The sequence below is a fragment of the Solanum tuberosum genome, unplaced genomic scaffold (assembly GCF_000226075.1).
Source record: "Solanum tuberosum cultivar DM 1-3 516 R44 unplaced genomic scaffold, SolTub_3.0 scf00045, whole genome shotgun sequence".
NCBI lineage: Eukaryota > Viridiplantae > Streptophyta > Magnoliopsida > Solanales > Solanaceae > Solanum > Solanum tuberosum.
The window spans coordinates 480,705-552,793 of NW_006238972.1; the positions used below are offsets into that span (position 1 = coordinate 480,705).

At 36.5% G+C, this 72,089-nt stretch overlaps 2 protein-coding genes across 2 annotated transcripts; both read left to right on the forward strand.

Moving 5' to 3' along the window:
- Window positions 1–18,727: 18,727 nt before the first annotated feature.
- LOC102599124 (uncharacterized) lies at window positions 18,728–26,408 on the forward strand. Its single transcript, XM_006343455.2, has 3 exons — window positions 18,728–20,802; window positions 20,901–21,136; window positions 26,088–26,408. Exons 1-2 carry the CDS (start codon window positions 18,939–18,941, stop codon window positions 21,041–21,043), a joined length of 2,007 nt encoding a protein of 668 aa, XP_006343517.1. The 5' UTR covers window positions 18,728–18,938; the 3' UTR covers window positions 21,044–21,136; window positions 26,088–26,408.
- Window positions 26,409–36,391: 9,983 nt separating this feature from the next.
- Window positions 36,392–50,695, forward strand: LOC102599448 (probable protein S-acyltransferase 17). The gene is made up of 10 exons (XM_006343456.2): window positions 36,392–36,641; window positions 36,747–36,840; window positions 37,444–37,538; window positions 37,658–37,825; window positions 37,915–37,987; window positions 38,112–38,164; window positions 41,358–41,449; window positions 41,535–41,587; window positions 49,005–49,130; window positions 49,736–50,695. The coding sequence occupies exons 1-10, from the start codon at window positions 36,493–36,495 to the stop codon at window positions 50,009–50,011; spliced, it is 1,179 nt and encodes a 392-aa protein (XP_006343518.1). The 5' UTR covers window positions 36,392–36,492; the 3' UTR covers window positions 50,012–50,695.
- Window positions 50,696–72,089: the final 21,394 nt, after the last annotated feature.

The following is a 72,089-nucleotide window of genomic DNA, read 5'->3' on the forward strand; positions in this document are numbered from 1 at the left end:
ACTTTGAGCCATTTTCAACCTCTCTCTAATAAGCCAAACTTTCTCCATAGCCTCATGTACCAACTCAGGACCTATCAAAGAAACCTTACCTACTTCAAACCAACCTATGGGCTCCTACCATAAAGACCCTCAAATGGAGTCATACCAATACTTGAATGATATTTATTATTATAAGCAAACTTAACCAAAGGCAAATGATCATCCCAATTACCTTTGAAGCCAATCACACAAGCTCTCAACATGTCTTCCAAAGTTTGGATCGTAAGCTCCACTTGTCCATCGATTTGAGGATGAAAAGTCGTACTAAGCTTAACATGAGTACCAAGGCCCTTTTGGAGAGATTTCCAAAATTAAGAGGTAAATTAGGTACCATGATTAGACATAATAGATAGAAGCAGTCCATGCAACCTAACCATCTCCCTTATGTACAACTTAACATAGTCCTATGCCGAATAAAAAACCTTGACGAGAATGAAATGAGCCTATTTCATCATACGATCTACAATAACCCAAATTGAGTCATGTTGTCACCAGGTGCAGGGTAAACCAACAATGAAGTCCATATTCAAATCTTCCCACTTCCAAGTAGGAATACTAATATCTTGGGACAAAACCTTTCAGATTTAGATGCTCAAGTTTCACTTGTTGACAATTAGGACACTTAGTCGCAAATTTTGCAATTTCATTCCATTCCACCAATAGACCTCCCGCAAGTCACGATACATCTTGGTGTCTCCCAGTGAATGGAATATCAGGAACTATGGGCTTTTGATAAGATTTGCTCTTTCAAGCCATCAACATTAGGAACACATAGACGACCCTAATATCAAAGCACACCATCTCCCTCTTAGGAGAAAGCCTCAACGGACTTTTTAAGCACCACTTCTTTTAACTCAATCAAGATGTAATCAATACCTTATTTTCTTTCACATCAAACACAAAAGATGATTCTCAACCATTATGAACCATAACATCGCCTTTAGTGGAGTCAACCAACCGAACACCCAATCGGGCCAATCTATGAACATTACAGACCAACTCTTTTTTATCTCCCTCCACATGAGCAATACTACCTATTGATAGTTGACTAAGAGCATCTGCCACCACATTCGCCTTACCGGGGTGATAGAGAACACTCATGTCGTAATCCTTTAGAAACTCTGGGTACCTCATTTGTCAAAGATTTAGATCCTTTTGTTTGAACACGTATTGCAAACTTTTGTGGTCGGTAAAGACATCAACATGGACACCATATAAGTAATGCCACCATATCTTTAAGGCAAACCCAACCGCCACTAGTTCTAAGTCATGGGTAGGATAGTTCTTCTCATGAATCTTAAGTTTCCTTTAAGCATAAGGAATAACCTTCCCATTTTGAATAAGAACACACCCTAGTCCAATCCTTAAAGCATCACAATAAACAACAAACCTATCAGACCCTTCTGGTAGAGTAAATATTAAAGTGGAGGTAAGTGTTATGTCCCGCCACTTCACTATTTAAATTCGGCACTGGAATAAGGGAGAACAATCTAGAGTTGTGTGGAGGTTAGTAGAACAATCTAGAATTCCCTAGACATTTTGAAGAAGGCTATAGAATTCCCTAGAACTTTTAGAGAATTCTAGAATAGGACTAAAGTGTAAATATTGTAGGGACATGTAAAGTAATTATTTTTTACACTTAGGCCCCTAGAGAGTAGTATAAATATAAGGCCTCTGATGAGTCCGAGACTTTGACTCATTTAGGTTTTTGTTTTAATAGTTTTAGTGTCCTCAAATGCCTAATTTATGCTCTAAACTGATGTTAAAGTGTTGATTTGCAGCATTTAAAACTAAGGAGCAAGGCAAGGACACTACCGGCAAAAAAAAGAACAAACAAGCTGAAAAAGTGAAGAAGAGTGGTCTTGGTGATCGCTAATACCACTCGGTGAACCACTGAATGGCTCTTCTAGCTCGCCTAAAGTTTCAGCATGCCAGCCCTAGTGAAGAACCAACTTGGCGACAGAAATGGGAAGTCGGCGGATCACCGAACGACTCGGCGATGGCAACTTCAATTGCCTAAAGTCATAGAACCCTGAAGAAAAATGGCCAATGTAAAATGGAGATGGATTGGAGAAAAGGGCGAATCGCTGACACGTTTGGCGAGGCCTAACTTACCTCGCCCAATGACCTTTAAGCCTAAATTTTGGACAACTATAAATTGAAATTTTAGGAGTTTCTGGGATTTCCTTGCAGTTCCCATTTTAGAGTTAGAGTTTTCTCTTAGTTTTTGAGTTCTATTGTAGACTTTGAAGCTTTTGGGGCTCAAACTTGAAGATTTGCAAATGGGTTTCTGAATTTCTTCAATTTGGACCATTGTAAAGACTTGAGAACCTTTACCCAGATCATGACTAATGTATTTGGTAATCGTTTCTCTATTTTTATGATATGTAGCTAAAACCCCAATTCATGGGGTGTGATCATGTGATTATTGGTCTAATCTACTTATCGGTATCGTTGTTTAATGATTATTTTGCTATTTTTATGTGGGTTTAATCATTTGTTGTGTTTTAATCTATGGATTATAGTTGCAAATGCAATTCTAGCATAGTGTTCTTGGCTTGCTTGAGAGAGAGGTTTGGAACAAAAGCTTTTGATTAATGATTGTAGGTATTGGGTTGATATGGGTTCAGCTCGAGAGAATGAATCCTAAACTCAATTCTACCTATCTAGCATGAGAGAGTGGATATTTTAAGGTTGTGGGTTGTTTATCTTGTCATGCTTGTCGATGTTTGAAAGAAATCCCCTGAATCATAATAGTTGTTCAAGAAAAAGTTGTTGCACTTATAGCCTAGCCTACCCATGTTGTTTCAGCAAGTTATTGTTAAAACTCAATTACCCATATTGCATAATTAGATTATAATCGATCACATCCCAAGAATTCCTCTTAACTTTGTTGTTTCCCCTATCTTCGTACTTGTTTTAGCTATTAATTGACCAACCAATCCCCCCATCTGACATTTGTTGTCACCCCCTTTGACTTGTATGTATGTTTACGATAATTTTTATTCCTATAACAGATTAGACAATTTTTGCGCTTCATAATTGAATTCAAACACGTGCCACTCCCTTTGGGTTCGACCCCAACTATTCGTTGGATTTTATACTAGATAACGATCATCTTTGCACCTAGAATTAGAAGTGGTGGAAATTGCGTGTTAATCAAAATGGTGCCGCTGTCGGGGAGTGGTGTTGTTTATAATTCTATTATTGAAGTTGAATTGTGATTTTTTTTGTTATAGTTGAATCGATTTACTTTGGTTTGTGTTTGTGTTGGTTTCTGTTGAATAGAGGAAGAGATGAGCATGAACGGGAGTAATGGTAGCCAAGTGGGCCACCGAGATGATGTTGGAAATCTGAATGATATGAATGACCCAACTGTGAATGACCCAATTCAATTAGGTGATGTTGGTGCAATACGTCTACCTCCTGTTGAGGAGAATGATGTCTTCCATGTTACTAGCATGATGCTACAACTCCTCCAAATAAAGGGATTATATGGAGGGCTAGCCCATGAAGACCCATGAGCATATTCGAAACTTCATGGACATTTATGGTCTGTTCTCATTCAAGAACATATCACAAGAATCAGTCTGTCTCAGTTTGTTTCCATTCTCTTCAATGGGTGAAGCTACCAAATGGTTGGTTGAGTTATCGAGGGACTTCATCACCTCTTGGGATGAACTCACCACAGCATTCTCTGTGAGATTCTTTCCCCTGTCAAAGATGATGACGCTCAGAGATAGCATCCAAGGTTTCAAATGCTTGAAAGGTTAACCAATCCACGAGACGTGGTTGATGTTTAAGAAGTTGGTACTTAAATGTCCGACTCACGGACTGCCAAACCATATATTGCTACAATACTTCTATAAGAGTCTCGACTCGGTGAACAAAGGAGTTGTTGATCAACTTGTTCCGGGAGATATAATGCAACAACCCTATAAAGTAGCATCTCAACTCCTTGATGGCATGACCAAGATCAATAGGGCATGGTACACTCGTGAAGACCGAGTCTCTCCTCTCACTTTTAGGATGACAAAATAGAAAATCGAGAAGGATCAAGAGAGACACCAAAACATGGCCAAATTGATGACCCATCTGGATCTATTGGCGAAAAATGTGATGAGTAGTGGTGTGAAGAGTGTAAATGATCTGGGTGTTGGTGGAGTAAGCTACGAAGAAGCACAATGTGAAGCGTTGTACAATAAGGAAATGAACTTCCTTGTTAATCAAGAAGGAGGATTTCGCTCAAACTATCTAAGGATGGGTGGAATCCGGGTTGGAATAGAGATGATGGATGGAAAGATCGTGATAGGGAATGGAGTGATCGTAATGCTACTTGGAAGAACATGGATGGTGACAAGGAAAGATATGTCCCACCTCATGAACGCCAAAAGACCAAAGACCAAAGAGTTGACCCGGAGAACTTCCGTCCGGAAGACATGCTTGAATGCATTCTCAACAGAGTTGAAAAGTCGAATAAAGTTTTCAAAGAGATAAAGGAGGATGTCTCAACTCTCAATCAGACAGTGACTTCTCACTCAGTTTCTATTAAACAGCCGGAGACACAAATGGGTCAAACCTCAACTCATTTAAATCCAAGACCAAAAGAAGGGTTGCCTAGTGATACAATGGCAAACCCCAAAAATGAAGCTTGAAGGGGTATTTCCGTCGTGCCACGACATTAACTAAGGCGCTTCATGGGAGGCAACCCAATTTTATATGTTTTAAAGTTTGTTTTTGAATAACGCGTGTTGATTTTGCGTTGAAAAGTGAAAAGTGTTGGAAAATGGGTAATTAGGTGAGCCAAAAGTCCAATCGGTGAATCGCCAAAGAGGTCGGTAAGCCCCGACTTGGACCACCATTGGAACTACCCGGCTTTATGGGGAACTCTGTAAAACTCAGTGAGCTAAAAACTCAGTCGGTGACTCGTCGAATAGGTCGGCGATCCCGACTTTATCCATCATTGAACCCCTAAATTGCTGGGACTTCTGTCAACCTCGGCAAGCAAAAATACCACTCGGTGCATCACCGAGTGGTTTGGCGGGCGTGAATTATACCACCGAATGGAGCGCGAACTAATGGTTTTAAAGGGACAAATGGTTTTAAATTGAAATTCCTTCATTTTCTCACATTTTCAACTCCCGCACTCTCTCCCCGATACTATATTGTCATATTGTCGCATTTGTATTTTCATTTTATTTGGATCTTTGCTCGGGGATAGAATTTAGATTTACTTCGCCGCCTAGCTTTACAAATCTTATTTCAGCATAAAAGGTTGATTTTCCGAACCCCGAACTCTATATGTGGTTGAACTTGAATGCAAATCGGTATTTTGTTGTTGAAAAGTGTTGGGTTATCATTGTATAAGTGTTTGTTTGCCTAATTTTAATTGAAATAAGTATTAATCGGCCTTTAAGCGTGATTCACATGCCTTTGCTTGTTTAAATCGAGTCTAAATTTTTGGGTTGTGTTGAATATATGTTGGGTCTAGTGGGGTGAGGTCTGAGTAACCTTGGATTGTGCCAAATGTCACATTTTTCCCAATAATGGAGCAGTTGACGTCATTCTTAAGGGCAAAAGATATCAAATGGCCAATTTTGGCCAAATCGAGGGAAGTCTGAGTTCCTCGAGGGCATAGGTAGTATGGGTCTTACTTTAATTTCATAATGTAGGTATTTAATTTTTATTTCGGGGGCTGCAGGATTGATTTTGAATTACGGGGTGAAAACTGGCACGTTGGGCCATTTGGCAAGCTAAGTCGAGCACGCTGACCGGTTCGGCGGTTCGACAAACACCCCCTAGATCGCCTTTAATTTCCTTAAATGTTAAGTTTGTGTTTTGTAACTTTCAACGATTCACCTGAGCCCGCCGAGTTCACTCGGCGACTCGCTGAAAGTACTTCTTAATAGCCATTTTGCACTCCTAATTCCTTAAAATACACTGTAACTTTTGGCGAGCTACTTTTAGTTCACCGATTGGTGTCGGTGATCCGCCGAATGTCCCTGGACATCGCCGACCAGCTTTGAATTTTTGAAATTTTGTTCTGGAACCTTCGGCGAGCCCGATCTGGCTCGCCAAAGTGGTTCGGCTGGTCTTCTTGCACTTGTTTTCGACACTTTTTCTAACAATTTTCTATGTTGTTTGCAGGAATGGCTAGACCCAAAGTTACTGGTAGTGACATGCCGCCTCGGAAGCAGGCTTCCATCTTTGAGACTGAGGATGACCATCTAATACAGGCCCGGAGAGCAGACCTTCACTCCAAGAGGATGAATGATCCATCTAGGATCTCGGTGCCTCAAACTCCTCCTCCTCCTCCAGCTACAGCCCCAGAGCAGACAGCGGTCCCAGCGCCACCAGTACAGGGTCCTCCTCCCCATTCACTCAACAGATTAAAGGCTGAGGGATTGAGGACAATACTAGAGGAGAAGAGATTGTCCACAGATGGTGTGGTGGACAGGTATCCAAAGATATGGAACACTCTCAAGTTCCATAAGTTTGAGATTTTCACTAAACCTTGGGGTCCCTACATTCCCAATTGGGTCCGGGAGTTCTATTCGGCTTACGGAGACTTGGTGCCGAAAGGGAAGAGGAGGGCCAGTGCCTTCAAACCAGTTGATTATGTGATAGTCCGGGGTAAGAAGGTGAAGTGCGAAAGTGCTAACATAAATCCCATTTTGGGGTGCATTTACAATTTCATGCATCAATACATCAACTTGGTCTAGAAGAATACCTTGGAAGATCTGAAGGGTTGGTTGGCACCCCTGATATCTGATACTACCCCGAGGTGGATAGAGGTTGGTGCATCGATAGAGAAGAAGGACATGAATATTGCTGCCAGATACTGGTTCAGGTTCATCAGCAGTACTATCATGCTGTCCCAGAATGAGTCCATCCTCAGACACATGAAGGCAGCCTATCTAGGGTCCATCATTTCTCGCCAGTCACTGAATGTGGGGCTATTGATTAAGAAAGAGATGGCCATGAAGGCCAAGCAGTGACAAACTTCACTCTTATTCCCGGTGTTGTTCACCAAGCTGTGCAGTTGGGCCCGTGTTCCTCGAGATGAGAAGATGGATATGGAGGGGACACCCACCTCCTCTACTAACATTTGGCATATTGAGGTCGAGTACCAGCGGGATGAGGCTGACAGAAGGAGGGAAGCCCCGGTGGACACATCCTCGGAGGTTGATGTTGATATGATACTTGCAGAGGCAATCATGCCTACTCAGGTCAATGGGCCCTCGGGTACATAAGTACCTCCCTCTTCTGAGACTCCTAGCTCATCTATTACACCTTCTCCCTCTAGATCTGTTGTTGTTGTTTCTGCATCCCGACCTCCGATCACCTAGGCAATACTATTCAAGATGGGGCATTTAGCCTATTCTACTGATGTGCGTGCATCCCGGTTAGAGGTTGTTATTCCTAGGATGATTGAGAGGGACGTTGTTGCTGCTTTGAGACCCTTTAGAGCTGAGATTGATAGCCATAAGTTAGCCTTTGATGCCTTGACTCTGAGGGTGGAGGCGTGTGAGAAGACCAGGGGGCCACTGATGTTGTAACGGCCTTAAAGGCCTATATTACTGAGTTGAAGAAGGATGTGGACCAGCTGAAGTCCACGGATATGTCCATGATATTTGGCACAGTGGAGATACGAGATATCCCGAGCACCGATGTTCCAGTTTATTCTGATGTACCTCCGGCTATCACTGGAGATGAGGTTAGAGCTGATGTTGTTGCTGATGAGTCTGAGGCTGAGACAGATGAGGATCGGCTTGGCGTTCGTGAGGAGGTTGTCTATGATGATTTGGTTAACCTGGAGGGTGCCATGTTTCTAAACTGCTTGGCAGACATCACTTCGGGATACTTCTATGTTAGGCTCCATCGGAGCCAAGGATGCTGAGACACCGAGCATTGATGCCCCGACAAATAGAGTGACTGATATGCAGGCTTCACCCCAGGCCTAGCCTGGCAGGATGATTACTTTTACCTCCCTCTCTGTTGATTTATTGAATGTTGGATTTTAGTTGCATTTGAGGACAACAGCATTGTTTTTGTTAATGGGGTGAGGTATTTCCATACCTATCTCTTTTATGGGCCTTTTTGTGAATATTGATTTTGATTGTGTTTTTGTGAATATTGAGCTTATTGAGTTATATATATCTTGGTTGTGGAATTGTGGTTGTTGATAAATTGTGGCCCATTGTTTTGATATGAAAATGGTTTTAAACCATGTTTTAAAATTTTGCCACCTCTTTTGTATGTGATTGTGGTTGTTCTTGTGCAAATGTGAATGTCGGTTGTGGTCAATACCGATGACTCGAATAGTGCTCTTAATTGAACAAAATGAATGTGCGGCTATGATAAGGCAAACTAAGTTACATAGGCAATATGTGAACTTTTAGCATCTCGTTGTGACTAGCTGATGAGTCCACGATTTGGACTCATTTAGGGCTTTATTTGAATAGATTTAGTGTCCTCAAATGCATATTTTGTACCAATAACTGATGTAAATCCTTGAATTTCAGGTATTTGGATTGAGGAACAAAGCATGGACACTATTGAGCAAAAAGGAACAAGAAAACTGAAAAAACAAAGAAAAAAAGGCTTGAGGATCGCCTAACCCATTGGGCGAGTCACCGAACGGCCTTGGCCTCGCCTAATGTTCCAGAGTACCAAGCCCTGAAGGAGAAAATCAAGTCGGCAATAGAAAGGAACAGTCGGCAAGTCACCGAACGGTTCCGCGATGCAGTGCCATATTTCCCAAAGTTACAGAACTTGAAGGTGCTGAAGGCAAAAGCAAAACGGCGATGAAAATAACTAAAGGGCGGATCGCCGATTGGGTCAGCAATCCCAACTTACTGCGCCAACTGGACCTTCGTAGCACACTTTTTGACAACTATAAATACTTGTTTAAATTTTTAGCTTAGTATCTGATTTAACATTTAGTAGTTTTTGAAGTTTAGAATTTAGAACTGAATAGAGAGACAATATTTCCTTAGCTTTGAAGATTTCCATTTCTAAGAAATTGGAAGTGCGTGTTAAAGATTCTTCATCTTAGACCTTTGTAAAGACTATATCAATCCTACCCAGTTGATGGAAACACAACTCGGTAACGATTTTACCTTTTAATATGTCTAGCTAAAACCCCAATTTTTGGGGTGTGATTATGGGTTGATTTAATTGCTGGGTATTGCTAATTGATAGTTTATTTGTTGTTTAAAAGTGATTTCGTCAGTAATTGTGGTTGAATTTAATAGGTTGTAGTTGCAAACACAATCTTAACTTTATGTTTTTGGCTTGCTCGAGAGAGAGGTTTTAAAACCAAAATTACTGAAGCAATGGTCTATGGGTATTGGGTTGTCATGGGTTCAGCTCGAGAGAGTGAACCCTAAACCCTTTACCACACATTCAGCTCAAGAGAGTGAATGGACTAAATCGAAGGTTGTGCTTCATTGTTGGTTATTGGTGTTCGAGAGAAACCAATTTGATTCGAGATAAATTGTTCAAGCGAAAGTTTATCCCCACTAAAGTCTAGCATATTCACTGATTTGCAGTTGTTTACTATTAATTGCAATTATTCAGTTGTTTACCTTAGCCCATAATCCTATCACATCCCAAAATTCTCGTCTCTATTCGTATTTTTGTGTTATTTACTATTTTAGTTGATAATCGAATACAAAACTCCCTTTGATATTTGACACTTGTGTCACCCCAAACTTGAATTATGTTTTTCTTCGTAATTTTTTTTTAGCTATGATTGACTAGAGCATATTTATGCTTTTTTATTGATTCTTGAGTACGAACCACTCTCTTGGGACTCGACCCCAACTCACTAGTTGGGTTATATTACTATTGAACGATCGCTAATGCTTAGTATTGGATGAAGCATCTTTGATAGCGTGTTTATCACTAGCCGGTTGTCGAATGAGTCTCTTGTGTTGAACGTTGCACACTAGCTAGAAAGTGTGGAGTCTGGTTTGATAATGGTACCAATGCCTTCCGTGGTAAGGTTGTCTTGAACATTGTGCTTGATGACACCTAGAATTTGCCCCGTTGGTCCGATTGATTGAATGAAGCGAGCAATTGAAATGATCTTAGGCAAAAAATTTGAAGAGTGTGCCAATTTGATAATATACCTCATTGTGGTCAACCTTGTGAGATGTGTGAACCTTGCTTGGCACCTTTTGAGCCTATCTTTTTCATGAAAGAAACTTGAACAACTTTGACCTCTTTATCTCATTACCCATAACCTTCATGAAGTAGTGGTTTGTTTGAATAGCAGCCTAAGTTGGGGGTGAGGTGAAAAAGAAGGAAAGTCAAGAAATGTGAAGATTCCCCCTTTGATGGATTGTTTTGAAAAGAGATAAAACCCCTCCATATAAAAAAAAAGTGAAGAGAAAGAAGAAGAAAAGAAGAAAGAAAAGAAAAAGACTAAAAAAAAGAGAAAAAGTTGTGCAATAAAGTGTGTGAAAAGAATGAAGAATAATGGGGTATCCGGTGATTCATGTTAAGTTGAATAATGGGTAGAGTTTGAACATGTTTGAATGTGAAAGAGAAGGAGAAAGAGTTATTTGCAGGCCATACTTCATGAAGGTAGAAGCCACTAAGCGTAAATGACCATACCTTTACACGCAGCCCTGTTACAAGCCTTAAAAGACCTTTGTGATCTTGAGTGAGCTAAAACGAATGTTGATTGGAAAATAAGGGCAAACATATGGGTGGAGTCATGCATGTGTTCATCTTTGGGAGTGTGAGAGTTGTATGTGATTCCGATACTTTAAATCTTTGAAAAAATTTGTGTGAGTATGGAATTATCTTTGTTGTGAGGGCATTTGAGTACCTTTGTTGAGCTTGAACTTGCATTTGAAGCAATCATTGTGAACTTGAGTACACTTGATAATGGTGAGTCACAATATGAATCTTTGAGTGCACAATTGAGGATTGTATGTGTAGTTTGAACCTTGTGTGTGCATTTGTGTTGAGTCTTAAGCAGCACTGTTGGTAGACATCCTTATTGAACTGATTGATATTGAGTTTTACTTGAGGACAAGCAAAATTTTAAGTTGGGTTGTTGATGAGTCCGAGATTTTTACTCATTTAGGGCTTTGTTTTAATAGTTTTAGTGTCCTCAAATGCCTAATTTATGCTCTAAACTGATGTTAAAGTGTTGATTTGCAGTATTTAAGTCTAAGGATCAAGGCAAGAACACTAACAGGCAAAAAAAAGGAACAGACAAGCTGAAGAAGTGAAGAAAACCAATCATGGTGATCGCCAAGACCACTCGGCGAATCGCCGAGTGGCTCTTCTAGCTCGCCTAAAGTTTCAGCGTGCCAGCCCTGGTGAAGAACCAACTTGGCGACAAAAATGGGCAGTCGCGGATTGCCAAACGACTCTGCGATGGCAACTTCGATGGCCTAAAGTCACAGAACCCTGAAGACAAATGGCCAATGCAAAATGGCGATGGATTGGAGCAAAAGGCGGATAGCCGACATATTTGGCGAGGCCCGACTTACCTCGCCCAATGACCTTTCAAGCTAAATTTTGGACAACTATAAATCAAAATTTTAAATGAAATTTCAGGAGTTCCTGGAAGTTCCTTGCAGATCCCATTTTAGAGTTAGAGCTTTCCCTTAGTTTTTGAGTTCCATTGTAGACTTTGAAACTTTTAGGGCTCAAACTTGAAGATTTGCAAATGGGTTTTTGAATTTCTTTAATTTGGACCATTGTAAATACTTGAGAACCTTTACCCAGATCATGGCTAATGTATTTGGTAATCGTTTATCTATTTTTATGATGTGTAGCTAAAACCCCAATTCTTGGGGTGTGATCATGTGATTATTGGTCTAATTTTCTCATAGGTATTGTTGTTTAATGATTATTCTGCTATTTTAATGTGGGTTTAATCATTAGTTATGTTTTAATCTATGGATTGTAGTTGCAAATGCAATTCTAGCATAGTGTTCTTGGCTTGTTTGAGAGAGAGGTTTTGGAACCAAATCTTTTGATTAATGATTGTAGGTATTGGGTTGACATGGGTTCAGCTCGAGAGAGTGAATTTTAAACTCAATTCTACCTATCTAGCTCAAGAGAGTGGATATTTTAAGGTCGTGGGCTATTTATCTTGTCAATCTTGTCGATGTTCGAGAGAAATCACCTGAATCGTAATAGTTGTTCGAGAGAAAGTTATTGCACTTATAGCCTAGCCTACCCATGTTGTTTCAGCAAGTTATTGTTAAAACTCAATTACCCATATTGCATAAGTAGCTTATAATCGATCACATCCTAAGAATTCCTCTTAATATTGTTGTTTCCCCTGTCTTCGTACTTGTTTTAGCTGTTAATTGACAAAGAAATCCCCCCATCTGACATTTGTTGTCACCCCCTTTGACTTGTATGTAAATTTACAATAATTCCTATTCCTATAACCGATTAGACCACGTTTGCACTTCATAATTAAATTTGAACATGTACCGCTCCCTGTGGGTTCGACCCCAACTCTTCGTTGGGTTTTATACTAGATAACGATCGTCTTTGCACCTAGAATTAGAAGTGGTGTAAATTGAGCGTTAATCAGCTTCTCATTTGTAAATCATCCAAGCTTGAAGCAAGCATCACTTAAAGTTTAAAGCATTCTCCAAGCGATAACAAAGCCTTCTTCCAAAAACTTTCTAAGTCTTTCTTGCATTCTCTTAGCGATCTTAGTTTCAAAGGCTTACTTGAACTTAAAAGACCGTGAAATAATCATGAGTAAGTTGTCGAGTGCCGCACGGAGCTTTAGTGAAACTCTAAGTCTGTGACATAAGTCTATCTTTCAATTCTTGAAAACTCTTCTCGCATGCTTCCAACTATAAGAACTTAACTTTATGTTGGGTCAATGCCGTCAATGGAGAGGAAATCAAAGAAAACCCTTCAACAAACCTTCTATAATAGCCAACCAAACCTAAGAAACTTCGAATATATGAAGGGGATAGTGGTCTAGGCAAACTCTTAACTGCATCTGTCTTCTTAGGATCTACCTCAATACCATTAGCGAAAACAATATGACCAAGAAACGCCATGGATCTCAACCAAAACTCTCATTTACTAAACTTTGCAAAGAGTTGTTGGTCCTTGAGGATTTGCAACACAATCCTCAAATGATCGGTGTGCTCATCCTCACTCCTTGAGTAAATCATAATGTCATCGATAAACACAATCACGGACATGTCAAGATATTGTCTAAACACTATATTCATCAAATCCATAAATGTGGTCGGAGCATTAGTAAAACCAAACGACATTACCAAAAACTCATAATGACCATACAAAGTCCGAAAAGCCGTCTTTGGAATGTCGTCTTCCTTCACCCTCAATTGGCGATAACCCGACCGGAGGTCAATCTTAGAGAAGTAACTCACACCTTGTAGTTGATCAATCACCACGTACAAGTCTGAAACAAAGAATACCATAAAATCAATAAAAGTAGTCATGGTTTTACCCTTAAATCATGAGAAGTCACAAATCCAAGCAATCAAAGCTGGCAATCCCGATCTAAGCATGTCCGGGAGGTGGAGTGTCGAACCCTATATTATTAGACAATATAAGCACACATATGCATTAGTATGATGAATGTACTAAGTACAGAGAACTGCATAAAGCATAGACATGATAATATGAGGAACTTAAAACATGATATGCATGACTAAGTAAAATGTAGTAAGAGTCTTTAATGATAAACCATAAAGCATAAAGAAGGTCAATGCATACTTGAAATCATAAGGAAAACTTTTATAAAACTTTTGAAGAATACATAGTTCATTTGTGGGATATTTACCATTTAACCGATATAGACCATGTGAGCTATAACATGAAATATGGTGTCTTCCCCACACCGAAAAGAGGTTGTCCTACTTGCCAATGTAAGGACCATATCAAATAGCTTAGGTGGATCCACTATCTAAGTCAACCAATTCTACGAGGGCATGTAGTTTGGGATAAAGAGATTGCTACTAAAGACGAAATCTATACTAACAGTAAAACCTCCATCTCAAAGTCCTCTCGGTGCTAAGTAAAATTCCAACAGAATAAAAATAATCATATCATAAAACTTGAAAAGACAATACTTAAAGACTACCAAGCCAATCATAAGTCATCATAGAGTAGCTCCTTTCAAATCATGATTTCATAAAACTTTCATAATAGACACTTACCTTTCTAAGTATCTAAATGATGATTCCTTTCAATTGTGAGAAAGCCTTTCACAAATCTTTGACACTTATCTTAGAAGTATCATATAGTCATAAATCATTCTTTTCATAAAACATGCATAAATCCTTAATCAAATTCATGACCATAATTCATAAGTTCATAAACATTGTTCATAATTCATGTTCATAAAGTAGTCATAAGCATGAGTCCATATGAAAACAATTGAAAATCATGTAATTTAATCAAATTATGCATAATAAGATTGAATATAAACAATTTAATCATAATAATAGAACCCATAGAGATTTGCATAAAACCCTAATGGAATTGAGTAAAATCAATTTAGGAGATTGAGATTCTTTTAGGACCCAATGGATGAAAGAGATCTATCGGTGAATTCCCACATATCTTGATAATCAAAGCCCTAAGAATGCAAGGAGAATGAGACCTTGAAACTTGAAACCCTAACTTCCACCTTGAGAGCTCTTGAGAGAATTTGGAGAAGAAGACTTGAGGGAGTTTAAGAGTTTGAGTGAATGGGAGAATTTAGGCTTAGTCTTAGGAGTAAAAACAGTTATAGGGTAGTTATAGGGACAAAATGACGTAGTTTAGGGATTAATTGGGTAGGAAAAGACCAAAACATCCTAAATTAAAAACTGTTGGATAGGATCTACGGCTTTGATCTACGGTTCCTAGGACTTTCTACGGACAGTCTTGGTCAACCGTGGAACCTGTTACTAGGCTCAACATTCTGAACAATTCCTATGAGTCATTCCTACAAACCGACGATCATTCTACGGTTCGTAGACCTCAAGTTTAAGACCAAAATTTCACTAAGTTTGGATTACTTCTATGGATACCTCCTTATGCGCCATAGAACACCCTACGATTAGTCCTATTCATTCGTAAGTCAAACATCAAAGACTGAACATTGCCGGGAAATTCACCCAGGCCCTACGAGTGCTTTCCTACGGTCCGTAGGTAGGACTCGTAGACCTACTGCCTCAGTGCCAAAATGCAAAATTTTCCTTTCCAATCCAACTTCAAATTACCAAAGGTGTTACATTACTGTTTTATTTATTTACTAATATATATATATATATATATATATGAATTTTATATGTAAATCTATATTTCGGTATGATATTCAATATATATTTTTATAAATACCAAATATCATACTAAATACTATTTTTTTTAAATGCATATCAAATTAGAGGTGTGCATTGATCGGTTCGGTTGATCAATTTTTTATTTTTAAGTACGCTAAACCAATAACCACATCAATAAGATATTTTTATCAATTTTTAATCTTTAATAGTATTGTTTAGCCAATAAGAAAATGCTCATAAAATAATTATATGACTACTCCAATAATTTGGCGCGACAAAACAATAATGTAACTTTACAGAATGCTCATAAAATAGAAATAATAATAACTAACATATAAAGAACTGTTCAAGAGCAACACAGATAATATGTGAATTGAAGGTTAAAGGGCAAATATAGTAACTAATAAAGTGTTAATATTGATATTTTAGTAAACGACTATTGTCTTAATGGGTTATCAGTTTATCCAGTAACCTAATATTAAAAAATCAAGGGAAAAGGATAAAAAAGGCCCTTAAACTATGTTAAAGGAACAAAAATGTCCTCCGTTTATAGTTTGGCTCAAATATGCCCTTACCGTCAATACTTTGGTTCAAAAATGCCCTTGCAGTCAATACTTTGGTCCAGAAATGCCTCTATAGTTACAAAATGGGTCAAAAATGCCCTTTTCCGAATAAATATATTATTTTTTATTTTTAAACACATCTTCTTCCTAATTAAAATATTATTAAAGAACATTATTCTTGTTTCTTTCTTCTAAAATCACTTTAACAAATAAAAATGTAGGAAATATTTTTTTTCCTCTTAATCTCATTTTATCAAAAGAAAAGACATAAAGTAACACCTGAACTTGTCCCGAATTTTCAAGAAGACACCTTAACTATGGGGCATCCTATTACCGCACTAAATAATCTTGAACTGATATTATCACATCATTTTTTGTCCACCTGACATAAAGAGTGTGTTCACTCTCTCAAAGAGAGTGAGCAACCTAAACTAACTAATATAATTTTATTTTACAAGTATATTATTATAAAATATATTTTCTTATTAATTTAACTTTTTTCCTTATTATTTTTTCTCTTTCTTTCTTCTTCAAAAATCCATTGTCATCTCCATTGAACCTTCTCACTTTCAATGTCACCACTCACCATTTTTACCACAACTTCACCTTCCATTTTTTTACGACTATTAGTTTTTCTCTTTAATTTTAAAACTTTATCCAAATATTTTCTTACCTTTCGAACAATTTGATAAACCCATTAGAGATTATTTAAAAAAAAAAAAAGATAAACCCATTAGATTTCAAGATGATTAGAAGGTATCATATAGTTTTTTTAAATCTGATTTCAATCAAGTTCTTTCAATTTTTGGGGAATTCATTGATTCTTTTAAAAATTATGATTTCTAATTTTGAAGTTATATGAAAAAGGAGTAATTGATGATACCTTCAAAAATTTAAATTTTCTTAGAAAAATAATTAGTTTTGTTATCAATAATTCAATAAAGTTTAGAAAATAGTATGATTGAAGATGAAGTGGAATTCAAGATGAAATCAAAATTAAAATAAGTCAAAAAGTAAGAGAGAGAGAAAGAAACAAAAATAAAGAAAAAACTTAAAATGAAATATATATATATATATATATATATATAATTAAATTAACATGTGTCATGTAATGATTGGTGTGTGATAACACTTGCTTCTTAAAATTCGAGGCTGATCGAAAAATAATATAATAATATCAGTTCAAAATTGTTCAGTGAGGTAATTGGACAGTTGCAAAGTTAAGGTGTCTTTTTGAAAATTCGAGACAACTTCAGTGGTGACTTTATGTCTTTTCTCTTTTATCAATTAAAATGTAATAACTTCATGTACCCTTTTGATAGATAATATATGTTATATATATAAGCATAGTAAATCCATCATTAATTTATATTTATATAACGATAAAAAATAATGATAATAAAATAAGAAATATTTTCTTCTTTTTTTCTGAATTGAAGTAAGATAAACATTTGCTAATTTAAAAAACATTATTAGAAAAAGAATGTGTTTTGACCCATTAAATAACAATAAGAGCATTTTTGGATCAAAGTATTGACGACAAGGGTATTTTTGGACCAAACTACAAACGGAGGACATTTTTGTTTCTTTCGCATAGTTTAAGGGCATTTTTGAACCAAAGTATTGACGGTAAGGACATTTTTTAGCCAAACTATAAACGGAGGATATTTTTATTCTTTTCACATAGTTTAAGGGTATTTTCGACCCTTTCCCCAAAAATCAATATCAAACCAATAACCCAATTTTTTTTAAAAAAAAATCATTTATTCATCAACGAGTAAATATCTCAAAAGGACTTTAAGAAATTATGTAGAAAAGTCATTCAGCTGTTGATATAAAATAAATTTGAATGACTTTGCACATAATTTTTCAAAGTTAAGTGATTTTTTAAAATATTTACTCGTTCATTAACTTAATAGTACCAACTCAATAACATTTTTTCGATTTAATTTTTGCATTCTTCTCAAATATCATAACAACCAAATCAGGCTATATAATTTTTCAATTATATATAAATCTCATAGCTACCGTACCATTTCCACCTGTAATGAGATGTCGGTAGTCGAGATGGGTAATTGAATTGTGTAAGTAGTGTTATGGTAAAAGAATAAGTTCATATACTCTCTTTGTCCCAATGTGTTTTAGAACACTTTCTTTTTTAGTCTATCTCAAAATAAACATCACATTTCTATACTTGAAAACAACTTAATGTAAAGACATAATACATAAATATGTCATTTAATTTAGCTTCAGTTGACATCTAAGCTCTCCAACAGTGAGTGTGCACAAATAGACACTTAAATTTGTATAAAATTGAATAAATAGACATATTTATTCTACTTGGTATACTACATGACAATTATGTGTCTTATGTGGCGACCGATATGTATTATGTCACGTAAAACGTGTATATTTGCTTGTTCAATTTTATACAAATTTAAGTGTCTAGTTATGCATACTCAAAGCAGGGGTGACTCAATGCCTTTAAAAATGAGGCATACGCCTTAGGGGATAGTGTATTAAAAGTGACAAAGTAGTTTGTTAATTAGGTAGGAGTCCTCCAAGTTTTAAATATTAGGTAGAAGTGACAAATATATAATTAATATTAATGAAATTAAAAAATCTTTCCTCAACAGCCCCAAACTTTTAACTTTTATACTTTTATCCCATATTTTTTACCTCAAAATACCTAAAATTTTACTAAAATATATGAGAAGTCCCTTTTTTTAATTGGAGACTTGTGAGGCATTCTCACCTCATTTTTCCGTTATATGAAGGAAGGTAGAGAGTGTGTATATATATGGAGAGAGATAAAAGATGAAAATGGGTAAGTGAGGACGCTGTAGTTGAAAATGAGCGTTGACGCAGTTATGGAAGTAAACCCTATTCCTACTGAAAGGGAAACCAACTTTATACATTATCATTCTCTTCATCCGCCGTTTTCTTTCCCTCTCTCTTTCTTTCTTTCCAAATCCGAACTTTCCTCAATCCTTCAGCTTTTTCAACATCTTTTTTGCTTTCTTATTGATTTGCTGCTATGGGGAAGCCTACTGGGAAGAAGAAAACTCAAATCATATCTGCAAATGTCAAACATGGCACTTCTAAAGCATTTGATGAAGATACTGCTGTATTCATCACTATGTCTCAAGAATTGAAGGAAGAAGGGAACAAGCTTTTTCAGAAGCATGATCATGAGGGGTCTATGTTGAAGTATGAGAAGGCTCTTAATTTGCTTCCACCTAATCATATTGATGTTGCTTATTTGCATACTAATATGGCTGCTTGTTATATGCAAATTGGTCTTGGTGATTACCCAAGAGCAATAACTGAATGTAACTTGGCACTTCAAGTTGCTCCGAAGTATACTAAAGCTTTGATGAAGAGAGCAAAGTGTTATCAATCATTGAATAGGCTTGAATTGGCTTTAAGGGATGTTAACCTTGTTTTGAGTATTGAACCCAATAATTTGACTGCGCTTGATATTGCAGGGGCGTTGGAACAGAAAGGTGTAAAAATTGAAGAATTGGAAGTTGTTGTTGAGCCTCCGGTTTCTACTAAGGTTGTAAAATCTACAAAGAAGAGTAACAAATTTGACAGAAAGAAGGTTGAGGAAAACAAGGTGGTTGTGGAGGAGAAAAGAAGTGTTAAGGAAGAAAAGATAGTGACAAGAACAGTCAAATTAGTATTTGAGGAGGATATTAGATGGGCACAGTTACCAGTGGATTGTAGTATTAGACTTGTGAGGGACATTGTTCTCGATCGATTCCCAAACTTGAAGGGTGCATTAATCAAGTATAGGGATCAAGAAGGTGACTTGGTTACTATAACCACCACTGATGAGCTTAGGTTGGTTGAATCATCTGCTGCTTCTCAGACTTCTTTAAGACTCTACGTTGTACAAGTTACGCCAGATAAAGAACCTGTATATGAGGGAATGAGTGGTGAAGAAGATATGAATTCCAGCAGTTACAAATCAACTATAGTCACAGATGATGGGCATCTGGAGAAAGAAAGGCAACTGAATAAAGGGACAACTTGTGTTGAAGACTGGATCATCCAATTTGCACGGCTGTTCAAAAATCATGTTGGCTTTGATTGCGACCCATATCTGGATCTTCATGAGATAGGTATGAAACTCTACTGTGAAACTATGGAAGACACTGTTACAGGTGAAGAAGCACAAGAGCTTTTTGGAATTGCTGCAGCTAAGTTCCAAGAGATGGCAGCTTTGTCTTTGTTTAATTGGGGAAATGTTCATATGTCCAGAGCAAGGAAGCGTGTATACTTTACTGAAGATGGCTCTCGGGAGTCTCTGTTGAAACAGGTTAAATCTGCATATGACTGGGCTGAAAAAGAATATGAAATGGCAGGAAGTAGGTATGGAGAGGCTCTTAGGCTCAAGCCTGATTTCTATGAAGGCCTTCTTGCACTTGGTCAGCAGCAGTTTGAACACGCAAAACTCTCCTGGTACTATTTGATTGGAAGCAAAGTTGAGTTAGAGACGGGGACTTGTGCAGAGATCTTGGAGCTGTATAACAAGGCTGAGGATAGCATGGAAAGAGGAACAGAAATGTGGGAGGAGATGGAAGAACAACGTCTTAATGGACTCTCCAAAAATGATGAATATAAAGCTCTATTGCAGAAAATGGGATTGGATGGTCTACTTAAAGATAAACCAGCCGAAGAATCTGAGGAGCAAGCTGCAAACATGAGATCTCAGATTTACCTCTTATGGGGTACCATGCTCTACGAACGTTCCGTGGTGGAATTTAAGCTGGGACTACCAACTTGGGAAGAATGTTTGGAGGTTGCAATGGAAAAGTTTGAGCTAGCTGGAGCATCTCAAATTGATATTGCGGTTATGATAAAGAACCACTGTTCCAATGAAACTGCTCTTGAAGGTAAAATATGAACAAAATTTTTTCTTTCTATTTTACATACATTTTATGCTGAATTAAGTGATATATTTCCTTGCCATCTTGCACCTGTTCCTTTCCAGGTTTTAAGGTCGATGAGATAGTGCAGGCATGGAAAGAGATGTATGATACTAATAGGTGGCAGACTGGGGTGCCAGCTTTCAGGCTAGAACCATTATTCCGTCGCCGAGTTTCAAATCTCCACACTGTATTGGAAAATCTTTGAGTTACAATATCTGTGATTGATCATTACATGGGAGCAAAGGATATCTGTCATTACCTCTCAATTTTGTGTGGCTGTATGTTGCCAAGTCAATGGGTCAGTCTGCTTTTCCATTTTCTTGGTTTTTTACAATAAGTTCATCTTTTGCATGCTAGTATTGCTAAATTTTGTGAGAGGAAGTTGAAGCACATTACAGTTGTGGTATGTTATGTTGCTCTCTATGCAGTCATCCTTAAATTTATTATGCAGAAAACATAAGTATATTCAAATTGTAGGGAAGGTAAAGAGAACAGAATATTTCAAAGATGCATATTAATTGCAGTAGAATGTCATTTTATGGCAAAGTTTTTCTGTCTTAATTAAAACATTTATCACCTAGCATCCAAGGATGTGACTTAGTGGTAAATGAAGTGGGCTTAGACCCATGAGGTCTCAGGTCCAAATTCCAATAGAGACAAAAACAAGTGATGATTCTTTTTCATATCTGTCCTAGACTTGGTGGACAAAGTTACCTGGTACCATATCTTGTGGAATTATCAAAGGTGCATGCAAGCTGGGTCTGACACCACAATTATAAAAATATAATCACCTAATTAGAACTAGTTATCATGATTGTTATCAAAAGTCTTTTGAGTGACTGTTCTTGCCTGGTTGAGGATTTGTCATGCAGTCATTTCATTTACCAGTCAAAATGTTTATCTAGCTGTCATTTTGAACAGGTCTCAACATAGAATCAGACTAGGGTGAGCATTCGGTACTTCGGTTCTTTCGAACTTCGGTTTGGTATTTTAGTTTTCGGGTTTTCAATAGTGTGTACCGAATACCGTACCAAACTAATTCGGTTCCTCAGTATTTATTTAAATGAAACAGCTAATGGAAGTGCCAAACATCCAGACCCTTGCTATCATTCTTGGGTGTGGTGTAGGTAATCTGCCCACAGAGTATACCTAGGGATGCCTTTAGGCAGAAAAACATAAGGATGTGGAGATTTGGGATAGCATTATAGAGAAAGCTAACAAGAAGTTGGCTCAGTGGAAAGCCCAGTATCTTTCACTAGGAGGAAGGGTCACACTAATCAACTCAGTGTTGGACTCGCTTCCCACCTATGTGATGTCTCTATTTCCTATACCTGCAATTGTGATTAAGAAGCTAAACAAATTGAGGAGAGACTTCCTATGGAAAGGCAACAAGGAAAGGGCATGATAGGGTGGCAACCTTTTTGTGTGAAGTGGAGAATTTCGCTGGCACCACAATGCAATCTGATTCACTGAGATGGCATCTTTCAAAGGATGACATTTTCTCTGTGAAAAATGTACAAGAGGGACAATAGTGTGAGCAAGGTGAGTGCTCAAGCAAATGGAAGAGCATGGCTCCCGTCAATGTTAAATGCTTCACTTGGCTTGTGGTGAAGAGAGCATGATTGACACATGACATGAGGTTCTACAAAAGAAGGGGAGAATAGTAGTGACAATATGTTTTTTGTGTAATGAGACTTGGGGAGACAAATAACCATCTTTTTTTACATTTAATGTTTACTTCACAATTGTGGAACCTATTTCTCAGCCTCACAAATACTGAGTGGACAATGCCTGAGTATACTGCTGACTTGATGAGCTGCTGGATGAAAAGAGGGGGTAGCAAGAGTCAGAAAAACTGGTGGAGGATAATTCCTTTAATATATATGGTGGACAGTATGGAAAGAAAGAAATGGGAGATGTTTTGAAGACAAGATCAGGTCCATACATGATGTGAAATGGAACTGCTTAGTGTTTTTATTCTCTTGGTGCTAAGGAAATTGTATAGAGGAAGTAGATGAGCAGGTAGATTTCTTAGGTGCTCTGTAAAGCTTAGAGTCTAACCTTACTACCCTGTAATTTTTTTGGAGGTGGCCAACATTCCTTAATGCTGAAGAATACAACAGTACTAAACTACTAATTATCAAAAAAAAAAAAAATTATAATTGCTCAAGGCAAACAACAGCTTAAATTTAGCAACAGCCAGCTTAAAATTCAGCAAACGCACCAGCCAAACAACTAACAGCACCACAGTAACTTAAAATTCAGCAGCACTGCAGGTCTGCAGCAGCTTAAATTTGCAAGCACAAAAGTCAGCCAAAGTGAACACCATGTCTTAAAATGAAAATGCAGCCTCACTAGTCACTAAGGCAAATCAAGCAGCAGCCAAACAACTAACAACTGCCTTTCGCTAAGGGATAAACTAGCAACAACCAAATACAAATATAAATCCATCATCAAAAACAAGCAATCACAAATTAAGTCTAAAATTCACGAAATTCAATACATAGGGTTATTACGGATCAGCCTTTCTTGATAGATACGATGCTCAAGACATCTCTTGATGTGATTCATTAAATTACTTGTCCCATTAGTTCTTGGATGATAATTATCACACCACATGTCAAGCACCTTGCTTTCTGCCTTTCTTCATTGTCTTGAACCATGATAAAATGTTCCCAAACCAGTGACCGAACTTTAGGAGGCATGGACTTGAACCTAATAAAAAGTAAGATAAAACCAGATGTTAGAATATAGCTTTCAAGATGAAAGAATAAAATTACAAAGTACGAAAGGATATTACCAAACAAATAAAGTATTGAACTCACCACTAGTAGCAAATTGCAATCCTACATCAACAATGCAAGATTCTCTTCCATTCGTTGCCATCTCTAAAATAATTTAATCAAATACTTCATACAACATAAACATGTATTTTATTTTGCAGCACACAAAACATGATACAAAACCTTACCAATTTCAAATTGCTCATGATACTCCCAAGTTTTCTTTAGCACGAATAGGATTAGTCTCTTCTCTAAGCTAATCCTGGACACAAACAAGCGTTTGTACACATTTAGGTGGTAATGAGCTTCTAAATGGTTCTCAACGCTGTCCATTGACCACTAGGCCACACCCTTTGGTGCACAAAGTATAAATTTTGTAAACTGCATTACTTATGGAACATGAATTTTTTTCACCTTGGAGCATTTTTTGCTTATCTCTAGCCAAACAGTCCATAGAATGCATAATGTAATAGTCTTTCAGAGCATCCTCAAAGTTCTGTATACTCTCTGGTCCTTGTCACAGCTCAACAAGCTCTTAATATCCATTGACATGACTCAACATAATCCAAACACCCTCCAAAAATAATAATCTAAAGATCATGGCCTATGAAGATCCAAGCATTTTCTCCTGATGACTTCACTACATGTGGACCAAATGATAAATCTTATTCTATTTTCAGTTGTGTGGTTGAAGTAGCAGACAGGGGCTAAGTGAAGAGGTTTTTGGAGTAGCCTGCAAATGAGTGCTAAACCAGTAAATTAGGATTTTATATTGTCTTTGGTCTAGGTTATCTTTTTCTTAATCCTCAAGCTGAGCTATCTTGAAGATGCTGTTGAGTCTCCCACATCGGTTAAGGCATGGGGGATTTGGTCTCTTTATATCACTTGGACAACCCTCCTCTCAGAGCTAGCTTTTGAGGTTGAGTTAGACCCATGATCCATTTATCATGGTATCAGAGTCAAGTCCATCCCAATTCAGATTTATCATTTGGTCTCTTTATATTAAATTGTCGCGCTTCTAATGTCCAAACCTGGGCATGAGGAGAGGTGTTGACTTAAGTATCCCGCATCGGCTAAGGAATGTGGTCTCTTTATATGGCCTGGATTATCCTCCCCTCATGAACTGGTTTTTGGGGTTGAGTTAGGTCTAAGATCTATTTTTTTTTACAGAAGCCAAACCATGTAAAATTGCTATTTCTATATCATATGACTGTTCGTTGGAAGTCTTGCAACTCGTGTTTTGGGTGGTTAGAACCTCACCAAAACATTTGTCAGCTAGCGTCTGTTATATCTGAATATTTTTGGTAACCGTGGTGTTCGGGTCAGCTTGTGTGCACCTCAACTAATTCCACGGGATACCTATCACCTCCCACCTACAGCAGGTATCAGGAAACTCTGCTCAGCAAGGCTAGAATAGATGGGAAGAACTGTCATATCTACTTTGGATTGTCGAGAAACAGAAAACTACATGGTTTACTACTTCATCCCCTCTGCAAAACAAAATAGCTGGGATTTTTGGGGTAAGACTTTAGGAGAAACCTCAGTCCATTACTCCATTTGGAGGTGAAGGAAGAGAAAATAACTTGCTTTTTTACATTTTTGTTGTGGAAAGATAATCTCATATAGAAGAGTTGTAGCTAATATAATGCAGTATAGTCTCTTAGGCCCAATTATCTGTCAATTAGATTGGCTTGTTGCATAATCCATGTACACGTAAACTTTCCCCCCTGCTATTCAAGTGACTAGTGAGGATGTATAGCTTGCATTCAGAAGTGTAATTATGCACATATCAGTGACTAGTGAGGATGTATAGCTTGCATTCAGAAGTGTAATTATGCACATATCAGTGACTAGTGAGGATGTATAGCTTGCATTCAGAAGTGTAATTATGCACATATCAGTGACTAGTGAGGATGTATAGCTTGCATTCAGAAGTGTAATTATGCACATATCAGTGACTAGTGAGGATGTATAGCTTGCATTCAGAAGTGTAATTATGCACATATCAGTGACTAGTGAGGATGTATAGCTTGCATTCAGAAGTGTAATTATGCACATATCAGGATGTGCATTTGCTCTATGTGAATAGAATCAAGATTTGGTGACAAAGTCATCAGAAACTATGCAGAACCTTATTTGGCTGCTTTCATTATAATATTGACATCAGTATTGTTACCTTCTGCTCTTCTACAGCTGAATATGGTTCACATTTTGTTCCTTTTAGCTTGTGTAACATCTGACCTTGATTTCAGCCACAAAATAATTTGTGTGCAACTTTAGAAACATCTTTTCCTTGTTATTTCATTTCTGGAGGTGGATTGTCATTTTCTTTGATTTTATTTGTAAAGGGCCCATTCGAAAGTATCCTCTATGTATAAGATATTCATATACATTTTCACTGTAAACCTCTTCCAGCCTGAAATGCTTAATCTACTTACTAACTCGATTTTCTCATGTTCTCTGCAGGTTTGTTTTTTGGTTGATTATTTGTTCATGATCAGATTTTTGCTTTAGGAGCAAAGAGCTGAGTGTGTTGGATTTTGAAGAGATTGGTTTGTGAAGGTTTTTTTGTATTACTCATTTGTTTTTGTGGTTTTGGTTATTCTTCATCACAAAGTAGGGTCTTTGTGATTTGCATTCATTTTTTTTACACAAGCTCAAGATAAGAGTGAATCAGCATTGAATTTGTAAGATTGGTGTTGTTAAAATTAGAAAATGGTATGTTCATTCATAGACGAAGAATATAAATACATATATACAAGTATTTATTTGAGATGCTCCTTTCTAGCACACCTTTCTCATCCTATTTGTCCTAGGGCAGTTTAGTTTGATTTGGTTTAGTATTTCACTTGAAAGAGATTAGATCAAACTGGTGGATATACATATATTTACTATTGTTATCTATCTATATCTATATATCTATCTATACGATTTCAAAAACATGAAGACTCTTAGAAATGTTGATTGAACCTTTTGCATTCATTAAAAAATTCTACAATAAATGAAATTGTTATTTACTATTTTTCTCAAATTATTATTTGATTATCTTTTTATAATATTTTTAATTAGAATAAAATTGTAATTATGTCTATATCTTAATAATTGCAGTATCGTTTTTCAAATATTACCAACACATTACTTAAATATGATGGCAAAAAGATCAACTACCATTAGAACCTTTTGAAGAATCAAAGAAAACAATCTTAGGTGATGGATTTTCATGGTCTTCACTTTTCATCTTTTCTGTTTGTTTGGATGAAAAAGAGATTTGAATTTTCTTTTTCTAGAAAGAGTTACTCCCTTTTGATCTTTACGCAAGAAAAAATAGAAATTTTGGCCCCTCCCACAATGAAGATTGTCAGTATTTGAAAGTACTTTTAAAGTAAAAAAATGGTATTTGAAAATTGAAATAATACTGTTGGAGTAATAATTTAAAATTGGAGTAGAAATCCTATGTTATTTAGGATTTGTTAATTAATATTTATTTAATTAATATTTTGTTAAAATTTGTTTGTCCAAATTCCAGAGGTGACTCAAACCCATTGGTGGCCTAAGGCCAAATTAAACGATATGCCTCAATTTTTAATTTTGAAAAACTTCTTTCGACTAAGGCGACTGTTACAGGAATTGTTAACATTATTCTATAAGCAATATAAACATTTGAAAAAGAATCAAACTTTTTTATTTGATTGAGTATTTCGATTAGAGTATTATCTTCTACTTTTATGATTTTTTCTTAACACTTTTAATTCAGAAAATAAGTCTAAACCGTCATTATCGGAGTGAATATTATGTTTTAAGGAACATTCAAGATTAAGACAATATTTTTTTTAAATTCTCGTCATCTAATGATCTCAAATTTTCCCACTAAATAGAAAATCAAAAATATTTTCATATGTTTCAAATTGTTCAAATCTATTTTGATGTGAAAAGATGGCTTGATCTACTATGTATAAGAAGTAATCAACTCTAAAAGATTCTTTAAGTGGTTCTGTGATTTCAATATCAACATTCTCATCAAATTGTTTCTTTATGTAAATTACACGTTTCTTACGAGATTCAGGTTACAAATTTATCTCTAATGCAATTTTCTTAGCTAAAATCATAGCAGTTGTAAATCCTTCTTCTCCATATGTTTTAAAAAAAACTAGACCATTTAATTGATCAATAGCGACATCAATATGCTTATCTTTTGATTGTAATTTTTTGCTAATTGAATTAACAACAAATAATACATCATACCAAATAGTCTTATCCAATAAAAATTTAAAATTTCCAAGCTCAAAAGTTGTTAAACAATTAGCTTACTTTTAATTTTTGGATCATCACTAACTTCTACTACTTTAATTAAAACATATTTTATCTATGGAGTTTCAAATCTTATTGCTTTAACACTTCAATATGGCTTTCCTATCGTGCTTGTGACAATGATTTAAGAATTAAACTAAATACGCTATCTTTTAAAAAAATTCACCGCTTAGTGGACGAAGAAAATAATGAATATCTACGTTGTACCACTCCAAAGAAAGATATAGCTTTCGTACAAGAATTAACCATATCACCAAGTACCAAATTTAGATTATGACACCACATTAGTCACGTCCTTAGTCTTTTACTAAGCACATGTGCGGCACTTGACAACTTGCTCACGTTCTTGCACCACTTGTTCACGATCTTGCTATACCAAGTCAGCCTAAAATTCTAGGAATTGCTAAGAGAATGAAAGAATGAACACAATAAGATTGCTTGAAAAGATTGTATTGTAGAGAACTTTGTTGATTTTTGTTGGATGATTTTACAAATGGATCCCTCTCTATTTATACTATTAACTTAGGGGTCGTGTAAATAATAATTGTTACATAAGTCCCTAGATATTTATAAAATAGTCCTTTCACTAGAATCTTCTACAATGCTAGAATATTTCAAGGACCTTCCATGCAAATCCTAAATACTCTACGAACTTCCATAAGAAATCTCTCTATTTCTCTAGAATCATTCACAAGGACAAGTTTTTCTCCTACGTAAGTCATCCACATGGGCAACTTTGTACCATGTGGCACTTATGTGATGTTTATGTGGCATGATAACATGACAGGTTGTCACACTCTCCCCCACCCGATGTTGCGACGACCACATCACATTACTTCTGCATAAACTTTTGAATCTTATTTTTGAATACCCACAAGTCCTCATACCGTTCTCGTGTAGCTTCTTCCGACTATTCTTCCAATGATTTTCCTTTCTAATTGTTGTGGAACACCAAAATAACTTTTTGTCTTCGTCTCCCTTAAAACTTGTAGTGGTGTCTAAGAACATCGGCCCCTCCTTCTTGATCCCCTTCACAAGTTGTATAGCTAAAAGTTGTGCTTGATTCTACTTGTGTGGTATAGTTATTGTAGGCACCATACATGTCCATTCTCGTTTCATGACCCAGAGACAATAGAGGTAGGGGTCAATCAAGGTATGACAATGTGTGAAGAAATATTACCCTAGAATAATGTCAAAGATATCCATCTTTGTAATGATAAAGTTTGGCATACCTTTCCAATTGCCCAATTTGATACGAACACCATTGGCAACACCATGAGCATTTTGAGGATCAACATTCACAGTTTTGATGCGAGAGTTAGTTGGAGCATACTTCAACTCTAGTCTCTTCGTTGCAGCCTCAGTCATAAAATTATGAGTTTCTCCACTGTCAACCTGTGCACTAGCAGGCTTATTATTTATGATGAGATCCACATACTGTTTTCTATTGTCGTTAACTTGGTTAGTTGACTTTGTGATGGCTCCACATAGTCCAATCACTCCTAGTTGAGTTTTGATCGAACTCTCTCCTTGCGCTTGCTCCTTCTGTTCACATACCATAGGGCTAAGACTCCTCAAGTCGGGACATTCCTTGAAGTTGTGTGGCCCTCTACATATGTATCAACCTTTTTCTCGGACTGTGCTTTATTTTCCGTATAGCTCTGACGACCAATTGACTTCTTATTATCAAACTTGTGGTTATCTAGAGTCTTGTGGTGTTATTGATGTACTTCCTTAGTTTTCCACAATCTTCTCCACCCTCAGTAATGTCATCTTCGATTTATTGCCTCTGTCTTTGTCATACTTCTCATTCCTGAAATCTATTAAAGACTTAGCTTCCACTATGGCTTGATCGATATCAGTGACTCTTTGGTGTTGCAATTCTTGCTTAGTCCAATTCCGCAACCTGTTCATTAAGTGGAACCACAAGCTATCATTGGTAAAGTTGGGAATTTGAAGTGTAAGGGTCGTGAACTCCATGACGTAGTCCCGAATGCTCCCTGTGTGCTTCAACTCCCTAAGTTTTCTTCTTACCTCATACACGCCATTTTTTGGGAAGAATTGCCACTTGAACTCGGCCTTGAACTGATCCTATGTGCTAATAGTGCACAAACCTCTCTCAGCATCAGTCGATTTGTGTCTCCACCATAGCATATCAAGTATAACAATGCAGTGTTGATCTTGACATCGTCGTCTCTTACATTTCCATGTCGGGAATAGTTCTACAAATGTCAAAGAAAGTTCTCTACTACTTGTGCATCACGAACTCCTTTGAACACTGGTTGCTTGGGAGCCTCATTTTAGCCTCCCTCGTCACAACAACATTCCTGGCGGTCCCAGTCCTTCCAACATTGACCTGCTCTTCGATTGCCTCTATCTTTGCCTTCATGGCATCAATAGTACGCAATGCATCTATGAGCTTGCACTCTAAGTTAGAGATGATGTGCTTCATCTCTATCTCAATTTGCGTACGCCCATTCAAGTCGCTTCAGATGTTTTCCATCTCTTCAAGAGTATGCCCTTCAAAATGCCTAGAGTGCATTCTACTTTCCCCAAGCATTGTCCAGATATCTCGACGGCATCCATCCCCACATTAACCTTCGTGATCCACTCTTTACTGAGTGTGACGTCCTCGAGTAGGACCTTCACATCATCCTCGATCGCCTCAGTGGTAGAAGGTTCTTGGGATGTAATCCTTTCATTTGGCTTAACCTCGAGTGGCACCTCCTGGTTCTTGTTGGCGGCATTCCTCTTTTTGCCATAACCCTTTTTGCCGGCAACATCCTAGGTGACGTTGACTTGAGTGTTAGCAACGTTGATTTCTCCATCGTTTGTCATTCTCTTAGTTGTAATATTGCTTTAATACCATGTTGTCACGTCCTTAGTCTTCTACTAAGCACACGTGCGATACTTGACAATTTTCTCACGTTCTTGCACCACTTGCTCACAATCTTGCTATGCCAAGTCAGCCTAAGATTCTAGGAATCGCTAAGAGAATGGAAGAAAGAACACAAGAGGATTGCTTGGAAAGATTGTGTTGTAGAGAACTTTGTTGATTTTTGCTTAATGATCTTACAAATGAATGCCCCTCTATTTATTCTATTAACTTAGGGGCTAAAGTGTAAATAATAGTTGTTACATCAATCCCTAGATATTTATAAAATAGTCTCCTCTCTAGAATCTTCTACAATGCAAGAAAATTCCAAGTACCTTCCATGCATATCCTAAAATCTCTAGGAACTTCCATAAGAAATCTTTCTATTTCTCTAGAATCATCCACAAGGACAAGTCTTTCTCCTACGTAAGTCATCCACATGAGCAATTTTGTGCCATGTTGCACTTACGTGGTGTTTATGTGACATGATGACATGGCGGGTTGTCACAACATGGTGTATAAAATGATCTAGGATCTATGTCAAGAAGTGTTTTTTGCACTCATTGGTGTTTTCCATTCATATTAGATCTGTTATCGTATTCTTGTCTCATTAAATTATAATATCAAGTGCAACACATTTTATTTCATCTAAACTAACTTCAAAAGTCCTTTTCCACTTGATCATCCACTTTTAAGAATTCAAAAAATATTCGATTATATTTATTGGAGTTGCCGAAATATCTACCCTCCATATTAGATAATTGGTCTTAATAACTTGTATCGGACGTGCAATTAGGTATATAGCAAAATATTTTGTTTTTTTTATAACTTCTTAAATAATTTTATTCTTAGGGTGTGTTTGGTATGAAGGAAAACATTTCCAAATCAACTCATTTTCCTCAAATTTAAGGAAAATGACTTCTCTTCAAAAATTAAGGTAAACATTTTCCAAAACTTTCCTCCAACTTCAAATTACAATTTTTTTGTTGAAAGAATAAATTTAAAACTTATTTTAAAAAATATTTTTCAACTTCAACTTTTTTATTTTTAACCCCACCCTCACCCCTCCCCTCCCAAAAAAAATAATATTAAAGTCAAAACTTAAAAAATATTTCCAATTTCAAATTTTTATTTTCACCCCTGAATCCCCCCCCCCCTAAAATATTTTTTAAAGTTTGTTTTTTAAAAATACTTTCAATTTCAAATTTTTATTTTTCATCCACCACCCCACCCCTACCCTGACCCACCCCCTCGGGGCCTGCCCCACTACCAGCCCTCCCCTCCCAGCCCCACGACCCCACCCTCCCCAAAAAAATTAAGTTTATTTTTTAAAAAATATTTTCAATTTCAATTCAAAAATCATTTTCTACTCTCTAGTAAAAATAAAATATATTTTTTCAAAAATATTTTTCATTCATAAATCAAACACTAAAAATATCTTTCCAGAAAATATTTTTTATTCACCAACCAAACATGAGAAAATAAGTCAAAAATCTATTTGTTTTCCAAGAAAATATTTTCCTTAATACCAAACACACCCCTAATTTCACTTGCCAATAAATTTATTAATTCATTTTGTAAATTATGTCCAAGATAATGATTATGAATTTCATCATGTTTGATTCATCGAATATGTTCTTGCATGATTGAATCAAATTCTGCAATCATTTCAATAAGACTTAAGAAGTTTTCATTATTTTCTTGATATATTTTTTCATTTCCCCCCTAAATGTCAAATTATTTTTTTTCAAAATTTTTTATCACGAAAATAATTTTTGATAATTCAGTTTTTCAATGTTCTCTATCTCTATTAATTTGATCTCGAACATTTTTATCAATTGTTTTATTATTATGCAATCTAAATTCTAAATTTGGTCTTGAACATTGATTGTTTCTTGAGTTCTAAGCTTAGTACTTATATTTTTTTAATCTCTACCACCTTCATTAGCTAATTTATTGTTCTTAGTATTAAAAGGCGTATTAAATAGCTTACAACAAAAATAAAATACTTTATTCAAATCTTTGGAATAAACTAACCATCTTCTTTCATGTTTTGCTCCATTTGCCAACTTTTAAAAATAATGTGTAGTAGAAAAGTGCTTTAAAAGTTAATCATTTGAAAAATATGCGTTGATAATTTTAATTGGTCCCTTTTCTACTAATAGATCTCTTAATATTCAACATTATTCCATTGACTAGAATCCTATGTGTTTTTAGGAGTATAATTATTTAATTCATTTAGAAGCTCTTGATTTTCTTAGGAATCTACGTCTGATTTTTCACTAATTTCCTCTCCTTCTTCTTTTTTAATTATATCATTACCTAACTCAACTTCAACTAAGTAAGTGACTTGTTCATCTAAAGACCATTCCCCTATGTTTTTTAAATTTAATTTGACATTATTTTTCAAAAATTTATCAAGAGCACCTTTTTGAGATTTTATCAAATTATCGATTTTTCTTTTTCTTTCAAGTTTTGAATGTGTAGACATTAAAATTTTGTGGGGAGGACTCTACAAGACGTGTTCAATTCGAGTTGAGACTCAACAAGGCGTGTTCAATTTCAATTAGAAGTCTTGGAGGCTACTCAACCATACACCCTAGTTCATGCCAATATAAATAGTACTATATTCTTTTGAAAATGCATCTCGAATATTCTGCCACAAATTCATGAAATATTCATAAAGAGATCAAAATCTCAAATATTCCACAAATTCATGGAATATTCATAAAGAGATCAAATCTAAATCACCTTAGTTCGAGAAATACGCCACTAACGTCCCTCGAATTATGGAGATCAAGTGCAAATCATCCAAGTTTGAGAAATACGCCATTAACGACCCTCGAATTACGGAAAATTCTAAAGAGAGAAGAATCAAGGGAGGAACGGAATGTACCCGCACATTGATTTATCAATAAAATCATGTTTCTTCATATTTTATTTGTGATTGTAGTTTATTTTTCTGTCACTTTAAAATTTGTTGCAAACAGAATGATTGGATTCAAATTTTCTAGTTGACATATTAAAATTCTAACAAATATTTTAAACATTATCTACAATATCAAATAAAAAATCTAAGATACATAAGACACAAAAATAAAGTAGAAATTAGAATGAATAATTTAATGCATTTCAACTTCAAGAACTATAAACACTTATTTTTCAAAAAAGAATTTGACTGCCTCAATATTTTTTTCCAAAATTTAATGCATAAACTATGTTCTCTTGAAGTTGAAATTATCAATGGAACAGATAAAAATTCTTAAGCTTTGAATAAGAGAAAGGGAGAATGGAAGAATAGAAAGGAGAAAGAGAGAAGAAATAGAAAAGAGGAAGAGAGAAGAATATATATATATATATATATATATATATCAGATAAAGAAATGATAACTTGCAAAAAAAAATTAAAAAGTACAATATTCTACTTTTTATTGAAAAGTTAAAAAGTGAATAGTCATATCAAATTTACATCCATTAATTCGTTTGGAATTGAAATTTCTAGTTCTAATTTTATTTTATTTTGATTTAGTCCTAACTAGTAAACTAAAAAATGGGGCCTCCCATATTTGGGGGCCTAAGGCCAGAGACTTTATTTTCCACAATGAATTGTAGTTGTCCCTGCCTAGTTCATATAGTAATAAATTTTCTAGTCCTAATTTAATTTGGTTTCTTACGATTATAAATAGGGATGTTGCTAGTGATTTTTTAATATACAGAAAAAGAAAGATCTATAGAGAAATAGAGAGAACTTGAAGTGACATTCAAGAGCTTTTGAGTTTATAAATAAAGTATTTTTCCTTCAAATTATTGATATCAGAGCTTCTACGATCCTGATAAAAAATCAAAGAGTTTTGCTGTTGGCGGGCGATTATAACCTAAATATGCCGCACGTCTGGCCAATGTTATATTGATAAACACCGGGTGAATGATATTTGCATGAAAAGAATGTTAGGAGGAAGGACTTGCAAAAGTATTATAGATTTTCCTAGCGGTCAGTGACATATGTTCTTTAAGTCGTAATGACATACCATTGTGAAATGAAAAAATTGATATGTTACGATTTCTTGTTCATTAATCCAAGAAAAGAACTTGGAATCAAAAGTGTGTTGTTCGAAAATTCTAAAATCTTTTTTAAAAAATGACTTACCCATTCAGTTCAGAAAGAAAGAGTGACGGCGGAGATGAGGAGGAACGACAATGAGAATATTTGTTGATGATCGGATTTTCTAAGAAAGAAGAAGAAGAGAAGAATGTTGGAGAGCAGAAGAAGAAGAACTATAACTTTTGAATCCTATTTTCTTTTACTTTTTTTTTTAAAAAATGGTTTGGTTAGAATTAGAGTAGTTGAAAAATGTAGTGTTTTTTTTTGTATTTTATAAAAGATTAGAAAGCTTTGAAAATATTAATTTGGTCCCAAATTAACTTAATTACATTTTAAAGTGGGTTTGACCCTTTCTTGATCAAAGTGTTACAAAAACAAAAAAATAATTATTTGACACATTTATTCAATTTTCTCATGTTTAATAGAGTGTATCATTTTCCTTGTTACACTCGATTTTTTTTATTGAGGGTGTGTTTGGTACGAAGGAAAATGTTTTCCTAGAAAATAAGTAGATTTTTGATTTATTTTCTCATGTTTGGTTGGTGAGTAGAAAATAATTTCTGGAAAAGTTTTTTTAGTGTTTGATTTATGAATGAAAAATATTTTTGAGAAAATATCTTTAATTTTCACTAGAGAGTAGAAAATAATTTTTGAAATATATTTTTTTTGAAAAAACTTAAATTTTTTTTGGGGGAGCTAGCCGGGGTGGGGTGTGGGGGGAGGTCGATGGTAGGGGTGAAAAAATAAAAAATTGGAGTTGAAAATATTTTTTAAAAACAAACTTAAATTTTTTTGGGGGTGGTGGTAGGGGGTGGGTTGAGGATAGGGGTGAAAATGGCGGGGGGAGGGGTGAAAAAATTAGATTTTTAAGTTGAAAATATTTTTAAAAAACAAACTTAAATTTATTTTTTTTGGGGTGGGGTGGGGTAAAAAAATATAAAATTGAAGTTAATTTTTTTTATTTTTAAAACAATCTTTAAATTATTATTTTGGGAGGAGGGGAATTGGTTTGAGGGTAGAGACAAAATAAATTGATTTTTTCAATAAAAAAATGTAATTTGAAGTTGGAAGAAAGTTTTGGAAAATGTTTTGCTTATTTTTTTAAGGAAAGTCATTTTCCTTAAATTTAAGAAAAATGAGTTGATTTGGAAAATATTTTCCAAAACATTTAATCCAACCGAACCTGAAAAAATTGGAAAACATTTTCCTTTATATCAAACTCATCCTGAGTCTCGAGATTTTAGGCATATAAATTGAGACAAAAGAATGTAACTTGTATTGGGCATTAGGGCTCGTATATAACATTTGGTGTTGAATTAGGTGATTTTATAATAATATAATATGAAATTTTAAAACATTTTCCTTTATATCAAACTCACCCTGAGTCTCGAAATTTTAGGCATATAAATTGAGACAAAAGAATGTAACTTGTATTGGGCATTGGGGCTTGTATATAACATTTGGTGTTGAATTAGGTGATTTTATAATAATATAATATAAAATTTTAAAAGTCATAATCAAAGAAATAATGGAGAAGTCTACAACGATCTGCTCCCATTCCCATAACTAATTTGAGCACAATTGAGATGGAGGTGGAATGGCTTCTTGTAATCCACGGCCTGGTGACACTGCTAGTGTTGATTTCTTTCCTCTGCGGCCAATGGCCTATTTTCGAAGGCACTTTCATTCAAAAAATCCATTTTTTTCTCACTTTTGGTGCCTGTGATTATTTCCGGTATTTATTTATTTATATTAATGCATATAATTGTTGCTCCCAACCGTTTTTGTAATTTTTGATAAGTATTTAAAATGGGATTTTGCTCAAATTTTGAATTTTCAGCCGCTTTGTGGGTGCTGTGTTTGGTCAAAGAGGTTCCAATGCACTCTTCTGCGTTGAGTACTATTGTTGTGATCGTCCTAATCCTACTCTCCAGGTTATTTTTCCTTCTCAATTCGCCTTCTTTCATCTTCAAATTAGTTACTGCTTTATCAGAATCTATGCTGTACAATAATGTTGAAAATGGTGATGCCAAGGTTCCACAACTTTTTGGCTTAATTTGACAGTGTAGCAACTTCAAATATTTTGGCGAGTAAGCTCAACTTGAGCACTATAATAATTGGTGCTCAGAATAATAATACACTTTTATGGACACATTCAGTAGGAAAAATGTGGAACCGCAACTTCGATCAATTACTTGTATTGCATTAGATGATGTGAAGTGCTCTAAGAATTTGAAAGTAGATCCCATTTTGTGCCATTAATATACAAAAGTTGCTTTTATTATCCAAAAACTCAAGTGTAAATGATGAAAATTTCTTCCAAAGCGAATCTTTGTGATGACAATTACAGCATTTAGTTTGTCTTTGGGACTTGGGAATGGAACTAGTTTGCAGGAGACTCAATGAGAGTTCTTTTGTTCTTTTTGTTTTCATTCTTTGGTCTTTGGTTTTGTCTGCTGTCCTCTATTTTCATGCCCCTTTTTCTTCTTTTATGAATATAGAAACTTTATCTGAAAGTTGTCTGTTACTAAACGCAGGTCATATATTTGGGAATAATTGGAGCCAGTTACTACTTAATTGTGCAGTCAGCCTTTAAGTACATTCCTGGGCATTACCTAGGTGAAGTGCACAGGTATTATGGAATCCTTGTGCTTTGAAACATTCTCATATGCATCAGTTCTTTTGTCACTTGATTGTTGATTTTTGTGGTATATGTACGTGAATTTTTCTAGAAATTACATAAAATTGCAGGTACATAAGCTTGTTGGCAGTTGGTGGGGGTATTCTCCTCTTTCTATTGACTAGCTTTTCTGACCCAGGAACTGTGAATGCTGGGAATGTTTCACACTATCTTTCTGCTTATCCCTATGACAATATTATTTTCTCAGAAAAAGAATGTCCTACCTGCAAGATCCCAAAGTGAGTGTGTTTCTTTCAATTAAAACCTCTAAAGCTCCAGCTTATTTACTACACTAGATAATCAAATTTTATTTCTACTTCTTGCTCAGACCTGCTAGGTCAAAGCACTGCAGCATTTGTGATCGCTGTGTTGCTAGATTTGATCATCATTGTGGATGGATGGTTTGTGTTTTTTTCCTTTTTCCATTCTTTTCTATCTCTCATACGCATACATGTTAACTCTATATCAGCATATATTCACTGTATATGTCCTAATGGTTTTCATTCTGTTTCTCCAATATGACAGAATAATTGCATAGGTGAGAAAAACAGCAGATACTTTATGGCTTTTCTTCTCTGGTGAGAAAATGATTACTTATTGGTCTTTCTTCCTAAGGTCTTATCTTTTACACAAAGTGATAAAAATTGTGTTTTTTACTTGAATATACAAGAAAATAGCGCAGAAGCGAAAATACAAAGATTAAAAACAAGAAATGAATGAGCCCCCAAGGCCTAGCTCAAGTGGCAAAAGGTGGAGGATTTGTGGCTTAGGTCGCAGGTTCAAGCCCCACACCATGCAAAGCAAAGCCCGGTATTTAAGTGGAGAAGGGTAGAGGGGCGGGCCCATTATCCACCGAGTTTAGAAGGCTGTGATTGGTCCAAAGGGTGGGTCACAGACGGATTTCTCGGTTATCAAAAAACAAGAAATGAATGATATGTGAAATCAAGAATAAAATCCCCAAATTTCAAGATAAAGTGCTAAGAACCCTAATTGATCTTAGTATTTACAATTAGCAGATTAAAACTTATTATGATACTAATAGATTCAATTCAAGAACTTAGATCAAAAGTGATCTAGACCTCTATTTCGAAGAAAATAGAGACAACAATTAGTATGAGACTAATTACCTTCTTTAACTTACTTTAATGGAAACTAAAGACATCAAGTTGAGAATTAAGACAATTAGTCTTACCTGTTAAATAATCGTTCTTATAAGGTTGTAAGATGAATCAATAGTCACCCCACATAAAGTTGCAAGAAAAGAATCCTCTCAAATAATATTAATCATGTCTTTTGAAAATAACAAAATTCATCCCTATATATAGGAAAAACCTATCCCAAGTAGCATGAGATTCAAGTCCGACTTTTATTGAAATAATAAATAGAAAACCCTAACTAGGAAACTTGGTAAAAATACATCCAAAACTAGCTAATAAAAAATAAGGAAAAGTTACCAAATACTACCAAGAAATACACGGCTATGCTGCCCCTTTTAGGCTTGAATCTCACGTGAGTTTAACCTCCTCTTCTGCTTGATTTTCAGCCTCTAAACAACTTTCTTTTGAGCTTGAATTGCCGCCACCATGGATGTGAATTGCAGCCCATTTATGGGCAGAATTTCAGCCCCTTGGTGGGCTTTTCTTTTCATCAATTTGGGGGTTGCTATGAGCCACAATCGCCTTCCTCTTGGGAATCTTAGTAGTTAAGTTGGTTGTCTACCTGAACTCCCACCTTGTTGGTGAGGGTTCGATTCCCCACATTGTAATCCCCTTCCCATTTCCCCTTTCCCTACCCCCAATTTTTCGAAAAATTAAAAAAAATCTTCTTCCTCTTGTGCTTGGATTAGAACCATGAAATATATGTATCACTTAGACCATTCTTCTCCACAATCCTTGGGATTGTTATTGGGTTTTCCTTCCACTTTTCCCTACAATCCTTGAGCTCGTTATTGGGTTTTCCTTCCATGATAAACATCTTCTTGATTTTCTATTGAAAATATCAACTTTAATAGTGGTATGCCACCTTGGATGGTATCACAAAGTGCTATCACCAGTGCCAGGGTAGGGAGTGGGCGTGTATTGCACACATTCCCTTGCATTTTAGCAAAGAGTTTGTTTTCATGCTTCGAAGTTGTGACCTATCCGTCACCTAAGGAGTGTCTCTTTCGTTGCACAAACACTCTCTCTCAGTGGCCTTTCTGTTGCAATAAGAGGACTATTCTTCCATTGTTTTCTAGTCCACTGTGTTGTTTTACCCTTGTGCTACATGGTAGAATTAAAAAGATGCTTAGACCATGTGGAATGGGTTGGTTTCAGTTAAAAGTATGAGAAATAATTGGGAAAATGCAACACATCCATAAATTGAAATAGGCAATATGGACAGGATATGTTACTCTCATAAGAAGTAATGAAGAAATCAGGATGTCACCATGAGTAGAATGTGAGATTACACTGGGCATGTTGTTGTTGTTGGAACTTCAGATGTTACAAAGTACTTTTGATTGGAGAGTAGCGGCTAGATGATTGAAAGGAGATTTCAGATTATCTCTTCTTCTTTTTTTTTTTTTTGGAAACCCATTTTACCGGTCTGTGCAGTTCATCAAAGGTGTGGCATGAAGCATCCTTTTATCAATGGTACCAATCTTCAATTCATCGTGAGAAAATACCCTTGATAGGGGATATTCATTATTGCTGTCCCTTTTCAGCCGATGAGTCTTGTTAGTATTTACATAATTTTGGAACTCACAGGTTACCTTTACTAGCACAGATATTCACCTTCCCCCCAAATGCAAAAGAAAATAGAAATAGAAGATTCCATTACTAGCATAAATGATTGGTTATTTCACAGCTGATGATTCTTATTAATTTTTTGCATAATTTTGGAATTTGTACAATACCTTTACTCTTGCACAAAAATTTACCCTCCAATACAAAAAAGAAATAAATGAAAAAATAGAAAACTCCATTACTAGCATTGTTTTAAGTTAGGAACTCATTCAAACTCTTTGTCATTGTTATTGTTATTATTAATAATGTGCCCCCAAGGCCTAGCTCAAGTGGCAAAAGATGGAGGATTTGTGGCTTAGGTCGCAGGTTCAAACCCCACACCATGCAAAGCGAAGCCCGGTATTTAAGTGGAGAGGGGTAGAGGGGCGGGCCCATTATCCACCGAGTTTAGAAGGCTGTGATTGGTCCAAAGGGTGGGTGACAGACGGATTTCTCGGTTATCAAAAATATAAAAATATAATGTTGTTGTCCTATTATTATTTTTATATTATATATTTTATTTTTAATAATGGTAGTGTCCGACAAGCTTGTGCATACCTTGATTATTCCACGGGGTGTCTGCTACCTCCCACTATCACAGGTATGGGGTAACTCAAGTTAGGCAAATAGGAAGAAATCACCTTGCACTTTTCTTTGTCTCTCTTGGAATTTGAACTCTATTCTCCCATAATGTATACCCACTTCATTGATGGTTAAGCCACACTCTTGGTTACTTTAAACTCTTTGCTATTGTTGAAGAAAATACGAGGCGTAAGTCGTCATAAAAGTTCGGTCAATCTGACCTTATTTGAGAAAATTCTTATTTTTCATGTATTTAATATTGACACTACCTTCATTTGTTTTCACGTCACATGCTTGTGAAAAATATGTATGTGAATAACAGAAGATTCAACATAATTCTAAAAGATTTTGTACTATACACTGATGCTCATGCTGATAAGATTCTTACGTTACCTTTCCTGTTATTTTGGACATGCATCTGCAGGCATTTTCTTCTCTGTTTATATGGGGCAGTTGCTATTGCACTTGTGCTAGCTGGCAGACTGAAAGAACTACGGGTTATAGATATTCTTACTGGTGCATTGACTACTCCTTTAAATGTTATTGGTGCCCAATTGCATGTTAGACCCAAAGTAATAGTTGTCTTCCTCTGTTGATGCAGTTTATTATGGCTTCGAGAAATCATTCAGTAGTTTGGCTCCACATGTTGCAGTGGTAAGTGGAGGTCCACCTTTTGGATTCTGCCTGATTATATCTATCTCTTCCCCTGTTGCATGTGAGTTTATGTGTTGTCAAATTTTCATCTGTTTTGGAAACATTAATAAATAATTAATATGTGAGTCCTTGATAAAGGCAATGCCATCAAGCATCTCAACCTTCTTTATCTCCTTGTTCTCCAATCCTACTTCGATTTCCAGAGCAGAAGGCTTGAGATATTGATGAGCTATTTCCTGTGGGATGGGATGGAAACAAGAAGTTTCATTTGGTTAGTTGGGAGAAATTCTCAACTCCTATCAATAATGGTCGTGCATTCGAACAGTGGGGATAGTCAATCTCATTGTTAGGGAAGTGGCTAAAGAGTATAGAGATATGCTAACAGAGAAGGGGACATGTGCAGAAAGGTGATTAAGTGAAGTAAGGCAATAACCAATTTTGTTGGTTCCCAAAGAATGTGAAGGCCTTCTATGGGTTGAGTAAGTGGAGAGGCTTAATGAAGGAGAAATCATACTTCTCAATATTTATTGCCTTTTCATTGTGAAGGGGAACAAAATATGGTATTGGCTCTATATATGGATGCAGTGATAAAATGCAGAAAGACAACTTTATGCGCTAGTTTTTAATGTAGAAAGGGGATAGGATGTCATGGCAGCCAAGAGTTATGGGAGATACAGGTCGTCACCGTCATCAGAGATTTCCTTGAGGAGACCCCTCTGTGGCTGGGAATTTGAGGAGGTAGGGACATTCTTTATGAGGCTTTGTAGTCATGTATATTTCGGTGAAGTGGACAGAATGATTTGGAGAGGAACATCTCCATAAACCTGTTTGGCCATGAGAATTATTCACTTCTTTTTGGAATTATTTTCACTTTATTTTAAAATCAGTGTTTGATGAACTAAAATTTCCAAATCCAAGTTCGAGTTGGATTCCAAATTTAGAGAAGTGCTACAAACCTATTTTCCAACTCTATCTTCATAAATTTCAAATAAAGTACTCTATTCTCTCCTCTCGAGAAAATGATCAAAATGGTCTTTAATGTATGTGGGTTGGGCTATTTTAGTCCCTCATATATACCATGTAGTCGAAATAGTCCTTAATATATGGAAAAAGTGATCATTTTAGTCCTTCATATATACCAACAACAATATATCATGTGAAATTCTATAAGTGGGGTCATGGGAGGGTGATGTGTACGCAACCTTACCTTTACCTCCTATCTTCCCCTTGTTGAAGAAGGGTTGATGTAATGAATAAGGTTCAGGAGGTTACTGGAACCAAAGTTCCATTAGCAATAGGAGAAAAAGAAAAAAAGAAGTGAAATAAGCATTAAAAGGATTTAGAGGGGCGGGCCCATTATCCACCGAGTTTAGAAGGTTGTGATTGGTCCAAAGGGCGGGTCACAGACGGATTTCTCGGTTATCAAAAAAAAAAAAAAAAGGACACCCCTCGGACATAGTCGGGCCAAGACTAACTGCGAGTTTAAAGTGGTTTACTATGTATATTTCAAGAGTGAGCTTGCAATGGAGGTTTGGAATCATATCGCCTTTACAATGTAAGATCCTTTCAAACGGATTCCAATCAAAGGTTGAATGAGATTGATTCTCTTTTAGATATCAAATCTAAATCAGATAGATGGATCTGTCTTTCTATTCATATATTTGCTAATCAAAATGGATTTATTTAGTGTTGTAGCATAGCAAGAAACCCCAAATCCTTGATTTTTCCATGAAAGATAGCATTGCTTTGGACCCCGCAAGTGAAGGGAATGAGCTCGGCTGCTTCTACTGCATACTTCTTATTCTTCGTGCCTGTTCTGCATGCGCTTTGCGCGCCATTGATGCTTTTCTCTCTCCTCTTATTCTTCATTGGACGGTTCGGATGGACTACACCGTTCTTTCCCAGCTAAAATTGGAATGGTTGTATCACATTGAGATAAGGAATTTGTATCCCCCCTATTTAGACTTTTGGGCCCTTATCTTTCTGAATCGAGATGTATTCGTGCATATATTTCACAGAAATGTGAAATCAAAGTAGGCGATAAAGTAGCTAGAAGACAGGAAATAAAGGTATCATTTCCAAATTTTTGCCTACACAAGATATGCCTTATTTACATGATAGAAGATCTGTTGATATGGTCTTTAACCCATTAGGAGTACCTTTATGCATGAATGTCGGACATATAGTTGAATGTGGATATTACCAAGTGCGCATAGCCGAAAGAGATGAGCCCAAGACCACGTGCGTAAGAAGGCATGGAGCGTTCGAGTTTGGTAATATGCCAATTTGACCACTATTAGTTGATAAAGCAATTTCTTCCACTTCTGAATCTAAAACAATTCAATTAGGGGTCAGTACACTAAGATTACCTTCTTTGGTGGGATGGATTGTTCTTCATCTAAAGATATAGAGAGTCCATAATAGGTGACCTCTTGAAAAAACAGGTAAAACCCCCACTTTCCCAGCCCTATGTCTAAAAAGTAAAAATAGCACAGCCGTCATTACACACCTTTACCTTATGGGCGACCTATTACCCCCTTATCCTTGTTTGAAGTGAAATTAAAAAAAGACTGAGAGCTGACGTGGCAAAGAATGTGTCATCACCTTCCTAGAGGCGTGAGAAAAGTGAAAAAGAATTAAACCAATTTAAATTATACATGTGTCATCTTCCAATTTATTGTAAACTAATTACACTTAATTATTTATTATTAATATATTTTTCCATTATTTAGTTTCTTATTCTTTAATTTTCTTTCTTTGCTATTTTTTCCTTTTCCTGTTTTTATCTTTTGATAAAAGTAATGTTGTATTCTTCAGCATTAAGGATATGTTGGCTCCAATCAAAAGAAATTTACAACTGAATCAAACTGAACATCTACTTGCTACACAAAAACTGGGTAGCAAAAACTATAAGGATCTTATAAATTCTAAGTCTGTCCAGCATCCTCTATACCCTCCTCTTTACACAACAACAACAATAATAACAACATTCCCAGTGTAATCCCACAAGGGGGTTTGGGGAGGTTAAAGTATACTCAAACCTTACCACTACCTCATGAAGGTAGAGAGGCTGTTTGCGGCAGACCCTCGGCTCAAATGCATCAAATTCAAGTACAAAGAAGAAGAAAACAGTGTAGAAAAAAACATAGAGACTAACAAAGGAAGCAGGGCAAAGGATACAAGAAAGGAATAATGCGATAATAGCAACACAGATGGTGATTGATATTAAAAACAAGAACTACAATAATACGGCTAGTACAACGACAAACACCAACAAGCCTAAACCCTCGAAAAGCACAACCACCTTCCACTACCTACTAACCTTCTACCCTAGTATGCGTCCTCTACACCCTCCTCTTTACACCAAAAAATAGGAAGTTCTTTTCCAGTGGATTTTCTGAACAAATTCAGCAGTAATCTCAAAGCACCTCTTGTTTCTTTCTCTCCAAATTGACCACCATTTACAGGATGGAATCATATTCCCTTCTGACTTTTGCTCCCCTCTCTCCTGATCCAACAGCTCCGCAGGTTAACTGTGTGTTCTGGCATTGTCCATCTAGTTTGTGTCAGGTCCAAGAATAGCTGAGCAGTAACTTTGCAGTGTAAGAGCAAATTGCTATTAGTTTAATTACATAGAGAACACCATGAGGCTATCTGAGAACTTCTCCTTTGGAGCTTTTCATGAGTGAGACAGGCCCTTCTGGCAACCAGCCAGGTAAAACATCTTACCTTAACTAGTACTTTGTTCTTCCAAATCATCCCCCAAGGGCCATCTATTCTCCCTGGTACTTCCTGCATTTTGCTACTGTATAGCCTGTTAACTGAAAGCTTCCATCACTGTTGTGCACTTGTGCTTCCATCTTACTAAATCTGCTTCCATGTTTGTGCCCTTAAAGCTATTAAGATCCTACAATATACCAACTACTCTACTTATTTCCCGATCATTGAAGTGTCTTCTAAAACTCAGATTCCATCCTTGAGGAGACCATACTTCATTTACCATTCTTCTTGATTGGTACTAGGGGTAAACAGATCAAGATAGGAGAGCAACAAAGGCTCCTGACCAATACAAAGCTCTTTCCAGAACTGAATCTTGCTACCATTGCCCACCTTGAAAGTAATATCTCTGACCAACTGGTTCCACAATTTCCTAATTGTTCTCCAGACAGAGACGCCATAGTTACTATTGACTGTATTGGAGCACCAATGCCTATTCTACCCATATTTGCTGACAATCACTTCTCTCCACAGGGTTGTTCCTCGTTGCCAAATCTCCATATCACCACTTGGTTAGTAGATATTTGCTTTGCAACCCCAGGTTTCTGATACCAAGACCACCAAAACTTCTACTCAGTTGTGCAGTTTTCCATTAGACCAGATTCATGCCTTTACCCTCTTTATTTCCCAGCCATATGAAATCCCTCCTTAGCTTGTCTAGTCTTTTTTCAACCTTTGCAGGCATAGGGAAGAGAGACATGGTAGGTTGGCAAAAAGTATAGGACAGAATTTATCAGGATGGTTCTTCCTCCCAAAGAAAGGTACTGTGCCTTCCAATTAGCTAGTTTCCCTTCTGTTTTCTCAATGATACTATCCCAGATCACCAGCTCTTTGTGTTTGTTCCCCAATGGAATACTAAGGTACACTACTAGAAGTTTCTCAATTCTACAACCCAAAATCTTTGCTGGTCTCTGTATCTGGGGCACTTCTTTAAAAGGATAAACACAACTTTTCTTCCAATTTACAGATAACCCAGAAATTGCCTCAAAAACACTAAATGTATCTTGATAGTCTTGAGTAGTTAATCATTGGCTTTACAAAAAAATGAATGTATCATCAGCGTAAATGACATATTTGCATATCCACCCCTGAGTGACTGCCTATTTTAAAACCCTTCAGCAAGGTATTCTGAATGGATATTCTCATCATGCTGTCAAAGCCTTCCATGGCTAAGATGAATAGGAATGGAGATAAGGGATCTCCGTCTAAGATCTCTCTCTGAGAGGAAAAAGCCAGCAGATTCCTCATTTATCAAAATTGAATACCTGGCAGTTTTAATGCAGGCTCTTATCCATTTCAAACCATCTCTCGCCAAAGCCCATCTGATGAAGAATATTGAGAAGGAAGTCCCAATTGACATGGTCATAAGCCTTCTCAGTATCTAGTTTACATGATGCCAGGGCCCAGGGGTATCCCCTTTAATTCTAGTGTCCATGAACTCACTGGTTATGAGGGCAACATCCATGATCTGTCTACCTTTTATGAAAGTCATTTGGTGTTTGTTGACCAATTTGTTAATCACTCTCTTCAGCCTTTCAACCAAAAGCTTAGCTATTATCTTGTAGACTCCACCTATCAAACTTATAGGTCTGTAATCCCTGAATTCAACTTGTCTTTTTTGGGATAAGAGCAACATATGTAGAATTCAAGCTTTTCTCAAAAACTTGGTTATCATAGAAACATTTGATGGTGCTCATTATATCTTCCTTGACTAATGCCCAGAAATTCTGTTAGAAACTCGTGGGGAAGCCATCAGGACCAGGGCCTTGTCACTTGTACGCAACTTGATCCCCTACAATACCTCCTCTTCCTCAAATTGTCATTAATTCCAAACTTTCTCCTCTAAGTTGATATTACCAGATCCATGTAGGTTGAGTCTGTCCTCCATTGTTCTGTTTCTTTATAGTTTATACAATTTTTGATAGAAACTGACAATTTCCCTTCTTATCTCTTCAGGATCAGTCACCTCAAGTCCTTTTGTTTCAACCTGTCGATATTGTATCTTTTGTGTGCTGTGGCCTTTCTGTGGAAATATTTGGTGTTCTTGTCCCCTGCTTAAGCCATTGAACCGTAGACCTTTGCCTCCAAACTATTCTTCATTTCTGGACACATCCTCATATTCCTTAGAAAGTTGGACTCTTTGTAATAGTTTATCTTCGATGAGAGTTCTCTGATCCTAAATTTCCCCCAGACTAGCTAACTGGTTCAGAACATCCTTCATTCTCTGTCTCCAGTCCACCCTATTTTCCAGTCCCCATTGCTTCAACTTCTCTTTTAACAATTTCAGTTTTGAGGCTAGGATAAAGGATGGGGTCTCATTAACTGAGAAGCAAGACCACCATTCCCTTACCTTGTCCAGAAAACCCTCGATTTGCATCCACCATTGCTCAAATTGAAGTAAGATTTCCTCAAATTTAACTCACCACAGGTTAGCATAATGGGGATTGAGGTCTCACGAGCCTTGGAAGGGTACTTTGCCTGATCTGAGTGAAGACTTCATCCCATTGATGAGTGTATAGGAATCTGTCCGATCTAGAAGCAGTCAAATGGCTGTCCCCTCTTCTCCAGGAAAAGGATCCTCCAAATAAAGGGGGATCAAATTACTCCATATCATTGATCCAATCAGAAAATTCAGACATAGCTCCTGTAAGTCTGTGACCTGATGATCTCTTTGAGAGGTATCTTGTGACATTGAAGTCACCACAAATCACCCAGGGCCCTGTACAGATGCACCTTAAAGCAGACAGATCCCTGCATAGTTCTTTTCTTCACTTTGTTGCAGTTAGCATAAAATGAACTTAGAAACCAGTTTAGATTCTGATTAACAACTTCAAACTTTCAGGTGATCAATTGACCAGCCACATCCACCAGCTCACCCTTCCAATATCTCCCGTCCCAAATTATTACTATCCCCGACTACTCCCTACAGCAACTAGATGTAACTCACCCAGCTACCTGTTGAACCAGAGTTGTTTTAGCAGATGTGAATCTGTCCCCTCCAATTTAGTTTCTATATGATATTGTCATCCACCCCCCATTGCTGTATTGGACTTCTGACAAGACTCCTTTTATTCACATTGTTCACCCCCCTGACATTCCAAGTATATATCTTGATCTTCGTTGACAAGAAGAAGCCGTTATCCTCCCCCTGTTCCTCGGTCACCATCCTTGGAGTTCATATGGAAAACTAAATTTCTAACTTTTTTCTGAATTGTTCCAGTAATGTTTTTTTTTGGCATCTCCTTCTGATTAGTCAGCATCCTCTTTTGATCAATCTTCATAAGAAGCTCGAAGGCAACCTTATCGCATCTCTCAAAGGCAGCTCAAAAGAACCTGCTGAGCTTGAGCACAATTGATTGTACCCATAATGAAGCTCTGTCTTCAATGTCTTTTTCCAACAACGATTCACACTTGCAAGGGGGCATGGTTCATCACAGACCATCAATTGCCCCCCTGCAGACACCCCTGGAAATTTAAATTTTGCAAACAAAGACTCATATGATCCAACTAAGGATGCTTACACCTTTTTCTTGTTTTCTTAAAAATAAGATTTTCCCCTTTCCCAGCTCTCTTAATACATTCATATTTGTATTTGTGCTTATGGTTTGTTTCGTAATGATGATCTTCTGCTTTGGATCAGTGGTTGTTGGATTCATACAACACTCAAATACTTATCATGGTATTTCTGGCTATAATTTCTATGCTACTGGCCGGTTTCCTTGCATACCACACCAAACTGTGTGTCACAAATACCACAACAAATGAGGTAGTTCATTTTCTATTTAGTACCTGCATTTTCTTTGGAAGTGAGCTTATGGAACACACATGTCTAATAATAGAAAACTTGTAATTTTTTACTATTACATTACTTTCTTGGACCTTACACCTAAAATGAAAAATGCCTTTTGATCTATCATTGAACAAAATTTGGGCCAGTTGGAGTTGACTGGATCTCAAAATATTTTGCAAAGAAGAAAAAAAACATCTACTCTTATATGTGTGATCTGGTTTGTAAAACAATATTTGGATCGATCGACTAAAATATTTAACTTGAAAACCTGAGTTTATTCATTTTGGATTCTTTTGCTAAGAAGTCTTGGGACAGAAGCTTTCAGCATTCTCTTTTAGGGTGATAGGAGTCTCTCCTTTATTTTTTTTAATTTGACTATGCAAAGAAAAAGTAAAGTAAAGAAGAAAGGGACACAAGATAGTGATAAAAAATGCATTAGAACGTCCTAATCGTAGAAATGCATTAGTATATCATAATCATATACCTTATTGATTCAGCTTAACTATTAAATTTTAAAAGTTGAAATAACAGCTTGCTCTTAGCTCACATCTAAAGCTAAATGTTGCTCGTGTGAACTGCAGACTTTCAAATGGCAAGAGTACTTAAGCTGGAAGAGGAAGGTTAATGAAGCAAAGGCAAGTGCAGCAGCACTCAAAGCAAGTTTAGCTGAATTGAACCATGAAAAGAAGCACCCTGTGAGCAAATGGAAAGCCTTCTTCCAAAGGTCCCGTCTTGAAGAAGTGGAGGTTGTTAAGAATAACATTTACGATAAAGGAGTGCTCCAGAATGTCTTTGAGATTCTAGTTCCTCTTTCAACAAGACGGTCATTCTTACAGAGGAAATCAAAATCAGGTTAGAGTTGTCAGTTGGTGACCCATATCTCATAGGGTCTTGGTAGCTCGTCCTTGGTTCAATGTCTTTAGTCTAATAATCATACTACCAAGGAACCTAAATGTGAAGCACAATCATTTTTGCCAAACATATGACAAGAATCGACAAGTCATCTATCTTTATTCTTGGGTTAGCATGACCAATGCAGTTTAATTGCATGTGGTGAAAAGATTGCACGAGTTCTGAGGAAGGGGGTTAAGTTTGTGCACCAGTGTTGCTTCCTTTTGCTTTTCTGCGGTTGCAGCTATTGAATGGAGGTGTTTACTGCTCTTTTTTTTTTGTGCATTCTACTTCCTACTTGTGGTGCAGCCTAGGTTTCCTCATATTTCTTGGATGTTTTTCAATCTTTATTCAACTTTTTATACCTCTGTGCTGCTTAGCAGCAGATTTAATTATGTACGATGTAATAGGACGAGAATGAGTGCCTGGTATCTGTTGCAATCCCAATGTATTATGTATCCGTCAGCAGTGGAACTGGAGTTCGGATTGAATTCAAATGAATTTTGTGCTCATGTAGCCATGAAGAGAGAATGTACCCAGCAGCTTAACTTCCTTCTGCTTTTTTATTAGGTTAATGAATTCAGTGATGTGTGGAAACTCTTGTAATACCAAAAAGTAGGGTACTTGCAATAAAATGTGTTTTTTTTTTTTCTTTTCACAAAAGGCTCCCAAACTTCTATACAAATAGGCAGGGGTAGAGGTGTTCACGGAGTCGAAAATCGAATCAAATTGAAGGAAAAAAATGATACTTTTTTTATTTGGTTTTAATTTTAGAAATCAAATAATCATGTTTGGTTTTGGTTTTAAGCAAAAAAATAACCAAAAAAATCGAACCAAATTGACTATACAAATAAATTGATTTAAAAAATTACTAGTTTCTCCATAGGTACGTTGTACATGTATAATTTGAAGAGAAGAAAATAAATTTATATTACATTTTAATAAATAATTCAAATGAAAATTTCGTTCCAATCAAGCAGTAGACTTCGAAAGTTTGTTCCAAACAAATAAACTTCACAAGCAAATAATTAACTTGAATTATTCAAGTAACTTATTTGAGCAAAGTAGTAACTTTAAAACTTCACAAGCAAATAATTAACTAGAATTAGATCTTGTTTGACATTGCGGCTAAAAATTGCTTATTTTCAGAAGCAATTTTCTAAAATAGCTTTTCAGAAAAGTGCTTTTGATAAATAGCAATCTGTGTTTGACAAATTCATTTGAAAAATGCTTTTTATAAGCAAATTGTGTTTGGCTAGTCTTTTTGAAAAAATGCTTTTGAGAGTAAAAATATGATTAAGAGCAAGTATTAATGTACTTTTAATATTAAGATTATTTTATAGAGAAAAACTAATTTAAACATCTATTACAAGAAATTAAATTAAATTTTTAATTTTATTAAATTAAAATGTCATATTCAAGTTTTCAATTAATATTGTACATTTTTTGAAGGGTTGAAATCTTTAATTGTTGTTTTTTTTTCCTTTTCTAATCTTACAAAAATATTGTTGTTACCTTCTTGTTTTCTAGTTCTGTAAAATAATAAATAAAATAATAGTATGTAAATGTAAAATAAAATATAAAATTTATCATGAATAACACGGATACTGTGAAAATGGACCGAAAGGGTGTATTAATTATGGATTAAAATTGTTCTGTGGGGTAATAGGACTTCCAGAAACTTAAGGTGTCTACTGAAAAAAGAGTATAAGTTTGATGGGGGTAATTATGTATTTTCTCTTTTGAAAAAGACACATAAATTTTACGGGTTAGGTGGGTGAGTTTCTATGACCCCTAAACAATTTTATATTGACATTAATATGACAATTATGGAGAGATGAACAAAAAAGAAAAATGAATATCTTTTGATTATTAAAAGTATCTTCTACTTTTTTCTCCTTCTGTTTTACTTTTTTTTTTTTTTTCTATTCCTTTTATTTCAATTTTTGTTTTTCTATTAAGTTCTTTATTTCTCAAGTCTTCTTCGACGACGTCGGTAATACATTTTGTTGTCGCGTTTGATTTTTCAATAGGGATGACAAAAATGTAATAAAAATGAAAGGGAGATGGTCACTGTTAGCCTCCATTTTAATCGATCATTGTTGACAATATTTTGATGTAAAATATTACTACATAAAAAAAGTGTTTTCACAAAAGAGGTGTTTGTTTTACTACGTATGATTGCAATATTTAAAGAACTAATTATTACTAACGATCGTTTGCATAGGTTTGGTTAACATGGTAAAAGATGGATTATAGGGTTATGATGCTTCTATATACTCATGTCGTGTTGACACTTTTGTTATCATGCAAATTACTATCTAGTTGTTGATTTGTGGGGTTGATAATAATATCATGGTCTCTCGAGCCTCGAATATTCTATTCATGTTAGCCTCATATCCATACTGTTAAGTGATGATATGTTAACTTCCACAAGTGCATTTACATCTCTTGTATGAGAAACAAAAAGGGCAAACTAGGTATATTCCTATCCTAGTTACAAATATGCTCTCTCAAGAACACATTCTACTTTATTTGACCTCTAACTACCTTAACTTTCCTCTTTCAAGTTCTATTGCAAAATATAGATTTATTCTATTGATCACGAAATAAAATAATAAACACATGATCAAATAAAAAACTCATACGATAGTGATTGCAAAAATAACTCAGATTATGACATCAATGATCATACTAAGCCATGGCCTCAAAACTAGGGCGTTTAGTGATAACACTCAAATTACCCTAAAAATAATTAGAAGAGTAAGCGATCGTCAGTAATAAAAATATCCAACAAAGAGTCGAGGTCGAATCCCATAAGGAGTGGTTTAAGGAAAAAACTTCAACTAGGAAATTAAGAATGCAAACCGATTCATTGTAGCACTTTAAAACAATAAGGTGGATGATTCCACCAAATTTAGTAAAAAAGGGTTTGTAATCAAGTATCAATATTAAACAAAAAACACATGGATTTCACAAGTAAGAGATGATCTAGGGGTGTTGGGATTGGTATTGATGACACATACGAGTACAAGTGCTTGCTCAATAGTGCTAGATAAACATGGATAGGCTAGGTCATCTTCAATGACAATAATCTTCTTTCGATCTCATAGCATCATATCATAAAATCTTCTTTCACTCTAATCTATGTGAATTTCAAATCAACCCACTGCCTTATGGGAATCTCTCTTTCGAGAAGATTTGACAACTAGAAATGAACCATAATTTCTATTTCGAGCAAACCATAGAAATCAAACCTAAATTGCATGCATCAAATTATTTACCCACTTCAATTGATCTCTTTCGAGCATCAAGATCTAGACTAGAATTAAGTTTGCAACCTTAACCCATGAATTAACCCCATGTTAAATAACCTAAATCCATGGATGATCAACAATAAAACAGAGCACAACATAAGACCCACTACATTAAATCAACACCAACCCCATAATCACACCCTTATGGTTGAGGTTATAGTCGCACATCATAAAAAACAAAGAAATTATACCTATGATGTTACCAACCATTAATATATCAAAATTAAGCAATAATTTTCAACACCCACTTCAATTTCAATCCCCAATTGGAAATTAGAAGAGTGTTTGAAAAAATCCCAAAACTAAGAAAAGAGTATTCCTCAATATCCAAAAACTAACTATGAAATTAGGAAAAAGTTTTATGTTCCAGATCTCACATCCAACCTTTCATTTTCTCTCTCTTTTCGGTTACTGATAGTTTCCCTAAAATTAACCCATGATTCCATACGCGACTCACTCGATGACGCTAGTCGGACTAGCTTAACTCGTTCGGTGGATCATCATTTTCTCTTTAGTTTGCCATTATTTTGCTTCAAGCTTCAGATGTTTGAATCTCAGTTGGCGAACTCACTTAATTCAGCCTTTCACATTTGGTGGATCACCGATTACCACCCTATTCGCCCTTTCATCTTTAATTTTACTCAGAATTCTATCACCTTCGGCGATGGACTTTAGCTCACCCTATATGCTTCGGTGAATCGTCGTTTCAACTCTAGTTCACCGACTTGACTTGAATATTTTTAATCGTGAAGACTGCCAACTTCGGCGTGGTCTGACCGATTGGGCGATCCACCCTTGTGGTTAGGGGACTATCAGTTGGGAGTTTGTACTCCTTTTAATGTTTGTAGCCTCTTTTCATGTATTCATCATTGCCTTGTACTTTATCCTTCATAACTGTAAAACATCAAAACATCATTAGAATAAGACATAAATAGGCATTTGAGAACACTAATTGTTGAACTAAAAATGCCTCAAATGAGTAGAAATCTACCACTCATCAACTCCCCCAACTTAAACTTTTGTTTGTCCTCAAGTAAATCAAGAACACAATTATTTCAACAAGGGTGTCTACAACAGTTCTCAATGTGAGTTAAGATGCAAGTGTCACAACAAGACTACTAACAAGTATATGCAATAACTCAATCATGCTCAAGAAGATTCAAATGATAACTAACGACATCAATACAAGCTCAAGCTCACTCTTGCTCTCTAAGAAAGCAAAACCATGCTTCAACAAAAGCATTTAAGTGCCCTCACATCAAAACCGATTCCATGCTCTCGCAAAGCATATTAATAAAGAAGTTAGGAATGAATACAACTCTCACTCTCCGAAAGAGAAATACAGGCAAACTTCATCCTATAGGTTTGCCCATATTTTATAATCATCACACAACCTAGTTTATGCAAGATCTTAAAGGTACTTTTAGGCTTGTAATGGAGTTGAGGGTTAATGTACGGTCAATTTACCCCAGTGACTTCACTTTTTCAAAGAATTGTTGTACTCATTTTTGATGAGTGGTAGATTTGCACTTATCTGAGGTCTATTTAGCTCATTAATTTGTGTCCTCAATGCCTTAATTTGTCCTAGTATGATGATATGTTGATTAATTGCAGCTATGAGGACAAATGGACAAGGCAAGGTTTGATATTTGAAAGAATGGCCAAAAATGCAAACTATACATTGTTGATCGACAAACGAGAAATGTGGATCGCCTAGTGATTATGACCTCACACAAAATGGCAGTGCATAATACTTGTGTCTATCGAGACAGGTCGGCGAACTAGAAAAGAGAAGGCGGTGCACCGAATGAGAAAGGCAACCTTGTCGATCATTGCCAAAAATGACAATGCAAGGAGAAAAATTGAATGCTCGAAAGGTGAACCAAGGTGGTACTCGATGATTCACCGAATGTGAAAGGTAGACTCAAATGAGTTTGCTGGCTGAGGTTCAAACACTGAAGCCTAGATCATGAGAAGGTGAGCTGAAGCACAAGAGGCGATTAGCCGAACGAGCTCAGCGAGCCCGACTAATGTCGCCGAATGAGACACGTATTTAGTTTTTGGGCCAAATTTGTGAAACTATAAATATCTCAAATAAGAGATAAATAAAGAGAGTTCTGTAGATTAGAAAGAGTGTCAAATATTTTGAGTTTTGAGAGAAACACTTGTACTTTGTGAAGAACACTTTCTAGCTTTTGGGGTTTTTCAACTTTGCTCTTGAATTTGACAAATTGAAGTTATATCCAAAGTGAGTTTGTTAGTAATTGCTTAATGTCATGCTACCCATGGATGCTTTCAAGAAAGGTATAATTTCTTTCCTTTTTGTGATGGGTGGGTAAAACCCCAAGCTCTAGGGGTGCAATTATGGGGTTGGGTGTTGATTTAATATAGTGGGTATTGTGTTATGCTCTATTTTGTTGTTGTTCATACATGAATTTGTGCTAATTAGCATGTGATTAATTTATAGGTTAAGGCTGCAAACCTAATTCCCACTTCTGATCTCTGGTCGATGCTCGAAAGAGATTGATTGAAGTGGGTCCAATACTAGCAATTTAGGTTTGATGTTTGTAACTTGCTTGAAAATAGAGGTTATGGATTGAATATATTTGCCCTATTTCTGCATCGAAAGAGAGAATAGAGTAAGGTATTGTGTTTTCTAGATTGACATATAGATGAGATTTAAAGGAGATTCTATTTAAGGATTCTATTAGATCGAAAGAAGATTAGTGTCATTGAAGATGACTTAGACTATTCATGGATGTTCATCACTATAGAGCAACACAATTACCCATATGTGACATTGATTTCCAATCGCTGCACCCCTAGATTGCTTGTTAATTCTTGAGATTTCCATAATTCTAGTTTAATTGTGATAGTTTTTAACCAAATCTTTTTGTTAAATTGGTGGGATTATCCACCCACTTGTTCTTACTATTACAAATGAGTAATTTTACAATCTAGATTTCTTGATAAGAATTCTCTACGATATACCATTCCTTGTGGGATTCGACCCCGACTCTTTGTTGGATTTTTATAGACTATGACCTCAATTCCTTTTAATTGGTTCTAAAGACGACATTTGAGCGTTATCAAAATGTCGCCGTTGCCGGGAAATGGTGGTTGAGAATTCCATTTGAGAAATTAGTTTAGTTGTAGTAGATTGTTGTTTGTGTTATTGTTGGCTGATTTGCAGGTCTAATACAATGAGTAACCATGGTAGTGAAAACGATAGTCACTATGGTCAAAACGACAACACGAGTGATTTGAATGATATGCATATGAATAATTTTCAAACGAGGGGAGCCATCTGGATACCTCCCACAGCCGGGAGGACTGTGTTTCACATAACCGGAACCATGCCACAATTGCTCCAACTGAAAGGAAATTTTGGGGGCCTAGCTCATGAGGATCCCCATGAACACCTTAGAAATTTTATAGAAGTATGTGGACAATTTATGTTCAGGAACATCTCTCAAGAGTCCGTAAATTTGAGCTTATTCCCTTTCTCTTTAACGGGTGAAGCTAACGGCTCCCAAGAAGTTATAGAATCATTTGGCAATAAAGCCAACCATCTAGTAGTTTCCCCCTTAAGGAGAATGGAAATAATCTCAGTCTAATAAATTTTTGTGAGATGCTCTTGAAGACGAATGACACACAAATATCCAAAAAAATTCAAAGATGTTCATGAGAATCTTCATGAGCTAGACCCCCCCCCCCCTAACAATTTCTCTCATTTGGAGTAATTGTAACATTGTTCCGGTTACGTGGAACATTGCTTTCCCAGTAGTAGGAGGTAACTGGATAGCTCCATTATATTGGTCTCAACAACATTCAATGCATGTCGTTCAAGTCACACATCTGATCATTTTCCCCATAGTGGCTATCATCGTCACTACCATTTTCACTCATGCTTCTACCTGTAAATAGGGAAATGAACAACACAAAGCAACAATCTACTACAACTAAACAAGTTTACATACTAACTTCATAAATTGAATTCTTAGCTACCACATCCCGATAGTAGCGCTATTTTTATAATGCTCAAATTACCCTAAAAGATAATTAGAATAGTAAGAGCAATATAAACACCCAACAAAGACTCGGGGTTGAAACTCACAAGGAGTGGTTTAAGGATAAGATCCTGAATCTTAGTTAGGTATTTTTATTGACAACGACCAGTTATTCTCTTACTTATTTTTAGGATAGCTTGAGTGTTATCAGTGGTCATAGGCTCTCACGATCGTGATGAATAGATTACTGTCAAACCTGCTGAAGCTACTGTGAATTTGAGTGACTGCATGGTCAATTGGGTGATCTGCCCAATCAACTTTGGTGAACCAAAGTGTTCCAAAAGTGTTTCAACTACTACTTTGAAGGTGTTTTAACCCCAAACTTCAATCCCAATCTTTTTTATGCTTCTAAACCTGTCAAAACAACCACCACAAACTTTGGAACTACGAGGGTTTGTCAAAAACAAAAATCCTAAGCTATTCTAATAATCAAAAACTTGAAATTAAACTAAGAAATAAACTTATTTGGATACCGATGGGTTGCCTCCCATCAATCGCACAATTTAACGTTGCGGTGCGACACTGGATGCATCACCCCTTGTCTTTCCACTTCAAGGAAATGAAACTTCTCCCCATTTTAGATTAATTTCTCTCCGAAGAGCATAGGGTATACATGAGCGCATCAAGAGTTTCACTCGATCTCTCTACTTCGAAGACTTGAATTTCGTACCTAACTTCAAATCATTTTTTCGTTTGGTGCATTGGGCAAGAGTAAGAAGCTCACTAGGCCATTTGAGCATTGACTTTAATAATCATTCCCAAGTGAGTGATTCCGGCATCTTGAAATATTTTGCTTGGTTCAGTTTGCATACACCCAACTTCTCATCATGATCATCTCAACCAGTTCTTTCTCAAAACAAGGACATGGGTTATCCTCGTAGGTCTTACAACCCCTAACAAATTTATTGTTATCACAAGAAGCCATAGAAGCAAAGAAGAAAGAAAGTAAAAACAACTATTCACAATTAGATAGAAACAAGTAAACTATAAATCCTAAATCAATTCAATACACCTAATTTTTCCCCGGGAACAACACTATTTTTGATAACGCTCAAACTACAATCAAAATAAGTTAAAGAGTAAGAAGTTGTTAGCAATACAAATAACCAACAAGAGAGTCGGGATCAAATCCTATAAGGAACAATTTGTCAGCAATTGAAAAGACAAAATCACAAGCTACTAGTTTGAATCTACACTTAATAGTACTCAAGTATCCAAAAGATATTGGTTTTAGTAACAAAATTAAGATTGGGCAAAGGTCTAATCAAACAAGGGATAGTTGGGAATTGGACAATTTGGAACTCAATACTCATTAAGAGATCTGTTGCAATCTCAATATATGCTAATTCAATCATAGGTAAGGTAGGTCATCCTTAACAACAAAATTCTTCTTTTGATCTCATTGTGGTATATCATGAAATCCCCTTTCGGTTTCAATCATGTTATTCAACAAAGCACCTACTACCTTAACTTAGAATACTCTTTTGAGCAGGCCTTGCATTCAATAATGAAAACTTAAATCTCTCTTTCGAACAAACTCAAGATTCAAGGCTAATATCTAATTATCAATCTAATTCTCCACTTCACAAATTCTTTTTCGAGCAACCCATAAAGATCGAAAGCTAGATTTGAGAGTGCACTCTCAAATCATAAATGCAAACATGAAAATTGGATTAAAACCATTTCATTAATAAAAGAATATAATCAAATACAGAAGCAACAAAATGAGAAATTAAACATCCAAAGGAATTGTCTATATCTAGCCCAAAACCCCAATTTCAATAGAAATTACACCCACAATTCATGCAATATAAAGCTAGAGGAAGAAGATAGGATAAGAGATATTACTATTAAGAATATAATCTTCAATCCAAAGGATGAATTATGAGGCAATATGCCTTCAAAGTCTCAACCCAAAAGATGAAATCTACAAGTTTTCTCTCTAGAATACTCTAAGATGAACTACTCTCTATTCTATCAATGCTCAATGGATAGATGGATAAGAAAAATGACTATTGATGAGTGTAAAAAGGGTTTTTGGGATCAATTAGGTGAAATTTCCATTCTGTCTAGGCGCCATGCATTTACTCTTCGTGGTTGCAACAACTAACTCATGGGATCGCGATGAGTAGTGTTGATGGGTCATGCGATTGCAAACTCTGACTACACAATTTTGAAGTCTTAAATTATTGTTAAACACTATTGTGACCTTTGTTTCACGTAGTCACGATGAGTACTTAAGTAGCCAGTTCAACTTTATTCCTTTTGACATCTTCTTGCCGAAATTCTTCTTGGTTTTTTTCTAATGTCATCTCAATTAGCTCTTCATTTCATTTTCCCGCAAATATGAAGAAAACAACTCTAAAAGAACCAATTCAAACCTAAATCAAATCAAAACTAATTAGAAAAGAGCATCAAATGAGTGGAATTCTCTCACTCATCAACACCTCCAACTTAAAAACTTTGCTTGTCCTCAAGTAAAGAAAATCCAAAACACAAGAGGCTCTTATTTCAACACACACCACAAATTAATTTCACCTTTTTCAATTAAGCACAAAGGTCATGGTTTCGGTTGGTACTAACAAATAGTCCACATACAAAGTTTTCATGAAAGAAATACCTCATTCTTATGAAACATTTTCAATAACCAAGAATCATAAAGCGACAACAACTCAAACTCAAGAAGTAAGTCAAGTCATTAGCTCTTTTACATGTTCACTTGACTCAATGGAGAATGTTCAAAATCACCATTTTATCAACTTACATGCCCTCACAAGAAAAGAAATGTCTCAAAACACTCACAAAGTATTTACAACACAAGGGACATAAGCACAAACACTCACACTCATAATAAAATATCTTGTAAGCACAAGTGACACATCATAAGATTGCTTATATTTTCAATCAACATTGACTCAACTTTATTTGGTTAGAAATCTCAAAGGACTTTGTTAAGCTTTTAATGTAGGTTTAGGGAAGGTTAGGATATCATTTAGGTACAAGTGACAACACCCTCCTTGAACATTACACAATAACTCATCATTTTCCAACTTTTCAACCTTTCTTCACTTTTCAAACCAATGCACTTTTCACATTTTCATTTTTCTTTTCTCATTTACACTCTAGATGCCCCATATGCAACCATTGTCAACCTTTGGATGATTCAAATCTCATTTATTCACTTTCTTTCCAACTTTGTAATTTTTTTTCTTTCTTTAAGACTTTTTCCTCCATTCTTCAATCTCTTTTTTTAATCAAGCCCTCATGTGGTAAGCATCCTTTCTACCATTTTCTCATAACACCCCTAACTTAGGATTTTAGCCTCTACTTTCACAACTTCTTGTTCAATGAGGGAAGGGTTCAAAAGTAGATTACTTATTCAAAAATGATAAGACTTGTAATGAGGTTGCCAATAAAAGGATTAGACTCAAAGGGGGAAACCAAAGATGTATTTAGTGCTATGGTGGGATTTTTAGGCCAAGTGGACCTCAAGAACAATCACAAAGAAAGCCTAGGATCATTTCTTCAACCAAACTCAATCAAGACCAATATTTCAAAACCAACTAGGAAAGTTGTAGGTAACATAAGTGAACACAAGGCTTTATTCAACAACTCACAACACATTACATGCAAATCAATCAAGATGGTTCAAAATTTTATCTCCACTTCAAAATAGAAGTGGCATTGAACAATTATACCACTAACAAATGAAAAGTCACAAAAAAATTATATGAGTCGTCATAAAATTTGTCACGCCCCGAGGCTACCGCCTGGGCGCAAACACGAGACCTACGATCGCGAGTGACCTCAAGCTAACCCTGTTGGCATATCATAAGCATACTAAGATAAACTAAATTAATAAATATTGTGCGAAAGCTAAATCATATGAATAATATGAAATGATGGGGAATACCCATATACTAAATCTGAATATATGAAAAGTGAGAGTTCAACAACAACTGAAAAGTCAAACTCTAACCCTAATGTTGAAAGTAACTATTTCTGAAATAAAGCCTCTAACTGACTAGAAATACTGGGACATGCCCAGCTAGATCTAGCAAACCTGAAACTAAAGACTGAAAGTAGAAAATAGACATGTCAATCATCCTCAAAAAATGAGGGATTACCACTGATGCTGTTGAACTGAAGATCGAGAATTGATCTATGCGTGATCTGAATACTGAGGACCTGAACCTACATCACGAGAAGATGTAGCATAGAGTATGCGTCAATACTTGAAAGGTACTGAGCATGCAGGATGTAGTAAAGCTAAATAATAACATAACTAAACAAGCAATAAAGCAATGATATAATCTGAACATGATACGGATACTGGAGATACTAAACATGGCTAAACTGAATGCAATGACCAAGTTTATAGCATGCTGAGACTGAATACGGAACTATACAGATAACATGGTCAATGCAATAGAATCTGACTGAATTGTAAAGGAGTTACTAATAACTGACATAAAACCACATGATCTAAATGTGGAGTCTGATGTATACGCCCATCGAGAGGACCCAATATACCCTGCAAGAGGTATAGAGGCATGCTGGCGTGATCACTAAAATGATGCCCACAGAGGGGACTTACATCCTACATGGCACGTAGTTCTGAGACTTGAGGGTGACTGACCCTATTCCACTCGGTATTAAGCTTCTCCCAATTGATTAAGTAATTAACATTCTATGACTGAAATGCTGTAATATTGGATAGCTCAAGATATTGGCATGCAAACTGAGAATGTAACATTAATATACTGATAATGGACATTCAAAAACTGAGCCATGCATGTACATATCTGAAATATCTGACCTAGCATGTATAATTTATGAACTAAAAGAACTACATAGCTAGGGTTCTAAATTTATGAAAGAATCTACAACAAAAGATAACTGAATTCATGATAATCTGACTTGGATCATTCTAACAGCTAAAACCCAACAATTTCTAACATTCAAGAAACCCTAGGTCTAGATAATATTAAGGGAATCAAGATTCTAACTAAAATCTGGGGACCTAATGGGCCAAAGGAACCCACAAGTGAAATCCAACATACCTGGTAACAAATTTCACAAAGAAATCTTTTGATTTTAGGTTTGGAACTGATGGAACCTTGTTGCGTTCTTGGACTAGGGTTCTTGACCTCTTTCTCCTCTTATGCTCTAATTTTTCTAAGTTTTGATGAATGATCTGACTTAGTTAAGTTCTAGTTATGTTTCTAGGCTAAAACTAACCAAAACTACATAGTTTAGGGTTTAAACGATGTAGTTTAGGGGTCCAACGCATAAGGAAAATACCAAAAGACCCTTGACTTAATTGCTGTCGGGAGCCACTGATGGACGGGACCGATGGACCGTGGCTGGACTGAAGGTCAGTGCTGGTCAACCGTCGTTTGCGACTGGAGTTTGGAGTCTGGAGTCTGATCCACGGACGCAGACCACAACCCATGGTCTGACCTACGGTCTGTGAGTCCGGTCGTGGGTCGATCGTTAGATAAAATTTTGGGGCTGAGTCTGGGGAGGGTTGCAGATGCAAACCACGGACCACCAGCACGGGTCGTGGGTCACCCTACGGTCTGTGGGTGGCAACCGTGGGTTGCACCTACAACTTCTGGAAATCTGCATTGAGGTTTGTTTTTGGATACGGGGTGTTACATTATCTCCCCCTTGGGAACATTCGTTCTCGAATGAAGACTAAACTAGCTGAAATGGAGGGTAAGAGTTGCAACCCTACCACAAAAATATTAAAACTGATTTCTGACTGAACTAAGTTCCAAGAATATGCAAATACGCTGAAAATGCATGTACAAACTGAAGAAACATGATGCTAAGACTGAAACTGCGCATGAATGACTGAAAACTAAAGAGGAACTATTACCTCAAGCTGGAATGGAATCAGAAGGAAAGAGGTGAGGATACTTGGCCTTAATGGCTGCTTCTGCTTCGCAAGTAGCTCCCTCTACGGACTGGCTCCTCAACAAAACCTTGACTGAAACGACTTCTTATTTCTCAACCTTCGAACCTGACGATCAAGAATATCAACTGGCATATCCTCATAAGTGAGACTATCTTTTACAACCGGACTTTCTAGAGGTACAATGGATGCTAGATCACCCACACACTTCTTCAACAACGAAATGTGAAAAACCGGATGCACTACCGTTAGTTCTGCTAGCAACTCTAACTCATAAGCCACCTTACCAACTCTTTTCAAAATCTTGTAAGGGCCTACATATCACGAATTGAGCTTCCATTTCTTGCCAAATCTCATCACCCCCTTCATAGGTGACACTTTTAGGAAAACCCAATCATCAACTTGGAACTCTAATTCCCTTCTCCTTACATCTGCATAAGACTTCTGGCGACTCTGGGCTGTCTTAAGTCTATCTCTGATGAGTTGCACTTTATCCATAGCATCATGAACTGGATCTGGCCCTATCAAGGCTGCTTCACTTACTTCAAACCAACCAACTGGAGATCTATATCTACGCCCATATAATGCCTCATATGGGCCATTTGAATGTTGGAGTAGTAACTATTATTGTAGGCGAACTCTATAAGAGGAAATTGATCATCCCAACTACCCTTGAAATCGATCACACAAGATCTCAACATGTCCTGTAAGGTATGAATGGTACACTCTGCCTGCCCAACTGTCTGATGAAATGTTGTGCTAAGATTAACCTGAGTACCAAGACCTTTCTGAAATGACTTTCAGAAATGAGAGGTAAACTGAGGACCTCTATCTGAGATGATAGACAAAGGTACCCGATGAAACCTGACCATCTTATTAATGTAAAATTTGGTGTAGTCCTCCACCGAATCTGTAGTCTTGACCGCCAAAAAGCGCGCAGACTTAGTAACTCTATCAACTATCATCCAAATGGAGTTAATGCTATCTGCGAGTATGAGGTAAACCTGTGATGAAGTCCATATTGATCACTTCCCACTTCCAAGTAGGAATGTCAATCTCTTGAGTCTTACCTCCTGGTTTCTGATGTTCTACCTCGACTTGCTGACAATTGGGGCACTTAGCCATAAAATCCGCTATATCCTTTTTCATACCATTCCACCAAAATACTTCCCACAAATCACGGTACATCTTAGTGGCGCCTGGATGAATAGAATATCTGGAATTATGGGCTTTTGCGAGAATCTGCTTTCTGAACTCACCCACCTTACGAACACATAATCGACCCTGATAGCGAAGCACACCATCTCCCCCGGGAGAAAACCTCAAATATCTGATGATGGACTGCACCCTTTAGTTGAAGCAATATCGGATCATTGTCCTTCTTTTCTTTAACCTCTACTACCAATGAAGATTCTGACCCATTCTGAACTGTTACACCACCTTATGATATGCTCATTAGGCGAACTCCCAAGCGAGCAAGCCTGTGAACCTCTTTTGTTAGTTCCTTTCTTTCTTCCTCAACATGGGCTACACTACCCATAGATAGTCTACTAAGAGCATCTGCTACTACATTGGCCTTACCAGGATGGTAATGCACACTCATATCATAATCCTTGAGGAACTTAAGACATCTCCTCTGGCGAAGATTCAACTCTTTCTGGGTGAACACATACTGAAGTCTATTATGGTCTATGAACACATCTACGTGAACACCATACAAATAATGCCTCCAAATCTTAAGTGCAAACACTACTGCTGCAACCTCAAGGTCATGAGTTGGATAGTTCTTCTCATTCACCTTAAGTTGTCTAGAAGTATAAGCTATAACCTTACCTCGTTACATCAAAACACAACCTAGGCCGACTCTGGATGCCTCACAATAGATAACATAATAGTTTGAACCCTCTGGTAGAGTTAAACGAGAGGTGTAGTCAACCTAGTTTTCAGTTCTGCAAAGCTTTTCTCACAATCATCTGACCACTAAAACTAACCTTTTTTTGAGTTAACTTAGTCAATGGAGAGGCTATAGATGAAAATCCTTCCACTAACCTTTCACTTCTTCTATTTTCTGAGAATCCACTCAGATTCCTTCGCTAGACACAATATGACCAAGGAAAGCAACAGATTGCAACCAAAACTCACATTTGCTAAACTTAGCGAATAACTAGCGATCTTTGAGAATTTGTAGGCACTGCTTCTATCTTCTGGGAATCTACTCGAATTCCTTCACTAGTCACAATATGCCCAAGGAAGGCAACTGATTGTAACCAAAACTCGCACTTGTTAAATTTTGCAAATAACTGGTGATCTTTGAGAGTTTGCAGAACAACTCTCAAGTGACTCACATGTTCCTCCTCATTCCTAGAGTAAATGAGGATATCATCAATAAAGACAATAACGAACAAGTCCAACTACTGCTTGAACACCTTATTCATCAAATCCATGAAAGTTGTAGGAGCATTGGTTAGTCCAAATGACATAACTACGAATTCATAATGACCATACCGAGTTCTGAAGGTTGTCTTCGGAATGTCAATATCTCTTACTCTGAGCTGATGATTACCGAATTTGAGGTCTATCTTTGAGAAATGACTAGCACCCTGAAGTTGGTCAAACAAGTCATCAATCCAGGGGATGGGATACTTATTCTTGATTGTGACTTTGTTCAACTGCCGATAGTTAATGCACATTCTGAGGGAACCATCTTTCTTCTTCACAAACAAAATTGGTGCACCCCATTGTGAAATACTAGGTCTGATGAAGCCCTTATCTAGAAGGTTTTTCAACTGCTCTTTCAATTCCTTAAGCTCAGCTGGAGCCATTCTGTAAGGAGGAATAGAGATAGGATGGTTATCTAGAATGAGATCAATTCCAAAGTCGATTTCCCTTTCGGGAGGAACTCCCTGAAGATCTTTTGGAAACACTTCTGGGAACTTATTAACTATTGGAACTGACTCAAGAGTTGGAGTTTCAGAGCTTGAATCCTTAACCCGAACTAGATGATAGAGACAACCCTTAAAGATGATTTTTCTAGTCTTAAGGTAAGAAATGAATTGACCCATAGGCATTAAGCTACTACCCTTCCATTCTAAGATTGGTTCGTCTGGAAACTGAAAACGAACAATCCTAGTTCTACAATCGACTGAGGCATAACAGAAATGTAACCAATCCATTCTTAGAATGACATCGAAGTTTACCATTTCTAACTCTACGAGATCTACTGAGGTGACTTTATAGGAGACTGCGACAGGACAATTTCTGTATACCCGTCTAGCTATAACTGGGTCACCGACTGGAGTAGAGACTGAGAAGGGTTTTGAGAGAGTTTCTGGACTAACATCAAACTTGACTGCTATATAAGGAGTTACAAAGGAAAGAGTAGCCCCTGGATCTAACAAAGCATAAACATCGAGATTAAAGACTTGTAACGTACCAGTGACCACATCAGGAGAATCTTCTTAATCCTGGTGAGCATGAATAGCATACAACTTGTTTTGGCTTTGTCTGCCACCTATACCAGTTGAGTTACCCTGTTGAGTCAGGAAACCTGTTGGCGCTGCTGAAGTTGTGGACTGAGCTCTACTATTACTACCTCTTTGACCTTGTTTTAAAGGACAATCTCGCAACCTGTGACCAAATTGACCACACCCAAAGCATCCTTCCTTTCCTGCAAGACACTCGTCCGGATGGTTCTTACCACACTTAGGACAAGTTGGGTAGGTTCTGGTGCCTGAAACACTCCCCTGAGACTTAGATCCTAATGCCCTACCTTTCTGATCATTTCAGAACTTGGAGGATGGAACACCAGCTGATGAAGGTGTTGGAGCTGAAGATTTCTGCTGAAAGTGTGAGCGATTTCCACCACCCGATTTATGTTGAGAATACCCATAGCTTCATATTCTAGCCTTCTTATTCTCCTTAGCTTGTTCCCTAAGCTTATCTCCCTCAACCTGCTGAGCATGAGTTATGATCCTAGAGATGTTCATATTTTCCAGCAACATAGCATTCCTACACTCTGTTTTCACTAAGTCTGACACTCTATACAGAAACTTGTTCATTTGAGCCCTGGAATCAACAACCATGTGAGGAGCATACCTAGAGAGTTGGGTGAACTTTAGTCCATACTCTTGGACTGTCATGTTACCTTGCCTCAAGTTCATGAACTCCTGAGCTTTTGCCTCCCTTAACTCTCTTGCGAAGAACATGTCCAAAAAGGTCTCACTAAAGCATTCCCAAATGATAGGAGCTGCATTTGTACCCTTGTTCTCTTTCCACTGAGTATACCAGATATGAGCCACATCCTTAAGCTGGTAAGATGCCAACTCAACCCGATCATTCCCAGTTACCTGCATCACTTCAAAGACCTTCTTGACCTCATCTATGAAGTTTTAGGGATCCTCACCAATCTGTTATCCTAAGAACTCAGACGGATTCATCCTAAATAAATTTCGCAGTCTAGTTGTAGCTGACCCAACATTAGCATTTGTCGGAATTGGAACCTACTGATTGTTCTAGTTAGTCACACTCTGAGCCAACAAATGGATAGCGTTTTGAAATTCAGCATTCGATACTTCCTGATCTAGAACTGGAGGAGCTGCATTTGCATTCTTGGAGTTAGCTCTATGAGGAGGCATGATCTGAAATGCAAAACGACGAGTCAGAATGAGAAATTAGATCATACCTTATGCACGATAAGAGTAACAAGAAAAATGAAGTTTTCCTAAATCACTTTGTAGCCTCCCTCTCATTAGATGTGATGCATTTCACACCCATGAAAAGGACTCTACTTAGTGCGGATTTTCAGACATCATAGGACTCTTAAACCAAATGCTCTGCTACCAAGTTTGTCACACCCCGAGGCTTCCCCCTGGGCGCAAACACGGGACCTAGGATCAAGAGTGACCCCAAGCAAACCCTACTGGCATATCATAAGCATACTAAGATAAACTAAATCAATAAATACTGTGCGGAAGCTAAATCATATGAATAATTTGAAATAATGGAGAATACCCATATACTAAATCTGAATATATGAATAGTGAGAGTTCAACAACAACTGAAAAGTCAAACTCTAACACTAAAGCTGAAACTAACTATGTCTGAAATAAAGCCTCTAACTGACTAGAAATGCTGGGACATGCCCCAGCTAGATCTAGCAAAACTGAAACTAAAGAATGAAAGTAGAAAATAAACATGTCAATCATCTTCGAAGAATGAGGACTCACCACTGATGCTGTTGAAATGAAGAACGAGAACCGATCTTTGCGTGATCTGAATGCTGAGGACCTGAACCTACATCACGAGAAGATGTAGTGCAGAGTATGTGTCAGTACTTGAAAGGTACTGAGTATGCATGATAGAGTAAAAGCTGACTAATAACATAAACTGAACAAGCAATAAAATCAATGATATAATCTGAACATGATAAGGATATTGAAAATACTGAACATGGCTAAACTGAATGCAATGACCAAGTTTATAACATGCTGAGACTGAATACTGATAACATGATCAATGCAATATAATCTGACTGAACTGTAAGGGAGCTACTAATAACTGACATAAAACCACATGAGCTAAATGTGAAGTATGATGTATATGCCCTATCGAGAGGACCCAATATACCCTGCCAGAGGTACAGAGACATGCTGGCTTGATCACTAAAATGATGCCCATAGAGGGCACTTACAACCTATGGGGCACATAGTTCTGGGACTTGAGGGTGACTAACCCTAGTCCATTCGGTATGAATCTTCTCTCAATTGATTAGGTATTTAGCATTCTATGACTGAAATGATGTAATACTGGATAGCTCAAAATATTGGCATGCAAACTGAGAATGCAACATTAATATACTGATAATGGACATTCAAAAACTGAGGCATGCATGTACATATCTAAAATATCTGACCTAGCATGTGTAATTCATGAACTAAAAGAACTACATAGCTAGGGTTCTGAATTTATGAAAGAATCTACACCAAAAGATTCTGAATTCATGATAATTTGACTTGGATCATTCTAACAGCTAAAACCCAACAATTTCTAACATTCAAGGACCCTAGGTCTAGATAATATTAAGGGAATCAAGATTCTGACTGAAATCTAGGGACCTATGTTTTATTAAGAAAATATTATTTAGACTGGTTTAAGAGTCGCCACTTAATTTTTGAAAAAATTAAGAAAACTATTTTTTCAATAGATTAAAACAGGGAATCCATTGAAAATATAAGGGGGTTCGAGGGTTCATATTAGTGTTCTAAGAAAGGTTTTAAAGCACTTAGAACACCCGCTAATGCGGTTATCCGACGATTAATTATTTGGCTAAACTAATTTTGACTTAATCCGATTTGAACAATTGTTATAAGTAGGATCGGGAAAGGGGAAATATTAAGATTTTATCTAAGTGAAATATTTTGCAAAAACTAAACTTTTAGGCCTCGTTAAAGGTGATTGATTTAGTTAAGTTATAAAATCAAAACGGGTATCTTTTGGGGATTTGAATTTTTAAAACCTTAAGGTTTAGTAGCAAATGTTGACAGATAAACGATTATGAAATAATAAGGTAAAGAAGGGAAATTTTGAGCCCAAATCTGGTTTCTGTCCGCCTGGACCAGTATTTGGACCCATTTTCGCTTTGGGCCTTAGGCCCAATTCTTTCACCTGTCCTAAATCCTAACAAAATAATAAACATAATGACTAAATAGGCTTAGGCCCAATAATAACAAAATACAATTTTTGAAATTTGGGGATTTTAGGCCCATTTTCCACTTTCGTATACACTAGATGTATACTAGTGTATATGATCCCATGAATCTGCTCCGAACACCTGTACGCCAAATTTATGGACTTATTCTTCGGTTCCACTTGCCGGCTGACTTGAAAGGAAGGATTTGAGCCTTTATGGCTCTCTCGAAATGCAAGGGAAAGTGATAAGGGCTCATAGTGAACCCGGCAAAATTTCACATACAAATAAAAGTAAATAAAATATGTGAGTAACAACTCAATAACTTTATGCAGGAAGATAATGAAAAGGGGTTAATTGCTACTGTCTAAGTGTCATAATGAGAACAAAATGATTAATTATGATCAGAACCACGTGCATAAGTATGGAGAAACAATGTCCACATATATATGTTTATACCCCAAAGACAGTGGCCCACAAAATAGCCATAGATGAATATAAAACTAAATTCAAGAGTGACTAATTTTATGCTAAGAAACAAAACAAATTCGATGCTTATCAAGCAGCCAACGACACGGAGTAAAAAAAAAGAAATTGCAGCAGACTTACGAGATTAAGCAATCAAATGAAGTCAACATAATAGACGAGAAGGTTAGGAAACTCTTAACAAATGCACGCTGTAATCAACGCTAGCGGGGGATAAGAATTCGACATGTTCTATAAATATCTCAACATGATGCCTAGGTCTGGATGCTACTAAGAAATCTAAACGAGTTTAAACAATTAGTAGTTGATGATAAAGCCATTACAAGTAGAAAACACTAGACGTCTTGACTTGATGCGACTAGGCTGGCACATCTCCTAATTCTTGAAAGCTTCCTAAGCTACTGGGAAATGACATGAATAGTGACAAATAGAGTGAAAACATATAATAGAAGGCTCACTTCAGTAGGTTAACGACCATAAACAAAAGCTTGCAGCTAGGTTATAAATCAAGTTATTGAGAAACTTATGATAAGCTATGATCATAATATCAAGAGTTAAAACCGAAATAGGCATGGATATCATTCAGGCTATATAGGGACGTGGGTTAGATACATCTATTAGGCGAGATTAAACTGGTATTAGCAAGGATCTATAACCTTAAGAAAGAAACAGAGGCAAACCATCCAGAAAACAACTACCTTTCTGTGGCATTGACGGAAGCGAGAATAAACAATAAAGGAGCCAAACGATGTAGCTGATTCACTCATAACTGTGACTAAATGCAAGTCAAACCATTTCGAGCAAAGCAAGACAGAAACTCAGCTAGCTCTTCAGGTTAGATATAGAGCCAACAAATCCGAAAATTGCCACCAAATACTAAAAAAAACTCATCAACATTTAATTCATGCTCAACTCTAAAAGATTTTGCAGGGATAGCTAGACTAGCGAAGAAGAAACTATCAAAGAAATAGTTGATCACAATATTACTAGGCTAAAACAGATTCTGCCATGAACATAAAAAAAACACTGATAGAAGAACTAAATACACCTAATGACATGATTTAAACGAACTCTTAAATGTATGTCACACGCCACTGGATTAGGATGGAAAAGAAAATGAGGTTACCTTTCTCGGAGCAGCGTTCCGAGACAAAACGAGCAGAGGAGCAGCGACTCTTACCGCAAGAACTCGGACACAAGCGGCAAAAATGGAAATTCGGGCAGGAACTTAAACACAAAACCGAAAACTATTATCTCTTTCACTTATGAAGCGTATTTAGCGTGTATTAAAATATTTTCCTCAAAACTCTCCTCTATGTTTTGCTCTGAAAATTTTCTTTTCTTCCACTCTCTCCAAAAAAAAAGTCCCCCTTACAAATGAATGGAAAAGATGTTATATAGGGGAAATTAAGGTAGATTTTGGGGGGAATCCGAATGGAATTAGGGCCAACTTCGAAATTCAAATCCTCAAAAACTTACACTAAAATAGGGAAACACCCTTTTTCGAGCTCTTCAACCCCATTCCGAAAGGGGAAAGAGGGTAAGACGCGTGCTCTACTACTACTG

What these genes read in the sequence shown, in the direction of transcription:
- LOC102599448 (XM_006343456.2), top strand. Translation starts at nt 36,493, where the DNA reads ATGGAGGTGGAATGGCTTCTTGTAATCCACGGCCTGGTGACACTGCTA. An exon ending in TACCTAGGTGAAGTGCACAG is followed by an intron (nt 37,539 to 37,657) that starts GTATTATGGAAT and finishes ATAAAATTGCAG; the next exon opens with GTACATAAGCTTGTTGGCAG. An exon ending in CAAATACCACAACAAATGAG is followed by an intron (nt 49,131 to 49,735) that starts GTAGTTCATTTT and finishes TGTGAACTGCAG; the next exon opens with ACTTTCAAATGGCAAGAGTA.
- LOC102599124 (XM_006343455.2), top strand. Translation starts at nt 18,939, where the DNA reads ATGGGGAAGCCTACTGGGAAGAAGAAAACTCAAATCATATCTGCAAAT. An exon ending in CAATGAAACTGCTCTTGAAG is followed by an intron (nt 20,803 to 20,900) that starts GTAAAATATGAA and finishes GTTCCTTTCCAG; the next exon opens with GTTTTAAGGTCGATGAGATA.